Below are 55,732 nucleotides of genomic sequence, written 5' to 3'. Positions count from 1 at the left end.
TTACGCTTTTTGCCTTGGCTTCCAGGTAAAGCCTGAATGGGATTTCACCTGTCTGCCTAGGGAGAAGCTCTGTCTGAATGGTTGCCTTAGAGCCCAGCTCTTGTGCCAATGAATTCCAGCCCTGCCTCCTACTGTGTGTCACTGGGTGTGTTACCTAATCTCTCTAAGTCTGTTTCTTCACCTGCAAAATAAGTGTAATACCATTGCCTCAAAAGGCTGTTACCTATTTAGCAGGATGATGCCCGCTGTGCCTGAAATGGTGTTGCATGAGCAGAGGGTTGGGACTCTTCCCTTTCACTCCTTCATGGCCATCAGTGGTCTTCCTGAGCCTCAAGAGGGCAATGGCCTTATTTAGGTTGTAGTGTAGCTTGCATAGCTGATGGCCCCTTCCTCCAGGCTGGCAGGGGCCCCTAGTTCGTTCTGATTTCTACCTGTCTCCCACCTGGCTCAAAAATAAATCCCGACTGCTCAACACTAGTCATGGGGACCCATTCTCATTGCCAGGGATTGGCCTAAATTAAGTCAAGTAAGACACGAACTGAGGAAAAAAAAAAAAAAAGACATGAGCTAAGGTCAGCTGGAGGATGCAAGAGGATTTCTAGGAAGAGGTTTTTTTCAGTGTTCTTAAAAGAAGACACAGTTCCAGCTACATGGGAGGCTAAGGCAGGTGGATTGCAAGTTTCAGGCCAGCCTGGGCAACTTAGTAAGACCCTGTCTCAAAATTTAAAAATTTTAAAAAGAGCTGGCGGTGTAGCTCAATGGTAGAATACCGCTGAGTTCAGTCCCTAAGGACTAAACGGGGGGGGGGGGGGGGATACAGTAAGAGGTATCCCTTTCCCCTGCTTTTGGGCAGTGTTGTATCTAGGTGGGATGCCGGAGCTGCAGCAGCCATCTGCAACTATGAGGAAAGCATAACACATTTTCCTTATGTAGACCACTGGAGGCTGTTCCTTGCAGCCAAAGGCCTCCTAAATGGTATCTGTGTCTTCCTGGCCCATAGTCTCTGAGACAGGGTAGTTGGACCGAATATTGCTGATTGATTTATAAGCTGAATTGCTTTAGTTTAAGGGCCGATGAGGGCTGGGGCATCTTTTTCTTGATTTGGGGGCTTAGTCTGGATAGGGTGAGGTTGCAGTTGGATCCTGAAGCTAGAAGACTCACTGAGTTGTGGGAGGAAGGAAAGAGCAATAGGAGGGCTATAGGGTTGAGGTCAAGCTTACAGTGGATCCAGAACATAGTCTGCCTGGTGCTGCCTTTTCTTTTCCCCAAGAAGCTGCAGCTCTGCTGCTAAGGGGTACAGAGTATCTTTTGGTGTGAAGAAAATGTTTAGCAATTAGATGGTAATGGTTGCCCATCTTTTTAATATACTAGGCATCACTCAATTGTACACTTTAAAAGTGAAATTTGTGTGTCTGATTAATTTCACTTAATATTATGATCTCAAATTCATCTATTTACCTATGAATGCCTCAAGTTTATCCTTCTTTGTGGCACATGGCAGAGTAATACTCCATTGTGTATAAATACCACATTTTCTTTATCCGTTCATCTGTTGATGGACATACACACTGTTTTCAAGATCTATCTACTATAAATTGTGTTGCTATAAACATGATTATGCATTTACAAACATATAAGCTCAAATATCAGATAGTTTCTCTTATATGAGAAACACTATATATATATATATACACACATATATATGCAAATGAAGAGCAAAATAGAAGTGAGATAAATAGGAAGTAGGGAGAAGTTCATATATTTCCCCAAATTACATATTTCATTGTTGCAAAAATATTTTAATATATATGCTAGCTAATTCATTGCATTTATACTACTAGTTTATCCTAGATCACTGAAAAGAAAATTTTGTGTTATTATCTTTTTGTTTCTTTTGTAAGGCTCTTTTTATTTTATGTCCTGTACTCTGAGTAATTACATCGAAGATAATGAAACACAGTGTATTAACTACTGTTATTCTCTTCTTTTGTTATGAAATCTTGTTTTATTTTTTCATAAATGAAAAAATTAAAATAGTGAATTTCATGGTGTGTGAATTATGAAAAAGAAGAAAAGCCAGGGCTCAGCTGCCCACCTTCCACCCTCTCCTTCCCCTTTGATTGTAACCCTCCTTCACAGGGCCACTCAGTCTAGGAGCAGCCTCCGCAGGTGGCTGTGCCAGAGGCTGGTAAAAGGCTGGCCTTCCACTCACCTGCCATCAGACCCCTGCTTCTTCCCTCCCTGGCCTCCCCCTTCAACCCAAGACAGGGCAATATCTCCTAAGATCTAGTCCTCACTGGCCAAATAGCCTCAAGGTAGAGAGGAGTAGGGGATCAAAATGCTGCTGTGGAGTTGGGTGTAGGGGCACATACCTGTAGTCCTAGCAGCTGAGAGGCTGAGGCAGGATGATCTCAAGTTTTTTTGTTTTTTTGTTTTAGTACCAGGGATCAGACTTGGGGACCTTGCACTTTCAAGGCAGGTGCCAGAACCGCTGAGCTAAATCCCCAACCCTTTCAAGTTAGAGGCTAGTCTGGGCTACCTAGTGAGTTCAAGACCAGGTTGGATGACATAGTGAGACCTTATCTCAAAAAAAAAAAAAAAAAAAAAGAGGGGCCAGGGATTTAGCTCAGTGGTTCAGCTGCCTGCCTCACAAGTGCAAGCACAAGGTCCAAAGTTCGATCCCCAGTACCAAAAAAACAAACTGCTTTTGGGGGCTCTGGGTGTTGTGATCAGACAGAATCATTTCAAATCCTGATAGCTCCTCCACTGCCTACCCGTGCTTTGACATGTTATTTAGATCTCTTGGTGCTTATTTCATTATCTGGCAAATGGATATACTAATTCACAGCTCCCAGGGCTAAATAGCACGATTTGCCCAGGGAGTTCAGGGTATTAGTGTGTGACCCCCTAAAATGGTGAAATCCTGATCAGACTGTCTGAATGACAGAGGGTTGATGATGGTGACAGTGACAAGGAAATATTCCCAGCTCTCCAGCTTTACTTAGCTCAAGAGGCTTCCTTCTCCTCCACCTCACCACCTGCCTCTAGCTGACCTCTTTGTGTTTTGCCGTGTGTGTCAAGGGTTGTGGCTGGTGAGAAGAAAAATCATATTTTCTGAATCCCAAATCAGTGTGTATACAGCACAACAAAAATATTTTTCTTTTACTTTATTTTTTCTTTCAATTTCAGAAAGTCTGAAATATAGTTTTGCCAAATGATATAATTTAACGAACAATTCTCTGGCTAATGATGTTTTCCAGTAGCTGGAGAAGACCACGGGTGCCTCACAAGGCAAAGCACAGTGTTCGGTGACTGAATCCACACACACAGTGAGAAGGCTCATTATTCACATTCCCTATTCTTTTCCTCTTCTCTCTTTCTGAGTATTGTCAAGGAGAAAACCTGTTTGGACTTCAACGCCTCTCCAGCCCTTACTAAGATCCCTTCCTAGGGAAGAAAGTGAATATTCAGGGACATGGGGGCTATAGTCTCTGGTTAGTATGAAATCAAATGGGTGAAAATTACAGTGACCTGAAGTTTTCTTCTCAATTAAAGTTAATAAATACAGAGCAAATCAATTTAAATAAAAGTGTGAAAAAGTAGCAGTAAATAGTAGAACAGGTTGTGGGAGCTGGGGAGTGAAGGTAGCATGGAAGTACCTGGGATCTGAAGACCCTGGATGGTGGGACAACAGGGCTGAGTTTCCTACATGTGCCAGCCTGTGCCACCAGGGCATCTTCTTGGTTGGCCAGGGGCCCTGGAGCTGGCAGAAATGGGAGTTCCCAGGGTTGCATCTGGAATCACCCTGGTCATGAACTGAGATTCTCTGCCCCTACCATTCCTGTCCTGTATCTTGAAGTATCAGGTAGGCGATTTGGGAACACTCATTACAAGTGTGTTGGATGACAGCACCTCAGTTCCTGAGCCTCTGTGACCACGATGATGCTCATGGTAGGAAAGGAAGCTTAACTGTCTCCCAGTTGTCCAGAGAGGCTGAGCCAGTCTCTGGGTCACCCTTGTGCTCTAGGGCTGCCAGAGGCTTCCTAGAGGGGTAGGGTAGGGTGGGAGAGGTAAGAGAGAGGGTCTTAGAGAGGCTGGGTCAAGTTCAGACATGGCTCAGACATTGTTTTAGCAGTGGGAAGTTTGGGACCCACAAGGGGGTATTGGCCCTCACTTGTTTCCCTCCAGTGAAGGGTACAAACTCTGCCAAGTATGGTGGTGCATGCCTGTAATCCCAACATTTGGGAGGCTGAGGCAGGAAGATGGCAAGTTCAAAGGCCCTGTTTAAAAAAAAAAAAAAGTAAATACTGATGTCTCATCCTCCCCACACCAGGATTCCAGCCCCAGCTTTCCCCTGACTGGCTGTGTGGCTCTGGCCAAGGCACTTACCCTCTCTGGGTCTCAATGTTCCCCTAGATTAAATTGGCCAAATGAAGAGTCCTTCTGGTTCCCACACACAGCGATTGGATGTTCTGCCTCCCTGTGATCCCTGTGGCCCCACCCTTTGTGTCCCTGTCCCTTTTCAGAGCAGACCAAGACACAGCCAGAGCTGGCTGCAGGCCTCTGACTAGGGCTGCCCCAGTCTTCAGCTTGTCCTTCTAAGTGAGGGGTACTGGGTTGAGGCCCAGGAGGCACTGGTACAGCTGGGCAGTGCCCAGTGGCTCTCTTGGAAGGCTCTGGCACTCAGTGAGGCGACTGACGTCCTGGAAGGGAGGAGAAAGAGATGCGGGCAGGGCTCAAGGGGCTGCCCTCCTGAACATGCTGAAGGTTGCTAACTCGAGTTTAAGCCTTGGTTCCAGAGCACAAAGCCTCCTCTCTGGGGGCTTGACCCCGTGGCTCCCACACCCCTGGGGCCAGCTGAGCTGCCCTAAGGGAACTGGCCCCAGAAGGGCCTGGTTGTTGGCTGCAAAGTGGCTGGGAGGGAAGTTTTAATGATACACAACACTAGACACAGGGCAGAGAAGGGAAAAGGGGGGTGGTGGAGGAGCGAAGGGAGGCTGGGGGGAGAAAGAAAGACCTCCTGCCAGGCCTGTTGCCAGGAGACAGCCAGGCAGCCAGAATCAGCCCTGCTCTTTTCACAGTTGCCTTTAAGCAGCGAGAGAAAGCCCAGGCCATAAAGGGAGACATGTGTTGCTGGGTGTGTAAGGCTAGCCTCTGCAGTTAGGGGAGCCCCTGGCCCCCAGCCCTGCCCCCGCTCCTGGGGGTTATGGATGAATGTGGTTGGGCTGTAGAGCAACTGACAAGGACTCAGGAAGGCAAGGTGGTGGCCCTGGTCACTATGATGTCACAGCCACCTCTGGGGTGACACTCACTATGCAGGTGCCCCAGGAAGCTAGCAGAGAGGACAGGGGAATCCAACATGGCATATCCATCCCATGGAAAAGTATTTCTGTTGGTTTTGGCTGGGCCACTGGGGCCTGGGGCTGTCTAGGGTCCTAGGAATCATCAACAGGGCACTCAGAAGGTGTGGGATTGGGAGCAAAGTCTTCAAACTTGCACTCTGTCCACCCTGTCCTTGTCACAGACCCCCATGGAGGGAACAGGCTGCTCCTAGATGTGCTCTGACACTTGGAGACTGTTCTTGCAGCACAGGAAATGAGTGCATCTGTATCCCTGCAGAGTCTACATAGAGGCCAGGAGAGTAAATAGAGGATGAGGACTGTTAACAAAACCAGGTCTTAAGTGTTCCAGGCCCTGGCTGTCAACAGAGAGCCATGTAATCGAGTGAATGTGCCAGGTGCTCCAGCTGAAGCAGTGCACCAATGGAAGCTGCTGAGGGATGGGGGAGAGCGTCTGCCAGGGTTCCTTTGACTCAGATAGTGAGCTTCTTGGGATAAAGCCCATGCAAACATGTGTTCCTATGTCTCACTGAAAACAGGCTGCAATTTCTGCTACTTCTTGTCCCTGTCAAGTTAGATAAAGAGCTGTTTCTTTTGTTCTTCCAGTAAGCCACCAAAGCCCCGGCTCTAGTCCTGTGAACATTACCCCCTAGAATCAGGGTTCCTGATAGGAAGACACACACAGTAACCCACCTCAGCTCCCCTCCTACCTGGCTGAGCCTGACTTCTCTTTATCCCATCCGGGAACTGCTGAAGGCTGACCTGAGCTCGCACCTGGTGTTGTCCTCTGCTTGGTGCCCAGGACCACCTTGCTTCCCTGGCTGTCCTACCAGGCTGTCTGGGTGTGAATGGGCGTGTGTTTGTGTGTGAAAGAACATGGAGGAGAGCTAGTGCTGGATGAAATCAGACACCATGTATCTCACAGGAGATCCTACTCCACACATACATGTGTACTGCAACATTTCCCCTTCGTGGATATCCTGGAACCCAGGGCTCCCAAGGAGGGTGTAGGGTTGTACAAAGGGACTCCTGACAGGAAGACTTGCTTTCCCTCCAACTTCCTTTGCATCTTTTTTCCTGCTGAAGTATGTGGTTTTGCTAGTCCTGGAGTCTTTCCCTTCTCCATCCTGGGGCAGGCCCCACCCCAGGGATCAAGACTTGCTTCCAGAAGGCCCGAATCATCACAAATTATCACTAGGCAATAACCAAAAGACAGATTTGCAATTCTCAGGAGAAGGGTGCTGAGTGAGAGGAGAGGTTGGTGTCCTTGCAATGACTGGAGGGGTAGGTGGTGACTGGTTCCAATTGCAGAGGCCTGGGAGAGGGCAGGCTCTGGGGTAGGGGTGGGAGTTGCAGAGGGGTGGCCATCAGGGAGTGTCCTGGGAGTGACAGGCAAGTTCTGCTGGGCCTGCACACTGGCAAACTCTGTGCTTCTGCTATTTCTTCATAACTCAAACCAGCTTCTCACAGGGTCCCCAGCCCCCAGGTGCCACCTCCCCATGAATACCCCTTTTTGGCTTGTGTGGGGGTGGTTCCTGGGAGCCCACCTTGCCTCAGAAGTGTTCCCCAAATTGCCCATTGGTGAACTCCTGTGTCAACCTTCCTCCCTAGAAAGGATCAAGCCCCCTAGGTGGTCTCCCTTATTTTAAAAAATTTATTTCTTTGCTTATTTATTTTGCAGTATTGGAGATTGAACGCAGTACCTGTGCACTAAGCTACATCCCAAGTCCTTTTTTAAAATTTTGAGACATGGACTTGATAAGTTGTTAATTTGCCCAGGCCAGGCCTGAACCTACTTATCCTCTTGCTTCAGCCTCCCGGAGTGTTGGGACTACAGGCATGTGCCCATTTATTTATTCATCTTGCAGTGCTGGGGGTGGAACTCAGGACCTCACACATGCTAGGCAAGCCCTCTAACACTGAGCTACATCCCAGGCCTTTCCCTTGTTCTGAATGGGAGACCAACTGTTAATGTGATCTCTTGGGTCCTACTCTCTTCTATCTTTTGCCTTCTGAGTCCCATCAGTAGAGTAATACCTGTCCCAGAGCAGCTCTTGTCTTTCACTGAAATTTGTCCCCAAAGCTCAGGACAGGTGGTCAGTGTGTGTGTGTGTGTGTGTGTGTGTGTGTGTGTGTGTGTGTGTGTCTGTGTGTGTGTGTAGTGTCTCTCCTAATGGACCCTGGAGAGACCCAGCTAGGTTAGTGGGAAGTGAAGAGGCCTCAGCCCTGATGCCCCCTTCACTCCTACCCTTTCCACCCTTGCTCAGGGTCTTGACCATGAGGGTGATCTACCTTTGATAACCATAGACATTCCCCCAAAATGATCCCAGGAGAAAGTGGAGATAGAACTCTTCTCCTTGGGACAGGATCCTTCCCTTAGGGCCAGGTTCCGCCTCTGGGGCCCTGGAAGTCCCCTAGACCTCAAAGGTATTGTGCCCACAGATCTGGACAGCCTGGGAGGATGGTTGGGGTCACAGTGACACCTGCTGGAGATCCCAGGAAAGCAGCCTCTCTGCGCGCGCGCGCACGTGTGTGTGTGTGTGTGTGTGTGTGTGTGTGTGTGTGCTAATAATACCTCACCACAGATCTTGAAATTCACCTCAAATATTGAACTCCCATTCCCTTTCCAGGAGAGAAGCTCAAAAAAGTGCAGAGTGAATTGAGGACTTTGGAATTCCAATTGGAAGACCCAATGAAAATCAGGGTGGATATGAGAAGCAGTCCTTGGAATTAAAAAAAAATTCATTCATGAAATATGGTTTCTAGGGACGGTTTCTCTTTTTCATGTACCCACAAAAAAGTCTGAGATTTTCCTTTGGATTTCTATGTGAAATGGGGTTTCCAGGGCAAAGAACAAGTACACATGTTGCATATCTTTGTGTTTTATTGCACTGATAAGAGGAAGCAAAGTATAGTATGTTATACTGCAAATGTCAATGATTAAAAACAGGTTGAGGTGGTCATTGTAAATGTCAATTGCTGAGGAAATTGGGAGGAATAAATATGATAATGAAATGAATTAGCACAGTGCTAGACATTTGATAATACTCAATATGTTGGGGCAATTCATCCATAGAATTGAAAAATGCCCAATGGAGAGAGCAATTGGCCATGCTGGGGAGCCAGCTAGAGGTGAGCAGTTGCCCACCCTGGTTGGATGCCACCAGCTGACCTCTGTCCTTCTAACACAGAGACTGCTGCTCAGTAAGCCCTGGAAAAATTTAAAAGTCATATGTGTAAATGAAGAAATCCAGGGATCAGAATTATGGTGTGTAAAAGAACCCTTCACTTTAGGAAGATATAAGCATAGGACTCTTGCAAATATTTCACATAACATTTGTTTTACCCGTTTACTTGTGAATCAAACTCCACTGCAGCAATGGGGCTCGAGAGATAACCTGCTCAAGGAGCCTGGTGCTGATGCTCCTTATGCAGAGTTGGAGGATGAATGGGAAAATGTATTAGTCCACAGTCACCAGGCTCAGGTCTCGGTGTATTACATTTTTTTCCCTCGTAATCCTCACTGAAGCCCCGAAAGAGCTGGTGCCACCTGTGCCTCACCAGGAAGGGACTTGTGGCCCAGGGAGCCTGTGTGACCCAGTCAAGCTCACAGTCCTAGTAAGTGCTTAAAATAAGATTTGAACCCAGATCTTGGCTTTCATTTCAAAGCCAGGGCTCTGGGGTGACTTCAAAGGGCAGAGGCTGGGTTCGCAGGAGGGTGGTGACATCTCTGCTGGGAATGTGCATGGGGAAAGGTTTGTCCACCCAGACTCAGTCTTCCACTCACTTGCAGAGGATCCACCTGCTGATGCCTTTAGGGCAGACACACACAACTATACTGTGCACTGCAAAAAGGTCCTTAACTTAGGGACCATTCACATTACAGGAATATCTGCAGGGGCCATTTTCTAGCAGCTGGAAGCTCCGCCTAAGAGGAGGAAGCTGTTTCTAAATCTCCCAGGGGGGCTGTCAGCCTCATCCACATGCACATCTCCTGTTCTTCTAGGAGTAAGGGTGTGAGCAGGCATCAGGCAACTCCAGGCTGAGCCTCAACCGCCAGGATCCTTTCACATCTCGGTCCCCTTTCTGCTTCTACCTGGAATGATCAGAGGGAGAAAAGCCACACTGTGCCGCTGGTCTTGCAGCTTCCTGTCAGAGCTATCTGGCTGATGATTCAGGCTTTTGCTCTCTCTGCTGGAGCAGGACCTCATGACTAGTGTGCAGTCGGGAGGGAAAGGAGCGAGGTGAGTGGGTGGAAGGGAAGAGATGGAGCAGGGCTCCTTTTTAAATAAATTACAGAAAAAGTTTTTTCATAGGTCATTTGGGAAATGGAAAGGTGCTGATGCTCATGCCAATGAGTTGAGGTCTGCTGACAGCCTGTTTCCCGGAGCCATGTTGGCTGGAACGCACATGTGAGTATAGACAGCTCCAAGCAGATGCAGTCCATTCAAATCTGGGCTTAAAACACAGACACTTTGGAATAGAGGATTTTAAAAAATGTATTTGTTTTTGTTAGTACATGTTTATAGTACATAAAGATCGCACTCCTCATGGGGAGTTGGTACATGTACATAACACATCTTAATTCTTTTTTATTCCCTTCCTTTCCCCTCCCTCCACCTCTTGGTCTTCTTCCCATGTGCAAAAGATCCAACTTGCTATTTGCTATTATCTTTTATTTTGCTCTTTATTTATATTTTGGGTTTCTCATATAGGAGAAATCATGTAATCTTGTATATCTGACTTATTTCACTTAACACTGTGGTCTCACTGGGCGTGGTGGTGCATACCTGTAATGCCAGCACTCAGGAGGCTGAGTCCTCTCAGGAGGATTGCTGCCAGATGGGGACCAGTCTGGGGTACATAATGAGTTCAAGGCCACCCTAAACTACATATCGAGACCCTGTCTTAAACAAAATTCATTGTGGTATCAAAGTACATTCATTTTTTTACAAATGACTCAAGTTTACCCTTCTTTATGGCAGAGTAGTACTCGATTGTGTATAAATACTGCATTTTCTTTTCTTTTCTTTTTTTTTTTTTTTTTTTTGGTACTGGGGATCAAACTTGGGACCTTGCGCTTGTGAGGCAGGCACCGGAACCACTGAGCTAAATCCCCGGCCCTGCATTTAGGCTGCTTCCAAGATTTAGCTATTGTGAATTGTGCTACTATAAATATGGATGTGCATGTATCACTCTAATATGATATCTTTAACTCTTTCATGAAGATACCTACAAGGGAAATAGCTGGGTCAAATGGAATTTCTATTTTTAATTTTTTGAAGAATTTCCAGACTGACTTCCATTTGTACTAGTTTACATTCCCACCAACAATGTACAAGGTTTCCTTTTTTTTCTGCAGCCTCTCCAGCATTTGTTATTATCTAATTGCTTAATAACAGCCATTCTTTCTGGCTTAAGATGAAATCTTAGTGTTGTTTTATTTTGCATTTCTCTAATGCCCAGAGACATTGAACATTTTTTCATATATTTATTGGCTATTTGTATTTCTTCTGAGAAGTGTCTGTTCAGTTCAGTTGCCCATTTTTTGACTGGGTCTTTTGTTCTGGGAGGATCTAATTTGTTACAGTTCTTTTTTTTTTTGGTACCAGGGATCGAACTTGGGTCCTTGCACTTGTGCAGCAGGTGGTGAAACCACTGAGCTAAATCCTGGGCCTACAGTTCTTTATATATGCTAGATATTAGTCCTCGGCCCAAGGGATAGCTGGCAAAAAACATTAAACATTTCCCATTCTGTAGGTTGTCCCTTCACCCTGTTGGTTGTTTCCTTTGCTGTGCAGAAGCTTTTTAATTATATTTGATTCCATTTGTTGATTGTTGGTATTATTTCTTGTGCAGTTGGAATTCTGTTCAGAAAGTCTTTGGCTATGCCTATGTCTTTAAGAGTTTTACCTATTTTATCATACCACAGATTTAGTGTTTCTCTTTTGATAGATTTTTTTATTATTATTTTTTTTGGTACCGGGGATCGAACTTGGGACCTTTAGCTTGTGCGGCAGGCGATGGAACCACTGAGCTAAATCCCTGGCCCGATATTTAGATCTTTAATCCATTTTTATTTTAGTTTAGTACATGGTGAGAGGTGGAAAGCCAGTTTTCCCAGCACCCTTCATTAAAGAGGCTGTCTTTCCTCCAGTGTAAGTTTTTAGCTCCTTTGTCAAAGATCAAGTAGCTGAATGTTTCACTGATCCACATGTCTGTCTTTTCCCCCCAATACCATTATGTTTTTGTTACTAAGCTTTGCAGGATAACTTGAAGTCTGGGATTGTGATGCCTCCTGCTTTGCTCTTGTTGTCCAGTGTTGCTTTTTCTATTCTGGGTCTCTTCTGGCCCAATATGAATTTTCGGATTGTTTTTTCTAATTCTATGAGGAATGCTGATGGTATTTTGACTGCATTAAAGCAGTTTTGGAAGTATGGCCATTTTGACTGTACTGGTTCTGCTTATCCAGGAACAGGTGATATCTTTCCATTTGCCGATAGCTTCTTTGAACTCCTTTTACAGAGTACTGTAGTTTTTGTTGTAGAAGTCTTTCACTTCTTTGGTTAGGTTAATTTCTTTTCTTTTCTTTTTTTTTTTTTTTGGTACCAGGGATCGAACTCAGGTCCTTGGGCTTGCGCAGCAGGCGGTGAAACCACTTGAGCTAAATCCCTGGCCCTGTTAGGTTAATTTCTAAGTGTTTAATTTTTTTTGATGTCATTGTAAAAGGTATGGTTTCCTTAACTTCTTTCTCAGTGAGTTTATTATTGGTATACAGGAACACTATTGATTTTTGTGTGTTGACTTTGTATCCTGCTATATACAGATTTGGTTATTAGTTCTAGGTGTTTTGCGGGGAGGGTTTTTTGACCCTATGTAGGGTTTCACTATATAGTTCAGGCTGGCCTTGAACTCACAATGATCCTCCTGTCTCAGATTCCTGAGTGCTGGGATCACAACACCCAGCTTAATTCTAGAGTCTTTTGGTGGACTTCTCTGTAGAGGATCATGTCTTGAAGATAGTGATAATTTGACTTCTTCCTTTCCTATGCATATCCCTTTTATTTCTTTCTCTTGCCTGATTGCTCTATTTCAAGAACTACAGTATATTGAACAGCAGTGGTGATAGCAGACATCCTTGTCTTGTTCTTGATTTTAGAAGGAAAGATTTCAGCTTCTCTCCACTTAATATGATGTTGGCCATTAATTTGCCATAAATGGCTTTTATCAGATTGAGATAAGGCCCTTCTATATCTATTTTATTCAGGGTTTTTATTGTGAATGTTATGGATATTAGATTTTGTCAAAGAATTTTTCTGCATCAAGTGAGCTGATCATGTGATTTTTCTCCTTGCTTCTGTTTATGTAGTGTTTACATTTATTGATTTGCATATGTTAAAGCATCCTTGCATCCATGGGATGAATCTTACTAGGTCATGATGTATGATCTTTTTGATGTTTCATTGTGTTCTATTTGCCAGTATCTTATTGGGGATTTTTGCATCTATGTTCATTAAAGAGATTGGCCTGTAGTTCTTTTTTTGGCTGGGTCCTTTTCCGGTTTTGGAATCAGAGTAATGTTATCTTCCTAGCTTCCAGTAATGACTTTAGGAGTATTCCTTCCATTTCAATTTCATTAAAGAGTTTAAGGAGTGTTGGCATTAGATCTTTCCTAGAGTTCTTTAGAATTTGGCAGAATTTGGGACCTGGGCTCTACTTGGTAGGGTTTTTTTTTTTTAATTACTGCTTCAACTTCATTTCCTAATATTGGATTATTCAGGGTTTTTATATCTTCTTGGCTCAGCTTTGGTAGTTCATATGTATCTAAGAATCTATCCATTTCTTCTGAATTCTCCTTTTTTTTTTTTCTTGGTACCAGGGATCGATGAATTCTCCATTTTTTAAGTACAAGTTATGAGTCCATTACGATTTTGCTTTTTCATTTCTAATTCCATTAATTTGGATCTTTACTCTTTTTTGCTAAGATTGGCTAGGGATTTGTCTACTTTGTTTATTCTTTTAAAGAACCAGTTCTTTGACCCATTGATTGTTTGTGGGTGGGGTTTTTTGGTCTCAATTTCATTAATTTCTTCTCTGATCTTTTTGAGCTTTATAATTTCCTTCCTTGTACAAGCTTTGCATTTGAATTGTTCTTGTTTCTCTAGGACCTTGAGGTGCAACACTAGATTGTTTATTTGGATTTGCTCATTTTTCTGATGTAGGCATTCACAGATATAAATTTCCCCCTTAGATCTGCTTTCATTGTGTCCCATAGGTTCTGGTGTGTTGTACTGGCATTATTGTTTAATTCTAGGAACTGTCTAATTTCTTCTGTCACCCATTGATTATTCAAAAGGGTAGTTTAATTTCCATGTGTTGGATAATTTCTGTGATTTCTTTTGCCATTGACTTCTAGTTTTGTTTGCACTATGATCTACCTGATAATAATAATTTTGATTCTTTTGTATTTACTTATGCATGCTGTATGGACTAGTATGTGGTCTATTTTGGAGAATGTTCCATGTGCTGCTGAAAATTTTTGTAGTGCTGGTTTAGTGGCCATGAATTTCTTTTTTTTTTTAAGGTACCGGGGATCAAACTCGGGTCCCTGGGCTTGCGCAGCAGGCGGCAAAACCACTGAGCTAAATCCCCAGCCCCAAGCCATGAATTTCTTGAAGTGTCCTTGGTCATGGAAAGACCTTATTTCTCCATCAATTGTGAAAGACTGTTTTGCAGCATATATAAATCTTAGTTGGAAGTTAATTCTTTCCCTATATTTGGAAAGTTTTCTGTTATTATTTCTGTAAACGGTTCTTTTTTAAATCCCCTTTGCGGTGTCTTCTGATTTTTCACCTATTCCAATTAATCTTAGGTTAGTCTTTTTTGCTTCATCGAGCCACTGTTGGATCCATTTTTTATGTTCTCTTAACCTTCTTTTTTTTTTTGGTACCGGGGATTGAACTCGGGTCCTTGCGCTTGCGCAGCAGGCGGTGAAACCACTGAGCTAAATCCGCAGTCCTCTCTTAACGTTTTTAAGGAATCTCTGAGTAATTGGTCTTTGAAGGCACCTCCCCATCTTCTAATTTTAATATTCTGTCCTCACATTGGTTGCTTTTGCTATCCAGACTTTCAGTGTAATTTTTAACCTCTTGGATTTCTTTTTGGAACCCTATCACAGACTGTAATTCTTTGCTAAACTGGTCATTCATGTTTTATATCATTTTGTTTAACTCAGCTAGCTTTTTTTAGTGTTTTCTGTAAACTCTCTGATCGTTTTGCTTATTATATCCATTATCTGTTTATATAGTGGTGCCTTGGTTCATGAACTTAATTTGTTCTACAATTTTGGAAAAGATGGCCATGTTTATGTTTGTGTGGGAAAGATGGCCTTGGCCTGTTTGTCACCAGATGCAGAGTTTGCAAACAAAAGCACAACTTTGCCAAACACTTCTGTTTGCTGAACAAAATTATTTGCAAACAAAAGCATTTGTAAACCAAGATAATATTGTATCTTCTGTGATCCTGCCAAACACCTCATTGATCTGGTTTTTAATCTCTTCTGTTATCCTTTCAAATAATTTGGCTTTTATAGCTTTTGCTTTTCTCCTCCTATTTGCACCATGGATCAGCTCTGAGAGAGTTGGGAGTTTGGGGAGGCATTTTGTTGTCTTGTCATTTTGTTTTTGTTTGTTTGTTTTGTTTTGTGCTTAGGTTTATGATCAGTCACTTAGAGTGGAAAGACTTTGTTGCTAGTATGAGGAACGCTTTAGTTAGTCTGCTTTTCCATGATGAACTCAGGGCATGGCTAACTATAGTCCGTTACCTGTGTCCCAAGATCAGACAGATCTTGATTTGGGAGGGGAGGATGCAGTGTAATTGGCCCAGCACCTAGTTCTCCAGGAATGGACTTCAATTTTGTTAATGTCACAAAGCTAATCCAGGTATTGTCATACAAAGAAATCCTCTTAATAGCAACAATAATGCAAGCCTGGCAATATCAAGTAAATCAGCAACAGTAAGTAATACTGTCCAGGACAAACTGGATATTGACATACTATAAGAACCAATAATTAGCAGGGCATGGTAGTGCACACCTGTAGTAGCACTTGAGTGACTGAGGCAGGAGGATTGCCATGAGTTAAAGACCACCCTGGGGTACAAAGTGAGACCCTGTCTCAAAAAACCAAACAGGGCCGGGGATTTAACTCAGTGGCACTGTGCCTGCCTTGTAAGGTCCTGAGTTTGATCCCTGGTACCAAATATATATATGTATACATATATCTCCACCTTTAGCCTTAAAAAAGAAATCTATATAGTATAAACACTAAGACAAACCAAATACTGACATACAGCAAATCTACTGAATGTGACAACTATACCTTCACTAATGATAGAAAAGAATTCAACAGGAGTAACATAGGGTTAACTAACTATCCAATGATTAATAAAGCTTAATGGTTATACTATTAAAGATATAGGGTTGGGAATAGGAGAATGCAAGGAAAAAAATTTTTTAAATTGAACAATGCAAGATTAGGAGGAAAGAAAAATGAGACAAAGGATCCTATTAAGGAATAGAAGGATATTTACCGAATTAGGTAAGGTAATAGAAAAAAAAAACAAGTAAGAAATAGAAGATAAAAGAAAAATGAGAGAAAAAAGAAATTATGAAAAATAAAAAAATAGAAAAAAATTTAAAAGATGATTAAAAAGAAGAAAGAAAAAAGGAAAAATTCTCCAAATGCCAGTAAATGAGTGAAGAAGAAAAAGAAAAAAATAGGAAAAAAAGAAAATGAGTCCAAGAACACAAAAAAATTTTTGGACCGGGGATTTAGCTCAGTGGTTCTGCTGCCTGCCTCACAAGCGCAAGGTCCCAGAGTTTAATCCCCGGTACCGAAAAAAAAAAAAACAGTTTTTTTTTTCTATGTGTATTTAAATGAGTGGTTTCCTTCCAGGTTGGCAGTTTTGGAATCCAGCAAGTCACAATTTTCTCCCCTAGCATTGTGCCCTGTGGGTTTGTGAGGTGCCTCACCTACTTCAAAGGCCGCTCTGGTTAGCCCATGTGGTGGCAATGTCCACACTGAGACGTGTCCTTGCTCACACTGGTAGATAGGGAAGGCAATCAGACCTCAGATCTGTGCTTGCTTTTGCGGAGCCAGATTCCTCTCTCCTTGAGCTGCAAGCTGGGGACAGTGTTGAGATTGTTTTGTTCTTTTCTCTACGCTCACGACCTCTCTCCAACTTCTCTGCAGCTTCTAATTTTCCTGTCAGTCTTTCCTGATTCCTGGTGATCTACTTCTCTTTTTTTCTTCTTTTCCAAGTTGTTATTTCCCAGTGTCTGGGTTCTGGATCTCAGAGAGGCTGAATTTTGCCGCTGATCACCACCTCTGCCATTTCCTCCTCCCAGACAGAGTATATTATTTACTGTATAAAACAGTTCACTGGGGTAATTTCCATTTCTGAGGATTTCAAATGAATTTTTATGACTTTCAAATATCCCTTATAACAATGTCTATCAAATACTCATTCTATTAGGCACTCAAATATGTTCACAGCACACACCCCTGAAAACTGGACCAGCTGGGCCAACCAAATTGGTCTTTAGGCATCTAGTCTGTGGATTGCCAGTAGCCTCCACGTGTCCAGGCAGTAGCAGTGGGGGTGTCCTCTCTTCTCAGACATTAATGTTGAGATGCTATTGGGTCCCACACTGAATGGAGGTGGCATAGTTAGGGTGTCAGAGAACCATGAGAGGTCATAATACAGGCTATAAGTTCTAAGACGCAGGAGCTAGGAGTAATCAGCACTAAGAGGCAGAAAGCTGTGAAAGAACACGGGATGAAACAGGCATGGCGGTGCATGTCTATCATCCCAGCAACCCGGGAGGCTGAACAGGAGGATCATAAATAAGTTCAAGCCTGGGCAATTTAGTGAGACCCTTTCCCAAAATAAACTTTAAAAACTGTTGGGGAAGCTTGGCATGGTGGCACACACCTGTTATCCCAGCACTTGGGAGGCTGAGGCAGGAGGATTGTTGGGAGTTCAAGGCTAGCCTAGGCTACATAGTGCGTTCAAGGCCAGGAATAGTGAGACTCTGACTCAAAAAAAAAAAATGTGGTGGGGATGTAGCTCAGTGGTAGAGCATTTGCCTAGCATGCTTGAGGTCCTAGGTTCAATCCTTAGTACTGAGAAAGAAAGAAAGAAAGAAAAGAAAAGAAAAGAAAGAGAAAAGAGTTCCAGGCATGGTGGTATGTGTCTGTAATCCTAGCTACTTAGGGAGTTAAGGCAGGAGGGTTATGCGTTCAAGGCCATCCTAGACTACATAGTGATACTCTGTCTCTAAAAAGAAAAAGAAAGAAAAAGAGCAAGCACAGGGCAAGGAAGCCAACATAAACAAGAGATTGAGAGGAACAAGCCCAAGTACCCAGGGTTACTTTCATGGGAATATTACCTGACTGTGGCCCAGTCACTCCCATGTTTGGTCAACTTTCTGTATTCTAAAACACTCTCCTTTCCCTGTGACCCCATATAATTACCATGAGACCCCTTCCCAGATGCTGCCTTCAGTAGGATGCAGGAGACTGGGTAGATTCAGGTTGGAAGATTCACACCTAGGAAAGAAAGTCCCAAATACGAGAGGGATCAGACCAGAAGGACCACCCCAAGGCTGCTTGGTAGTCTAATTAAATCTTCCATCTATTGAGCACCACCTGTTATGTGCCAGGCACACTACATTCATGATCTCATTGAATCCTCACAATCAGCTCAAAAAGTAGCTTTGTCTCTATTTTAGTCAGGAAACAAAAACTATGAGAGACTAAGTTACTTGTGCAAGGTTACCCAGCTAAGAAGGAAGAGCTGAAGAGCCAACCCAGGTATCCAGGCTGTCCAGGGCCAGAGCTACCCTGCTGCACTGTTTTACAGTGGGAAGAAGAAAAAGTCATGCATCAATATTTATCATCAAATGAGAGTTCAGCCCTATAGCCCAGCACCTCTGGGTGGGGAGAGGCTAGAGAGTGGAGAATCTATAAAAGAACAGACCCCTGCCTGGCCTCAAGACAATGCAATCAGAAGACATAGCCACCGAGAGGTCTTTTAACTCAGGGCTGGAGAGGGGCGGCCGCCGTTAGCTGTAGTGCTTCCGACAAGGGAGCGCACTGCGGCTGCCGTGCTCCAGGGCTCCTCCAACAGGTGGAGCTAGAGGGGCGGGGAGGGGCTTGCAGGGTGCAAAGTGCAGAGTCAGGGACCCTCTGGGCCCTAGAGCGCGGGCTAGAACAGGGGAGATGGAGGGCCCTGTGCTGTGAGGCAGGCAACCTGGGAGATCCTCGACCCGCTGGCTCGCTGAGTGCCCTTGAGCAGGTCACTACCCCTACAACTTTGTGTGTGCTAGGTGCGCAGTGAAGGGGTTAGGACGACCCCTGGGGCCTTCCTGCTTTTTCTCTGAGCGTATTTCGCGGCCTTAGAGGGGCCCTTCGCTGAGGAACCGCCTCCGCCTGGATGCCCCAGACCTGAAACCAGCAGGGGGCGCTCGTGCAGAAGGCTGGCCGCCGCCCTTGGCTCCCGACGCCAGCCGGGGTGTCAGGGCAAGAAAGTCTCCGTTCTCTGTCCCTTCCAGACCGCTCTGGCCTCTTGTCTTCTCTCACTGTCCCTTCCCAGTCCACGTTCTGGAATTAGCTGTCTGGGAAGTTTCTGGAAGCTAGATCCTTGAGCAGGTCATTCGCTTCTGGGCGCTCAGTTTCCCCATGTGTAGGCTGGATCGTGTGAGGTGGAGATGAGTTATTGGGTGAGAGATTCTTCCAGTCACAGGAGGTAGATACACTTTCGCTTCATACTCCATTCACTATCTTCCCTAGGGCAGAGGCTGTTGTTTCTGGCGCCCAGCAGGGAGAGCCAGAGCCTCCTCCCATAGGCAGGATTATTCTGCTTTAAACCTTTATTCAAAGTCCTTTTGTGTCAGGTAGGAATAATTTCTGATCATACGTGGCACCTGGAGCGGTGAGTAATGTTCAAACGTAGTTGTGGAATGAAATCATCTGGACAGGAACTGGGAGAGAGTCAGTGTGCTGCTCCTGAATCCACTGAAAGGTGGCCAGGTCTTCCTCATATGCTCATCAATGTTTTGTAAATTGGCAGATAAGTATTATCCCTGTTTTATGGATAAGAAAATCCAAGTCACAGAGGAAGCCGGTGACAAGTTTAGGTGAGGACCCGGGATTCTCTCCACGCTACCATAGGTGTCCACCTTGTTGGGGTCGGTGACCCCTATTGGAGAGATGGGGCCATTACAGCCAGATCGTAGAAGCCCTCAAGAGGAGGAAGGTGTGAAGCTCTTTGCTAAGCCCAGAGGAGAAACTGGGGATGACTTTCGCACTGGGGGTGCGAGTGGGGACTGGCAGTGTGATTCCAGAGGCAGTAACACAGACTGGAAGGGTATGGCGGGTTTCAAAAGACACTTCCTATCCTAAATCCCCAACACCCTTTCAGCCTCCTTTTGCTCCCAAGTGGAACTCAGTACAACAAAGGCATGCTTTGCAGGGTCATCCCTTACAGTTATAACAACAACCGGTGGGAAAACATGGCTCCTTTTCAAACATTTATATAAAATAGGGTGAACTGTGCCATTTAGTAAAGGGGAAGGATTCAAAGGAAAAAAAATTCTGCAAGATCCAGCTCAAATATCACTGCCTTCAGTATTGTCCTAGCTACTTTCTCCCTGGGACAATGAGTTGATTCTCCTTTTACTTTCTTCTCTTTACTGCAGCACAGGGATTAAACACACAGCCTCTGACACCAACTCCCTGGGTTCTAATTGCACTTCCAAGTTTATGAGCTGGCCAGTTAGCTTCCCTGTGCCTCAGTTTCCTCAACTGTAAAATACTGTGAGTATTAAATGAGTTGATATTATGCCCGGCACATAATAAGTACTCAAAACTAGCTTACAGTTATATAGAAATGTCAAATGCTGTCAGCTGTGAATGTCCAACCTGTCAGCTTGCCTGGGCCACATTGAGTGAAAAGAAATTGTGTTGGGCTATATATAAAGTATATAATATTGTTAATGTATATAAGTAACAAAATTTCCATGCTAAGATACAAAAATTGATAAATAAGCCACTATTTTTCTAGTATTGTTTATATTGTATATGTAATTCTAACAATATCATGAACAAAAAACTATTTGATACATTTTTGTGGTTCCTGTCCCTCAGCTGCCAAAAAGAACTATTTCAACTTATTTTACAAAACAACACAACAAGCCCAAATGTAGGTAGGTTAAATACTAAGTAATTGCTGAGTTTTTCTTACTAAGTTGCACAAACACATGTAATATCTGATACACTTTGTTTTCCATTCAAATGTATGTGGCAAGTGCAGGAGTCTGAGTTAGCACTGTGTCCGCCTCTACTTGGTGCTCAAGCACCACACAGTCCAATCGTGAAAAATATTTCTAAAAATCACATAATAATGTTAAAATTTACAATCTGGTGGAGCCACATTACTAGCTGCACAGGATTGCAGGTTGGATACACCTGCTGTAGGGTTTTTTTTGTGGTTTTTTTTGGTACCAGGGATCGAACTCGGGTCCTTGAGCTTGCACAGCAGGTGGCAAAACCACTGAGCTAAATCCCCGGCCCCAGTATAACAATTATTTATATTGTATTAGGTGTTACAAGTGACCTACAGATGATTTAAAGTACACAGGAGGATTGTGCAGGTTATATACAAATGCTATGCCATTTTATTTATTAATTGTTTTGTGATTTTCAGGATCAAACTCATGACCTCATGCTAGACAAGTACTCAGGATGATCTACATCCCCAGCCCCAACTATGCTATTTTATAGAAGGGACTAGAACATCTTTCGATCTTGGTATCTGAGGAGGGTTATCCTGGACCCAATTCCCCAGGGTACTAGGGGATGACGGTATGTTCAATTGATATTATGTACTCATACTATATATGAAATGGAAAATTTTCAGGGAAATGAAGTAAGTCATGTTATTTTTTTTAAATAACTTAAAAAGAGACCAAGGTTAGAAGGGGAAGGGGAAGTAAAAAGAATTAAGAAGTGTTATGTACCTGTACCAACTCCCAACAATGAACGTAATCATTATATATCACAATCATGTACTATAAAAATTTTTTAAATTAATTACAAAAAAACACAAGTTAAGCCTGAGCTTACTGTTTCCCAGAAATAAACCCAGGTTTGAAACTCTCCCCGGTTTAAAGAAAGGGGTCTGGCTGTGCCCCAGAGTGCTGTACTGAGCTCAGGAAAACTTTCAGGGGTCCAACTGTCTGTGACAGGACTTGGTTAATGATTGTCTTCCGCAAACCTATTTATACCTGCAGTTATGAAAGTGCGGCCTGGAGGAAGTGGCTGTCTCCTAAAATGGCAAAAGACTGCATTCCTCTAGGGACCTTCTGATTTTCAAGACAGGATCCTCTTCTCTCACCCTTCCTTTGCAGAGAGCAAGAAGTGACTGCAATGAAAACAAAATAGAAGTTGTTGCAAAGGCTTCTGTGCCTAATATTCCCTAGAATATTATTTATAGTAAATTCTGGCATTATTCTTTATTTCTATTTTCTAAGAAAGTTGTTCTTGCCTTCCTCTTTCCTTCATTCCTTCTTTCCTTTTTCTTTCTTTCTTGTGACCACAAGCTGTGGCTGTGCGCTGTGTGGAGCACCTTTCTGCTGCAAAACACCTCCTGTAGAGTCTTTCCTTGGTGCTTGGCCCCTGGAAAGGCCTCTTGGAGGATTCTGAGGAGTCAAAGACCCACAGAGCTGTGCGTTTGCTGCGCTGTGGGGCCTACACAGTCATCTTGCTGTGCCCTAACAACTCTGGAAATGGTAACCAGAAATGGAGTAGAGGGATTATTCATGGTGAGTCCAGTGGCCAGGCAAAGCGAGACATATATGCCACCTGTCAACTTGTGAGAATGATAGAGCAGGCTTTTGAAGTTGGGATGTTCATTCCAGGTCACTACCGTCCCACTACCTACCTACCTACCTACCTACCTTCGTATCTGTGACAGAACTGGACTACTCAGAACACTCCTCCTAGTTCCAACTATGCTAGTACAGAGGGGAGGACACCTGGTCGCTCAGGAACATTATCAACTCAAGGGAGGATTTCTAGCCATCAGTAAGTTGCGTTTGGGCCCGGGATTTAGCTCAGTGGCACTGCACCTGCCTTGCAAGTGCAAGGTCCTGAGTTCGATCCCTAGTACCAAAAACAAAAACAAAATAATAATAAGTTGGATCTACTGTCCAGGGCCTAGTGTTATATATTCACTCATTAATTCAAATATTTAATGATCAACCTACTGTGGGCTAAGTTCAGTTTTTCTATGGGAGAAAGCAAGAGATATAAAAGAAATGGGGATAGGGGAGATCCAGGAGGCTGTAGCTCAGTGATAGAGCATTTGTCTAGTACATTCCAGGCTCTGGGTTCAATCCCTGGGGTGGGGCAGGGTGGGGAGGAAAATAGAAAAAAGGGAAAAGAAACAAGAGACAGGGTCTCAGTTTAGCAAGGATGCCTAACATCTCCTAAATTCAAGTATGTTGTGTGTTAATGTAGCCACTGGTACAAAATATAGTTGTGCCAGTGAAGCTTCTAACACCCAGGTGATGAGTAAGATGAGGCAGGAGTGCTCAGTCAAGGCAGGTTTCCAGGAGGAAACCAACTCTGCACTCAGCCTTCCTCAACTAGGCACCAAGGGTGCTGTGTCAAGGCCTGGAGAAGGGCATCGGGCAGGCAAGGGGCAAGAGAGGGTCAGGCATACAACGCTCCCAACACAGCTCAGGGTGTGGGTCTGCAGTGAGGAAGAAGAGCCAGGGAGGGAGGAAACAGAATTGCCCCAGGTAGGGATGAGCTCCCCAAGAGAAGATTGGGGCCCTTTCCACAGAAAGGCTGATGAACAAATACCATGGGGGGTGGGGGAGTATCGATCCAGGAATCCTTCCCTACCCCCTTCCCAAATATCCTTCTTGTCAATGCTTATAGTTCTGTTAGAAATTTATTCTTCTATATCTGTCTCCTCCCCTTTTCAAGTAATTTTTCTAGCATAAATATCAAACATGCTTGTAATAGAAAATTTGGAAAATAAAAGGGGGTAAAAATATTTTTTACATGCATCCCCAACCTCTAAGGCACCCACTGTTAATGTTTTGATGTCTTTCTCTGCCCCTTTCTCATCATTTTCAAGCTCAGTGTATCCTGAAGCCTATCCTGAGCCTATTTTAGCTTCACTTCTATTTCAGTCTGATGTGCCAGAAACATCAGGTTCCTTCCACCAAGTGCCAGCAAGTCCTGTGACCTCAAGGAAGTTATTCACCTTTCCAGACTTTAGTGTTTCATCTGTAGAGTGGGGACAACGATGAGCAGCATGCTACTTCACAGTACTCCAAGATCGGATAATGCAAGCCAAGTGTTGCAAGGCTATTGCTGATACAGTTCAAATGTATGGGGTTAGGACTGATGGGAGAGGTCAGAACAGAACTGGTTATAATGAGGCCATAGCAAAGAAGACAGGGCTACAGGGAGGATGGGAGAGGACAAGGAGAGGGAACGTGAGCAAACCCACACTGGTCCTCTTCACACTGGGTCTGCATGGTCTCTCATGCTTTCTCTCAGAACTGCTGGGGCATTGCCTGCCCCATTTCCTGTTGGGTCCAGAGTCCATTTCTAGTGCAGGCAGGAGGGATAATACCACCTGGAAGGCATTTCCACTCCCTTGGGGCCTGGTGGTAAGCAGAGGATTTTCTGAGTGCACTCTGGCTGGGGTTTGGAGGTGTGCAGGATCTGGGGACAGACCGAGATGGACAGTTTTGTTTTTTTTTAAGTTGCTTCGGGCAGGTGGCCTAGTGGAGTAGGAACAGGTGGTGAGCAGGTAGGAGAGGAAAGAGGCCTGGAGACATCTTGGAGCTGGTTTTGATGCAACCATTGCAAGGTTTTTGGCCCCATGCTTGTGACCTTCAAGGTGTATATGTGCAAGAGGAGAAAGCCCAGGCCCTGAGCCCTGGCTGCCTTTGGCTGGTTCATGGAGACAGGTAGCTGCATGTGGAAGTCTAAGAATGCTTCTTGCATACCTGAGTGAACATGTGGATCCGGAGAAGCTGTGGGTTCACCTAGGAATTTAGCCATCCATGGGGGAGATGTGGGGAAGTTTGCATGCCACTGAATGCCGGGACTTGTGCTGCTTTATGTGTGTCCATGTATGTGCCCAAGGGAGCTTGTATCAGCATAGGAGGGAGCACTTCTGTGAACATGTATCATGTTTATACGACACTCCCTATCTCTGCAGCCCCACGCAAAATCCATAGACCAAGGTAGAAGCTGGCAACAGCTCACATTTCCTAGGTACCTACTGTGCTGAGCCTGCACCAGACTCTGGAGACAAAGAGACAAGTAAAATTCAGGCTTGTCCCTGAGTTAGCAAGGCAGGGTGGGGAGAGCAACATGCTATTCGCACCCAGAGGTTGTAAATCTCAAGGGCCACTCTTCAAGTCCTTCTTCAGGGGGCACAATACGGCAACGTAGGATGATCTATTTCATTACCATCGCCCCCCGAGACTGTGGGCCCCTTGAGGATCAGCACTTAGGTCATACCTGATGTTCTGACAGAATGTCAAAGGCTGCTGTGTGTCAGACCTTGTCTCTGTACCGGAGCCCATCATGACTCACAGCCAGTGTAGGCAGTCTTCCTGGCCCTGGACTCAACTCCCACCTCCTCTACCAAAGCTATGTGCACCAGCTATTTCAGCTTTCCCAACCTGTTTTCTCATCTGGGCAATGGGGATAATGATCTGTCTCCTCCCCCTTTCAAATAATTTTTCCAGTATAAATATCAAACATGCTTGAGTGCCAGGCACTTGAGGTTTCAGTGAGAACATGGTGAGGGCCTGGTGGGTGCACACTTGGAGCTCATTCTGTGAAGCTCTGTAGCTAAGAAGGAGAAGCACAGCCCTGAAGCCTCTATGGGCAAGCTAGGGGGGTCACCTCAGCTGGCAGAGGAAGAAGGACCCCAAGGGCATGGTCCATGCCATTGGTTGGTAGGGGCTCAAGAGCATCCATCTGATCATTATCTATGTGTTTCTCATTATCCTCCCAATGGTATCTCTATTTGATTTTGGTGAGTCCTCCACCCTCTACAGCACAGTTTTCCATTAGACATAAATGTGTAACATTTATGAAACGTTCAAGATGTGTCAGTTGGGGAGAAATTGTCCCCTCCCCCATCTTGCACATTCTCAGTGCACATACGTGCTGGTGTGTATGAAAGTGATTTGTTTTTGTTTTTGGTACTGGGGATCGAACTCAGGTCCTTGCGCTTGCAGGGCAGGCGGTGGAACCACTGAGCTAAATCCCCAGCCCTTGCTGGTGTGTATGGTGTGTTTATGGGCTTGGGGACAGGAAAGGCAGCTGGGCCCCCAAGCTGGACCCACTTCCTCCTCACCTGCACACACTTGGATGTCCACTGGAATGGCTAGGGCTTGGTGGCATCTCTCCACCACTCCAGTCCACAGCTCTTCCTCCTCTCTGACTCACACTCCTTCTGAGGCCTCTCCTCTGAGCCTCCTCGATCCTGGTTCAAGGTCTTACCAGTCACATGCTTCAGTCAGGTCCAAACTGCCTGCAGAGCCAAATGCTGTTCTCTTCCTAACTCCAGTGATCAAGAACCCAGTTTACAGTTTGAAGCCAATCATGGTGGGGACATTTACATTTAAGGGTACTCAACACATGATACAAATCAAACACCCATCCCCAACCCCAAGGCAGTTGTAAACACCAGCATAACACTGCTTCTGCCTGCAGGCATAACAAGAACCGGCATAACAACTGATACTGGGTGCCAGGGCCTCCTAGGCATTTGACATATTTGCACAAAAATCCTGTAAGCTATTTGTCTTTATCCCTATTTCACATCTGGAGTTCATAATTTACAGTAGGACTCTAGCTCTCTGCATACAATGTGGCCTATAAGTAGACCCACAAGATTTGCTATGGCTATGTAGTCTTCTCATTTCACAGAGAAACAACTCAAAGAGGCTCACTGCGATAGGGGCTTCCCCTGTTAATGAAACACCTAACAATATAGCTACCAGTTTCTTAACACCTCTCCCAGCCCCCCATCATGCCAGTGTCCACCCCAAAACCAAGGTCACTGTCACCTGATGTTGATGCATGGTTGATTGGGGGGGGGCAACTACATGCAAAGTTATATTTTGTTTTGTTTGATTTGATCCAGTGTTCAAGACTCTCAAAAATGCTTTAAAACTTACTTGGATCATTGGTTGTATACTTGTCTCCTTCCTAGACTGGTGCCATCCCTGCTTTGTGACTGCACTTTCACTGCAGGAATTAGAGTTAAACTTTTAAAAGGAATAAGCAAGCCAGAGCTTTGGGGCCCAACACCTGAGGTTGCTGTTCTCTCTGATAGAGGTTCTGGCTCTCATATACCTTTAGGAAGCAGGTCCTTCCTCCCCCTGTGGCTCTCTGCCTGCTCCACTGCCCAGAGTCTGAATCCCTGTACTGGCACATATCACCAGCATTATGTTAAACACCTACTGGGGGCTGTGCTGTGTACTTCCTGGTGACAGCCAGCCTCCCGTTTAAAGATAGGATCCCTTATCCGTCCTTCTCTCTGACCAAGGGTCCCTCCAGGACTCCCTTTGTCCAGCAAAAGCTTTTTGCCCTAGTAATTGAATATGAATTTCTCCAGCACCCCAAGAGAGGTTCTGCATTAGGGCGCCCCAGCCCTCAGAGTCCCCGGGCCCCCTGGGCAAGGGGGCGGACAATGACGAGGGTTTTCCCGCAGACTCCAGGCGCAGCCCTCCTCCTGTCCCCCACCCTTCGGAGTAAGATTGCACGTTGCTCCACCCTGCAGAATCTCCTCAGCCTCAGCCTGGCACCCCCCTACCCCGCCTCTCGAGGCCTGCCCTGGGGGCTTCATGTTCCGCCGCCGCTTCCCGGGTGGGCAAGGCGCCAGGTGAGCGCTCACCTGGGGCTGGTGGGAGGGGGGCGTGGGGCGGGGCGGTGGATCTCCCCGAGGCGGGGCGGAGCGAGGAGGGCAGGGCCAATGGGGCGGGGGGCTCGCCACCCGGGAGCCCCGCCTTCTGTACTGCTCCCTCCCTCGCGGCTCCCGCTCCGCCCCACCCGAGTTTAAAGCCCCGCGGGCGGCTGGTGGCGGCGCTGCGAGCGCTGAGCGGCGGGAGGAGATGCTAGAGGGCGCCGCGCCGCCGGCACCATGCGCCCCGCGCCCGCGCTGGCCCTGGCCCTGGCCGCGCTCTGCCTGCTGGCGCTGCCCGCCGCCGCCGCCGCCGCCGCCGCCTACTTCGGGTCAGTCCCGCCGCGCCCGGCCCGCGCCCCAGCCCACTCCCTCCGCCCCAGTCGGCCACCGCAGGGCCAGCTCCCTGCACCTCACCCACTGTCCTGGACCCTCGCCCGGGGACCCAGCCCACCTGGCAGTGGGAGTCTGCACCTGGAGTTCGGTCTTTCTGGGCTCGGGCTCCGGGCGCCCCTTCTAGAATCCAAGTCTTTGGTCTCCTGCGCCCCCGCTCCCCTCACCCGCCGGGTGTCAGACTCCAGCCCAAGTTCCTGGCCCTCTCTGCTGCGAATGCCCTGTCCCTGCGGATCCCGCGCTCCGATGCCCGCTCGGGATCCTCACTCGGGTGCCTTGTCTGCCCCTATCCTGGGCTCGGTCCAGCCACGGTCCTAGCCTGGGACGCCGAGACCTGGAGGGCTGTTGGATGGAGGAGGTGGGTTGTTTCCGAGGCCCGGCAGAGGATCTCGCAGATCCAGGAGAATGGGAAACCCGAGGAAGGACGGAGGGGCGTGTCAGCCGCTGCCGGAGCCGGACCAGATCTCAGACCCGGCGTCAGGTGTAGACACTCTCAGAATGACGGAGGGAGGGAGAGGGGCCCATTTCAGGCAATGTACATGGTTGGAAAAGGGGTCTGACGGGTGGGATGGCACTTGAGGAGAGGCGGGGGCGATTGTTTCCAAGTCTCTTCTTCTCTGACCCTTTAATTGCAGAGACTTGGTGGGGTGCGAAGGGGCAGAGGGATCATGGATAAGAATGCACCTTCCCTGTCTCCACCCAGAGCTGACCCCAAATATGTATAGACTGTGAGTTTAAACCTTGCCCTTTTTGTGAGCTTCACCCCAGAGCAAGGCAAGGTTTGCAGTCTGACCACAGCAAAGGCAAGAAAAACCCAAGTGACCTGCCAGAGGCAGCTCCTATGAACCCACCTGGCCGGGGCCTGTACGGGTCTGAGGAGTCCCGCACAGGTTGAAATAAGGGCCACGGGCTAATTTCCAGGTCATAACCCCTGGTTAAAAGTGTCAGGGCTATAGGCAATGGCCTCCCCTGACATATACAGGGAGGGATTGTCAGCCCAGACCCTATGCTTGTCTATAGTCCTATAGTTTACTGATGACCTGGGAAGAGCAATCAGTCTTCTGGCCTCAGTTTCTCCATTTATGAAAAGAAGACCCAACCCAAGAGCAGTGCAATATGTGATGTTTGTTTCCCAAGGATTTCAGGCTTGAGGTGCTCTTGTGGTCTCTGTGGAAAGACATAATGGGTAGGGTACAAATGGTTTGATCCTGCCACTTGCTAGCTCTATGCTCTTGGCCAAGTTACTTAACTGTTCTGTCTCTCAGTTGGTGCCTATTTCATAAGAGGACTAAGTTAATATGTAAAGCACTTAGAACAATGTCTAGCACATAGTAAATGCTCAATTAGTGCCAGTAATTGTTGTTATTATTACTGTTATTTTTAAGGAAACCAGGTACAGTATCTCAGTGTCCCAGAAGACATCTGAGAGGTTTCTGAGCTGGAATGGAGAATCTTCTTGGACACTAGCTCATTTCCACAATTCTTTTGTTTGCTTGGGTTTTATGGTTGGAGATAGGAGCAAAGGTCAGATGGTGCAGGAGCAGAGGAGAGGGGTTCCAGGAGGTCTGGACCACCCTGCTGGTGTGTTGGAAAGGAAGGAAGTTCTTGGCAGTATACAGTGCTAGAATTGGGGGGGGGGGCCTCTGTGGCAAGGGGCAGTCTTAGAAATGAGAAGGAAAATGTGAGTTAGGCCTGGATTAGGGCCGAGAGGCCACCTCTTCCAGGTCAGGAGCCTAGCTGAGCAGATCTGGCAAAGGACAATGAAGCCACCACTACCTCGGTCTGGGGAATAGGACAAATGCTCAGAAAAAGCTAAGATTAAGGCCTCATGTTGTTCAGTGTTTGATCCCAGAAGATGGACAGGGTTCAATCAAAGGCTCTCACTGAGGAAACTTCCTTGTGACTCAGTCAGACCAGGATATCTTGTTTCCCATCAGAATTCCTTCTGTGGAAGGAATCTGCTATCAGTCATGCACACTTTAGTGGGAATGTGAGGCAATATGTTTTTCCCTTTGCCAGGTAATTTGCATTTGAAGTTTCATTTCTTATTATAACCCCCCTTTTTTTTCAGATGGGGCATCTCCACCCTAAAACTACAATGAACCAGCAGTGGCTTCTGCTTCTTTTGTAGGAGCCTAGAGCCTAATTCTCTTGATGATGATGGTAACTTAATACTGTACATAGTATAGAGGTTTACAAATCACTTTTCATGCAGTCCTCTCTCTGATTGGACCCTCAGAGCCATTTTGTGGTATGAAGGATGGGTGTGGATGGTTCCCAAAGAAAACTGAGGCTCATCAAAGTCCAGTGGGTGACTTAATGTCACACCTGAATTAATGGGGGGCAGGATAGAAACCAGGTTCTGCCTTAGGTCTATGTTCCATGCCCTGAAGGGAACAGAATCAAAGCAACCAGTGTGTGACACTGTCCCCAAAGGGGCAGTGGCTGCAGATGTGCTGCAAAGGGCCAGCCTCCCTCCCTCCCTCCCTCCCTGCTTGGTTAATACTTTCAGACCCTAGGCCTTAGTGGGAGAGGTCACTACATTCATCTCTGTCCTCAGACGTGAGACAGAATGTACTGAGCCCTGCTAGCCTGTTGGGTAGGCTCTCCTCCGGATGGCATGATGACATTGGGACAGGAAGTGGTTAGAACCCACCAGCCACCAACAGCAAGACAGCACTGAGTACTTAGTATGTACCAGTTACCCTATTGTGCTCTATCATTCATTGTCTCAATTAAGCCTTACACCTGTCTCTAAGATGGGTGTTAAAATGGCCCAAAGCTCAGCAAAGTTAAAACATCTGCCTAAAGTCACACAGCCAGCAAGGGGCAAAGGCAAGATTCAAAGCCAGTCCTCAAAGGCCTGTGCATTCATAAATTTCTCTGTACTGCCCCTAGACAAGAAAGAAACTCTGAGAGCCCACACAACGGCCTGGCAGTCTTCTTGCTCGGCTGTTGAGGTGCCATCAGTGTGGTTCCACTGAAGAAACAAATTTTAACCTTTATGTTTTCCAAAGTACTATTACATATAATGGGATGCATGCATTTTAAGCATACAGTTTGGGTGTAACAACTTTGTGGCAACCACAGGGATCCACCAGCCTAGCACTACCTGTGCTTCTTTGTGATCAACCCTTCCTCACCATCCCCCAGACTGCCTCACTTCTCTGTTAGTTTTGTCTGTTATAGAAGTTTGTGTAAATGCAGTCATATGGAATATAGATTTTCATGCCTGGATTCTTTTGCTCAACTTAACATTTTTTGAGATTCATCCATGGTGTTGCATATATCAATCCCTGTTTCTTCTTTATTCTTAAGTAGTATTCCATTATATGAATCTATCACAAATTATTCATTTCTCAGTTGATGGTCATTTGGCATACTTCTAGTTTTAGGCAATTCCCAATAAAGCTGGTGTAAACATCCATTTACATCTATTTTGTGGACATTTATTTCATTTTTTCTTGGATAACTGTCTGGGTGAATTGTTGGATCTTATGGTAGGTTCATGTTTAACATAAAAGAAATGGCTAGTTGCCCAAAGTGGTCATATCATTTTAATGTCTTTTGGGGGGGGTTACTGGGGATCAAACTTGGGTCCTTGCTCTTGCACAGCAGACGGCAAAACCACTGAGCTAAATCCCTGGCCCAAAGTAGTCGTATCATTTTACAAAGTAGTGTATGAAAGTTTCACTTGCTCCACATTCTTGTGAGATATCATCAGTGTTTTCATTTGTTTATTTTGTTTTTGTTTTGAAGGATGAGCCCCAAGGCTTATTGGGCTACATCCCAGACCCTGTCAGTTTTAATTGAAGCCACTTTAGTGGGTATGTATTGGTATCTTGTTGTGCTTTTAACTTGTATTGTCCTTCGATGAATAGTGTGTTGGACATTTTTTCATGTGCATTTTGGCCATTTGAATATTTTTTATTGGATTATTTGTCTTCTTATTAATAAATTATAAATATTCTTTGTATATTTTGGATACAAGTTTTTCTTTTGTCAGAAAGTATTGGCAATATTTTATCCCTGTCTGTGGCTTGCCTTTTCATTTTCTTCCTGGTGTCTTACAAAGAACAGAAGTTTTTAATTTTGATAAATTTCAATGTACCTATCAACTTTTTATTACATGGGTTGTACTTTTTTTTTTTTTTGGTGTCCTATCCGAGAGATCTGTGCGAAACCAAAAGTTGCAAAGATTTTGCCCTATGTTTACTTCTAGAAGCTTCATAATTTTGTTTTTGCACTTAGGTTTGTGATATACTTGAGTTAACTGTGTATGGTATGAGGTAAGGGTCAAGATGTATTGCTTTCCATATGGATATCTACTTGTTCTAGCACCATTTGTTGAAAAGGTGATCCTTTCTCTGTAGTCTTCTTTGTTGCAAATCAATCGATCCACTATGTAGGGTTTATTTCTGGACCCTCTTAATCTATATGCCTATCTTTGTGCCAGTACCACATGGTAATGATTACTATAGCTTTTTAGTAAGTCTAGAAACGAAGTATTATAAGTTCTTTGTCCTTCTTTTTCAAATTTATTTTGGGTGTTTAGGTCCTTTGTGTGTTTACATAAATTTTAGTATCATTTTGTCAATATCTACATGAAAGCCTGTTGGGTTTTGATTGAAATTGCATTGAATATATAAACCAACTTAGGGAAGATTAACATTTTAATAATATTGAGTATGCTGAGTCACAAACAGATCTCATCTATCTATTTGGGGCTTTAAAAATTTCCCTCAATAATGTTTTATAGTTTACAATGAACAGATCTTGGCAGTGCGTTTTAAAAATTATTTCTAAGTGCTTTACGTATTTGTATAAAATCACTTTTATAAATTTTTTCAAAAGAAATTGAACTGGGTCCTGAGTAAAACAAGCTAAGAAAAAAGAAAGGGTAAAAGAAATTTACAGCTTCGGAATGGTGGATGAAAAGCCAAAGCTCTCTGATAAGAATCATTGTGTTTTGGAAAGGAATTTAGTCCACTTGTCCCTGGCTGAGCTGTAACCCCTGAGGACTTGGGCTCCTGAGCTAGGCTCAGGGTAAGCCAGCCCCCTCAGTTGTTGGTGCTTGAATTTATGTGCCTGAGAAGGAGAGGGGAAGAAAGCAGGGCAGGCATGGAGTTGTCTGAAGAAGAGAAATCTCAGTGTCACTGGGGTTATGACTCAGGTAGAAGCTGGACTCTGGAGGAGGTAGGACAGGTTGTCTGTAAGGATGACCCTGCCCTGGTACCAGCCTGAGCCAATGCCCTGCTCTAGTAAGGAACACTGGGTTTGGAGCCATGCAAATTAAAGTGCAAGTCTTCAACATATTCATCAGTAAAATGGGCTAATCTTTATTTTGGGATGTTGTTATGAAGCCTAAATAAATATATAGAAAAGGCCTGGAAATATAGTTCAAAGTGCTAGAGCACTTTCCTAGCATGTGCAAGTCTTGTGTTCAATCCTCAGCCCTTAAGGTATATAAAAGTGCTGAATCTGGCCATGGTGGCACATGCCTATTAACCCAGGCAGGGTTAATCACAAGGAGGATCACAAGTTCAACCCCAGCTTGGGCAATTTATCAACTTAGCAAGACTTTGTCTCAAAAATAAAAATAAAAATGGGCTGGGGATGTAGCTCAGTGTGAAGGTCCTGTGTTCAATCCCCAGGATCTCCCCCATGTCCCCTCAAAAGTATGTGACAATATTGAAATGTTGTTGATACATAAAGGAGCCCAAAAAATCTAGTGGTCTGCCTTAAAGCATAACCAAGTTAAAAAGTTCCTGGTGACATTTTCTCCCTCCTCTCTACATCTTTATCCCAACTGTTATACCGTTGAAAAACAAATAGAATCTTTTCCTATGCTCAACCCTGTATATGGATCATCTCTTTTTATCATGGGTGACAATCCAGGTGTTGGCTTGACTCTCCTCACTTGTAGGTGAGTGGGAGAAAAGCTCAGAGAGGCCAAGTGCCTTGCCCAGAGTCACAGAGCTAGTGGTTAGCAGTGCCAGATTTGAAAGCTAGCTGGTCAGAATCCAGAGCTGACCTCTTTGTTCCTGCCTTATACTGCCTACCTCCCCCTGGCAGCTCTGACCCTCTGATCCCTCTACTCTGTCACCCTTGCCCTTCACTTGCACATGGAGGGGCACTCTTGCAACATGTGTCCTCAACTCTTGATTTGTTGCCTACTTTTTCCTGTGTTCCTGTCGTCTCCAGCTCACTTGTAGCTCTCTGTAGGCAAAAGTCTTGGGCCCTGTTGTCAGCTGATCTTCTAGGCCCTGGTTTTGCCCCCCTGGCCTGCTGGCCTTCTTTGCCCTGGCTGATCCTCTGTACCCATCACAGATGCTCTTTCCTCCTCTGCAGACACCTGGCCCTCTTGTGTACATACTTCACTGAGACCTAGGCCATACCCGGTCCTGTTAGATTTGGCCTGGAGTTAAAGTGGAAAGCAAACCTTGCCCCTCAGATTCCAGAGCTCAGCCACACTAGGCATTTTGTGGGTGCCCTTGTAGCAGGAGATAAGCTGGGATGGGGAGATAAGTGCTGCCTCAGGCCCAGACCCCTCATTGGAAAAAAGAAGACTGAAAGGGAGAATGGAGAGTCTCAGAGATTCTGATAAGAGCCTTCAACAAGCATATTCCAGTCCGTCCTAGAAACTCTAAACAGGCAGTATTAGGACAAGACAAGAGGCTCTGCTTTTCCTACATATCAATCCAGAGGCCACATGCATTTCAGAATCCAAAATTTCTCAGATTTTAGGAAGATAATATAATGCATATATCACGTGTAGGATCACACTCCTACTAATGTCTAGGGCAAGACCCTGGAGAATGGTACTTCATTATTTTTTGGGAGGTTGGGATAAATAAAGACCATAGTAATCGTTGGTCTAAATTTTAGGGTGATCAGGACTTGCTGCCATGCAGTGGTACCAAACAGTACAACAGTGGTACCAAAGCTCTGTAGTTTTTTACCTTTCTGGAGTTTGGAGTTACAGACACAAGCTTCTAACCCTGTGGTAATATTTCACCTGATGTTACCATGTGAGCTTCCACAAGCTGAATTTTATTTTATTTATTTTATTTTTTTGAGACAGGATCTCGTTATGTAGTCTGGCTGCCTTGAACTCACTATATATCCGAGGCTGACCTCAAACTCATAACAATCCTCAGCCTCCCAAGTGCTGGGATTACAGGGTATGCCACCACATCTGGCTGCAAGCTGAATTTTAAACAGACTTGGACAGGTTTCTTTGTGTGTCCTCACCAAATATCAAAAGGAACCTCTGGCTACCTGAGCACAGCTCATCTCTCAGAACTGAGGTCCTGAGGAAACTGGTCTGACTCTCTCAGACCCCAGAGGTGCACAGGAAGACTCGAGGGCTGAGAGTCTAGGGCCAGAGGTTCCCCAACCTGGTACTGGGGTGAGCACCTGCCAGGGATCACTGTCTGGGGGTGGAGAGGCAGGACTGCAGAGCCTTGCCCTTCCAAAGCCTGAACTCCGGAAGGTTTGTGGGAGGGTTGGGTGGGGCCCTCTTCTCACCACACCTTAGGTATTGGAGGGGTTTATGCAGCAGTCTGTCTGAGGGGAGGGGCTGGGCCAGGAAGAGTGACCTCAGGGGATGAGGGACCATGGCCTCTGCCAAGGAGCTGGCAGACTACTAGTAGAAATTATGTGCAGCCCCGACGAGGAAGAACAAAGTGCCAACCACATAGACCTGGTGGTACAGTATCTAGGCAAATAGGAAAAGACAAAGAGAGAGTGAGCTCGGGCTGCAACCAAGGAGGGCTTCCTGGATGAAGTAAATAAACATTACCACATGGAAGCTGCATGTAGCCTTAGGATCACCTTTCCCATTCCCTGCATTTGTGAGTCACATTACAAAGGAAGTGGCTGTAAAAGCTTCTAGGGGATTCATGAGGGGTTTTGGATCAGGACATGACATCTCAGGAAGGGTTTATGGCAAGGAGAGAGGCACAGAGATTGGGCTGAGTTAGATGTAGCAGAAGGACAAGCAGGGGCCCTCTGCTACAGCCCTAGCAGTAGTTCCAGGTCAGGGTGGTTCAAGGTAGGAAGTTGTTCTGGTCCTGCTTGAGAGGGCCCTGTTCTGTTCCCAAGGGAGGCTCTCCTGACTTCGTTCCCCATAGTGTCATTCTGGACCACCTCCAAAAATTTTCAGGGGCTGCTCCTTGATCAGGCCGGAAGGTTCCTGCCCTCCCTGGAGCTATGGAAAGAGTGTGGAGGGCTGTGGGCCATCCCTGGGACCTACAGGAAGATGAGTGGCATCTGCAGCATGAGATATCTCTGCCTAGAGCCCCTCCCACCAGGTGGAGTCCCCTCAGCCCCAGCAGCATACACAGGTATTCTCCACGGACCTGGCTCCTCTCACCCTGACCCCTTGTGTCCATGAGATGAGGGTAGCCAGAGCTCAGGGAGCATTAAAGAGTTAGTCTCATTAGTTGGTCAGCTTTCCATGGTTAAATAGCTTGGCTGAAGCCACCCCGCTCAGAGCCAGGATCCCATGGTTGGATGGAGCTGCGGGAAGGGGTAGTGTTACTCCCCACAGAAAGGGACAGTCTTGGTGACTGCTTCCTTTCCCGCAGTGCCCACTCTGTGCTGCTGAAACTCCTCCCCAGAGTTGGATTCTGTGCACCCAAAAAGCTGGGGAAGCTTATCTTCATCATTACCACACTGGGCGCTCGCTCCTTTTCTTTCTGTCTCTGTTTCTCTGTCTCTGTCTGTCTCTCTGTCTCTGTATCTCTCTCTCTGTCTGTCTCTCTGTCTCTGTCCCCCACCACCACCACCTTTCATGGTCCTTCCCTTTGATCTTCCCACTATCTGGCAAAGTAGTTCTCTTTATTGTCAATAGGCAGGCCGCTTTTGGAAGCCTTATTTCTGACTTTCAGCTTAAAAGAGACTGAGTTTCAGATCAGAGAAAAGTAGCCTTTTAAACTTCTCCCTTAAGGTTCCATTCTTGGGCTGCCCAGGGGACTCAGAGGAGTCCTAACCAGGCTTCTTTCCCTTGAAACCCACCTGCCCTGTGTTCCAATCAGCTTAGACATTTAGCATTGGCAATGGCTTATTTTGTTTCCCTGAAGTCTTTTGTTGAGACTGAAAGCAGAAACTGACTGAAAGCAATCAGGAAAACTGGGGCATGTCTCAGCCCTATCAATTAAGTCAATTTGGGCAATAAATCTTGCATAAACTTCCAGGGCACAAGATAAGTCAAAGAAGAGACCTGCCCACTTGGCAAGCTTCTTGTCCTTTTGCTCTAGCCCACCACCAGCGGTCTCTGAGATACCTCCCAGGAGCCACCAAGGTGAAGTGTCTGGACCAGGTGATCCTGATGGGTCTCTCCAGCTCTCAAATGTAATCCGTATTTGCACCTAGTCATTTAACTGGAGGAGAAGTTATATCCCAGTCTTATAAAGATGGGGGAATCCCTCTCTCCACAGGACTGACTTTCAGGGCCCCTCCATGGTCGCTGTGCCTGCCACCTGAGCTATGCATATGAGAGACAAAGACTTTCTCTCCTGGCTTCAGCCTGATCCTGAGCAGAGAGGGAGTGGGGAAAGAGGGAGGGAGGGAGGGGAAAGCATTTCCTCCACAGATGTTGAGCCAGTCCAGCTCTAAATCTGAACATTGTTGAGATGCAGAGTGTGCAGGCTGCTTGGCTGCCCGCTGCCCACTCAGCTTGGAGTGGCGTCTCCCCGATGCCATCCTCAGCGGGCAGCCTGGAGAAACAGGAAGTGGAGCTGTTCCCAGAGACAAAGCCCACATCTGGCCCAGATTCTTTTTTTCTCAGAGCGGGGACTGGGTGGGGGGTGATGCGGCTCTGGGGTAGGCTCAGTGGGGAGGTGGTCGTCAGATCTAGTCCTTAGGATGGGATCATGGGACCCTGAGGCTCAGCTGGACAAGGAAGAAAGGCCTGGTCTGGGAAGGGGGCAGTGAAGCCAGGTGGGGAAATAGTGAGTGGCCTTGTCTGTGGGTGGACCTGGCATGAAGCTGATGCTCAGGGAATACAAGCATAAATGAATGAGCAAGTGATGGAAGGAGGGGATGGAAGGAGTTGGAATACAAGTAGGAAACAATCATTGGCCATTTTGCCAGGGTGTAGAGTAAGGGCATCTTCATGAGGGAGGGGCATGGGACACCAAATCCTATAAAGAAGAAAGGGGTCCAAAGGCAGAGGGGAGAATGGGTAGCCCAGCAGCGTAAACCTGGGCTTTCCTCTGCCTGGGAAGGGGAGGGGAGGCAAGCTGAGGGCTCCCCTTTCTGAAGGACTGGCCAGTGTCATGGGGCCTTCCCTGGCTGGGTAGGAGCTGCCCTCACTGAACTGCCCCCTGCTGGGGAGGGGTCCAGTATGGAGAGCGTGGGAGGCTTGGTGATACGAGTGCGTAGGGGCTTAGTGAGAGCCAGAAGAGGTGGGCCCAGGGGCTGGGGATGAAAGCACAAAGGAAGCACTGACCATGGAAACAGCCCTGCAGCGGAAGCCTGTTATCAGGAGCATCTAACGAGGCTTTGCAGGGCTGAGGCCAAGGCCCCAGGCAGCACGAGGCTTTCCTGGTTCCCAGGCAGCTGCATTCAGTTGGCATGGGCCCTAGTGCGAGGCACAGCTCATGGTCCTGCCAGTCCACACTTGCTGGCATTACCTGGTACCCTGAGAACCATCTGCCTCATCCTGTACACCTACCTGCTCCATCCTGAGGCAGCCTCTCCTGGATCCATCTGACTCTCTGGAACAGAAAAAAAGGTGGGGAAGGTCTGGAAGAACAGCCTGGAGCATGACTGGTGCACCTGCCTGGCCTTCCCCAGTCAGCCTGGACTGTTCCCCAGGACTTCCTCCTGCCTCCACCCCACCCCAGGCCTCTTACTACAGGTGAGATGAGGCCAGCCAAGGTCAGGTAGTGCTGGGAGTTCAGTCTCTGGTCATTCCTCAGGGAGCCAAGCTGGTTCAAAATTTTCTTTTCTCCACTCTCCTTGGGGCCTGACTTCAACCATATTCCCTCCCTACCATGATCTGCCTCCTCCTCCTCCTCCTCTTCTTCTTCTCCCCCCCCCCCAAGGAAGACTTAAAACCAGCCTGGTTAGCCAGAACAGCCTTGAGGACATGAGGTCCTGGGGTCCCCACATCCAGCAGGTGATGCATGGTTGTTGAGGTGATACATGATTGTAAGAGTTGGGTGGCCCTCGGGTCCTGCTAACAGCAACAGAGCAGTCTCCTGAGAGGCTTTCCTCAGGGCCTGGGAGAACCTTCTACCTCTTCCAAGGCTGTCCTCACGAGGCAATTTTAGCCAAAACCGTGAGTGGGAAGAACGTGAAATGGGGAGGGGCAAGAAGGGCCAGAGTAGATAGAGATGTGAGGACAGTCTATTGCGTGAGAGTACCTTTGGCTTTTCTCATTTTAAGGGTAGAAGTGATTGGGGATGTCCTGAGGTCAAAACCAGAAGGTATCTCATGGAGGGGAGGGGTCTGTTTTATCCCCAACCCAACTCCAAGGGAAGATGGAGTGATGGTGCAGAGTAGAGGGGCACCGCTGGGGGGAAGGAAGGGAGAAGAAGGAAGCTGGTCATGTGGGGTCTCTGTGTTCTTAACAGGAAAACAGAGGTTGAGTGTCAGCCTGGAGGAACTTGAGGAGGGTAGGAACGGGGAAGGCCAGCTAGGCCACTGCAGGTGCAGCCTGATGGATGGAGTCCTAGGTGGTGCAGGAGCACTCGAGTCAGGCAGAAGCCCTAAGGTACTGCTGGCCCCTGCCCTAGGGCCAATTAACAAGCTCACAAATTGTGCACTCTCTGCTCTTTGGTTGAGAATGCAGACTACAGGGCAGTGTCTTCCTTAAAACGCCTGTTTTGCCTGATTCATGAGACTGATAAACTTGAACTTCATAATCAGGTGTTCATACCGCCATGGGGCTCAGCTAATAGATGGGTGATGGAAATTTTCCAGAGAGGCCTGGAGGGTGGGGTGCTTGGGTCTAGGCTGCCAGACAGAGACAGATGTCTTCCAGGGGAGGAAAATGGAATGGGCTGGAAACTGCAATGCCCAGAATTCTTCTGGGATCCAGGAAGAAACTTCCCTAGTGGATGCCATAGAATAGGCATGCATAGAATCCACTAGCATTGTTCAAGGAAATCAGTTGAGTCATTTTTCTAAACATGATGTCATAGTATTATTTCTTTAAAGAAGTATGATCCCGAACTGCAATATAGAAAACAAAAGGGAAACCAGGCCCTGGAAATTCCTGCAGGCTGTCTTCCGCCCTTTGGGGACTTATGAGACAGTGCCAGGGAATCTTCTTTGAGAAAAACCCTGGACAGACCAGGGCCTAGCATGGCTTGAGTACTCTGTATGGTTGGCTGCCTTTCCTGACCATTAATCACTACTAAGTGTCATTATTGCTAATAAAATTAACTGACTTTAGACTGAGCCATCAATCTCAAGTTCTGTTACATGAAATTTTAAATCAGGTGCCTGTCGATGAGGGGAAGGTTTTTTTACTGAGCCTGGCTTACAAGTGCAGCCTAGAGAACTGTGGTCTCTGTAGTCTGCAAAAGGTTATAATCAAGGACAATGACCTTAGTTCGACAAACCAACTCCCAGCCCTTGCTGTGCACTAGGCAATTGTCTCAGGCAAGAACACAGCTAGACCCCAGGAGAATTCTAGGACCAGTGCCCGGAATGTTTCCCAAATTCTCCCTCCCATTCTCACCTCTGCTTCTCTCAGTACATTTGGTTCAATCCTTTCCTCTCTCTTTGGATCAGCTTCCTCTGTTTATCTTCTGTGTTACAAGTCCAGTCACCCAAACTCAGAAAGGGAGAGAAAGCAAGTGGATGCTCTCTTAATTCAAATTCCAAATTTCCAGAGAAAAGATTGATCCAGGTTCAGGTCATGTGATCATTATGATCCAATCAATAGACTAGAACAGCAACTCATGTGAAGTAAAATGGCCCATAAAGACCACATGATAGTCACAAAGATAGAAGAAATGGGTAGGCAGCAATAGTAATTGAAAGAGCTCAGATACAGGCACTGAAAAAGTGGTAGGTATGCATATATATATATATATCATAACACATAAAATATATAATGTTATATAATATGACGTGAATATTTCTATATAGATAGATGAATTACAGTTATTATTCTTGATTTTGTGTGGAAACAGCCCAGAGAAGTCACCTGCTGGATTTTTTGTTTCTTTGTTTTTATTTTTGTTTTATTTATTTATTTATTTTTGGTACTGGGGATTAAACTCGGGACCTTGCGCCTACAAGGCAGGCGGCAGAACCACTGAGCTAAATCCCCTGCCCCCCCTTTTTTTTTTTTTTTGAGACAAGGTCTCACTGTGTAGTCCAGGATGGCCTTGAACTCGTGCCAATCCTCCTGCCTCAGCCTCCTGAGGGCTGGAGCTATTATTCTTGAAATGGCATTTGAGACAGACTTTGAAGCCTTGAAGGATGCTCAGTCCCATAGGCTAAATTTCCCATCACTCCCTGGTTGTTTCCTGTTTTGTCAGTCAGCTTTTATAACTAAGGCCTTGATTTATAAAACAGAAATTTGAGCAAAAGTTACCCCTCACACCAGCCCCTAGTGTGGGGAGGAGGACACTTGAGTGGGCCACATGGCTGCTGTCCTCTTTGCTTCTGCATCCCTGAGCTACCCTCCAGGCTGGACACCAGTTAAGGTGGGGCCTTCTCAGCGGGAGCTGACCTCAGGTTCTGCTCCAGACCCGCCAAGGGTCAAGCTCTGAGGGTTTCCTGCCAGGCTGCAGGGAGGGGTTTGGGTGTAGGCTTGGTGGACTGGAAATTTACCCATTTGCCCCCAGATTAATGATTAACAGGCCCCTGCCCTCACCCTGTCTAGGAGGGGAGCCCAGGGCCAGGCTGGGCCAGGAGGAGCCTGATAGCATCTGTCTCTGTTTGGAGGTTTTGGAGATACGCTCCACACTGGGTTGGCTGCACCTGATGGATTTGAAATCTACAGGGGCATCTGGGGCCCAGCCAGGACCCACACCCTCCACTGAGGCTTCTTACTCTGCCAGACAGAGAGGATGTGGCATCCAGCCAAATGTCTTGGCTAAGGCAGGTGACTCCAAACAGGAGAATAGTACACTTGGCTCAGTTGGAAAGCTCTCTGATAGCTCAGGGCTTACTTTGGCCAGTAGCATGTAAGCAGATGTGGCAGGTGCCACACCTAAGCAGGAGCTTTAGGAGCTGTTGTCTGGTTCCACCTTTGCCCTTTATCCTGCCTACGAGGCTGGCATATTGCAGAAAGGGATTGCTTCCTCCAGGCTGCGTTCTAGAATGGTATATATTGCATGCACACTGGGAGGCACCAGGGTAAGAGACAGCAAATGTCTTGAACTATGCTGAATGTCACAGAGAGCTTCTGGGAGGAGAGAAATTGCCCTGATTCAAAATCTCACCTTACTGCTTTTTGGTTGTACCCGAGTTAGTTGCTGCCTCCTCATAAAACTTCTGTGTTCTCATCTGGAAAAAGGGAGATTCAGGCTAATTAGAGAGTAAGGCATCTTGCAAGAGGAGAAAGGTTCAGGAAACTCCAGCTAGCAGGAAGCAAGCCAGCATGTCTTGGGTGCTGTGGTTTTTACCTTTCCTGTAATCTTCACAGCAACCCTGAGAGGTAGGGTGGGTAATTCTTTACACTTTGCAGAGGAGAAAACCAAGACTTCAAGGTTGCACAGATAGGAAGTGGTAGAGTCAGGCTTAGAATTTGCCAGTCTGACTCTGGAATCAATGGACTTTGGATATAGAACAAGAAATCTGGGATTCATCTTCAGCCAACTAAGTCAGCCTGAACTTCCTTCCTTTTTCCTCCTTCTTCCCTCCTACCTCTTTTCCTCCCACCCTCTTCCTTCCCTTCCTTTTTTCTTTCTTTCCATTCTTCAAGCATCTATTTGTTCCAGACACCAAATGGCCAGTTGGCTGGAGATCTATCTGGGATTCAGAAAACAAGCTCAGTTGGCATGGAGTTACTTGGGCAGGAATATAATGCAAGGGAGAGAAGACTATGGGAGCCCTTGTCTGGGTGTTTGCTCTGAGTCTACATCCCTTGTGCCTACCCTCTTTTAATAAGGTTGCTGTCACAGGAAACAACCAATACTCTGCCATGTTTCCTAAACTTCCTGAATTATAGCAGCTACCTAGAGAATGTGGCAAATATACAGATTCTCAGGCCCTTCTCAGACCGCTGGAATCAGAATTGCCAAGTGCGGATCCTGGGAATCTGTATTTTTATTAAGCAGCTGATGTTTTTTTAATTGGGCAAATTTGGGAAGAAGAGCAGAAACTAGAACCTGGGAATTTTGAATTTAAGGTTCTGCACAATCCTTACTAGAACCTTAATTTCCTACTCTGTAAGAACATTACCCACATGGGGCTGGCCTGCCACCCAAAAGGGCAATAAATGCAGATCTCAAGAATGTCCCTTCACCCCACCCCACGTTCTCATGGATTATCATCCTTTATCCTCCCCTGTCAGGACCCCCGAGGCTCATGTCTCCCTTTCTTCATCCTCTCCAGCTTGACGGGGCGGGAGATCCTAACGTCCTTCCCAGGGCTGGACACCGAGGCAGCCCCAACACAGGGCAGTGCCCACCTGAAGCAGTGTGACCTGCTGAAGCTGTCCCGCCGGCAGAAGCAGCTGTGCAGGCGGGAACCTGGCCTGGCTGAGACCCTGAGGGATGCAGCACACCTTGGCCTGCTCGAGTGCCAGTTCCAGTTCCAGCAGGAGCGCTGGAACTGCAGCCTGGAGGGAAGGACTGGCCTGCTCAAGAGAGGTGGGAAGAGTGTTGGGGAGCATGGGGAGGGAGGGAGGAAGGAGGAGACCACACTGCTCTTGCTCGCTGGGCCCAGCCCCGTGTGAGACGAGGCCTGGGGATTTGCAAAGGCTTCTTGAAGGCCACTCATGGCCCAGCCTAAGAGTTGGGGGAGCAGATGAACAGGAAGACACAGAAAGGAGAGGATATAAGCCCCTCTTCGAGGAGCCCACAGCTGAGGCCAAGGCCCCAGTAGCCTCCCTTATGCCTCCCATGCACACTGAAGACAATGTACAGGAACATGTAAGGATGGAGGCCACTAATAATCGGCCTAGATGCACAAGACCAGCTGATTTCTGTGTTCACTCCTCCTTTTGTCTCTCTGTTGCTTAAATTTGTTGTCATTCTCTCCTTCCCTTCCCTTCCCCCTGCCTTCCTCCCTTGTTTCTGTATCCCTTCAGGCCTCCATCCACTCACCCACTGACCATACACAGAGGCTCTCAGTGAGCCAGGCACTATGCCAAATGCTGGAGGTACAGTGCTGAACTTCACTATCTGTACTAGAAAGTACACTGTCCAGGAGGGGAGAAAGCAGGTCATTGTGTGGCCAGGTGGCCAGATGGAAAGGGCTTTAATGGGAGACTTTTACAAAAATGCAGTGATAGTGACAGGAGCAGCCAACTACCTTTTAGGCCAGCTGCTCTGCACAGCAGGAGAGGGTTTGGGCAGGACAAGTAGCCTGCCTCCCTTCTCTTGCAGTGTCACCAGCACCCAGATATGTTGGAGACCAGTGGGGAATCAGTGAGCCCATGAGCGGCCAGATTGGGTCACCACCCAGCAATGTGAGCATAGTGATGGTCCTAGAAGAGACTGGGATGCCCAGTCCAGGGCAGGTCAAGCAGGAGACTCAAGGCCACCCTGTCATTGGGCCAACTCCTCAGTGGGTGGCAGAGAATGATGTTTGAGAGGCACTGGAAACACAGTGTATTGCTTAAGGGATCAGAAACCTCAGACATGGGTTAATCCAACTTGTCACACATGTACTTGGAATCAAGGTGGCTCTTTGACCCCAGCTTGTCCCCTTCCCAGGTGCTCAAGCCCCTTCTCTTTGCATCTCAGTTCTTACCTGTTATTGGAATCAGTGACTGCTGTCCTGCCGCCCTCTGGGAATCTGGGCACTTACTCCTCAGTGAATGGAAGTTCCCTTGAGTTGGGACAGCAGGTGACAGGGAGGCTTACCCGGAGATGTGTACTTGGGCTGCAATGCCCTTGACTGGCTTACCATGGTGCCCCCCCACCCCTCCTGTCCTCAGAGGGAAGCAGACAGCCTCTGAACTGCCTCTTTCTCCCTACTGGCACCCTGATGCCTGGCACAGGTTTCAAGGAGACAGCCTTCCTGTATGCAGTGTCCGCGGCCGCCCTCACCCATGCACTGGCCCGGGCCTGCAGTGCTGGGCGAATGGAGCGCTGCACCTGCGATGACTCCCCAGGCCTGGAAAGCCGGCAAGCCTGGCAGTGGGGTGTGTGTGGTGACAACCTCAGGTACAGCACCAAGTTTCTGACCAACTTCCTGGGCCCCAAGAGAGGAAGCAAGGACCTGCGGGCTCGGGCTGATGCCCACAACACCTATGTGGGCATCAAGGTGAGTGTGTTCTCTGGATGCCCAAAACACTTCTCCTAGGCAAGGTGTAGAGATGGGCAGCAAGGTCTGTAGGAGGCCAGCACCCCATCTCAGCACACACAGCATCCCAGAATAAACTCCATTCCTTCAACTGACATCCTCTGGGCATCTACTCTGGACCATTACTGTGTATCATAAGTACAGAGAAAGTAGGGAAGGGTCACAGGCATCTCTGATGGCTGGGTAGCAGTGGAACCAGGCTTGGGACATGCTTTGGTAAAGCAGGATCATATTTGGAGGAAAGTGTCCATTCCGAGGATGAGGCCAACATTGTTCAACAACTTTGATCAGGGCAACCTCTGACCTGCCAGAATTTTTTGAGTGGGACGATAGAGGAGGCCCAGAAAGGACAGGGCCTTAGCTGAGATCACAAAGGTAGTGGGTAAACTGCCAGTGATAAGTATCTAGATCTATTGGAGTAAGAAAGCTGGAGAGACTGGTGCTCCTGGGGATCAAAACCAGGGGCTCTCTACCACTGAGCTGCATCCCCAGCCCTTTTATTTTTTGAGACAGAGTCTTGCTGAATTGTCCAGGTTGTCCTCACTCTTGTGACCCTCCTGCCTCAGGCTCCCTAGTAGCTGGGATTACAGGAATGTGCTACCCTACTGAAATTCTTTAGGAAATGGAATTCTGTGTTTTGTGTCCTCATCACTGAGTTGTGTAAATCAAGGCTGCTATATTCAGTTTTGCCAGCTAAATATTGCACAAGAACCCTGGACTAAGGGGAGGAGCTAGGGGTGAGATCTGACTCATATTGTCCTCACCACAGTGTGTACTGCTGAGAACAGGGGGAGCCTTTTACTGGTTTGCCTGACGATGCCTCATGGGCCAGTTCAGGTCCTATTTGTTTCCTTCATATGACCTTTCCTGTCTACTTCTCATCCTCCTGATGTTCCTCTGCCATGTTGGCACTCTGAGACAGACCTCTGACCAGGCCTTCATCTATATCTCTGCAGGCGGTGAAGAGTGGCCTCCGGACCACCTGCAAGTGCCACGGAGTGTCAGGATCCTGTGCTGTGCGCACCTGCTGGAAGCAGCTCTCCCCATTCCGTGAGACAGGCCAGGTGCTGAAGCTGCGCTATGACTCAGCTGTCAAGGTGTCTAGTGCCACCAACGAGGCTTTGGGCCACCTGGAGCTGTGGGCACCTGCCAAGCCAGGTGGCCCTGCCAAAGGCCTGGCACCCCGGCCGGTTGACCTGGTCTACATGGAGGACTCCCCCAGCTTCTGCCGGCCCAGCAAGTATTCTCCAGGCACAGCTGGCAGGGTGTGTTCCCGGGAGACCAGCTGCAGCAGCTTGTGCTGTGGGCGTGGCTATGACACCCAGAGCCGCCTGGTGGCCTTCTCCTGCCACTGCCAGGTTCAGTGGTGCTGCTATGTGGAATGCCAGCAGTGCATGCAGCAGGAGCTTGTGTACACCTGTAAGCGCTAGGCACTGCATGGTGAGCCAGCCCATGCTGCCAGGACCTTGGCCCTGTGGAACAGCTGTACACAATGTGTATGGACAATGATGGACATGCCTGTGCACATGTGTGCCACTCCTCACTTTTCTGTCCCCACTCCACCCTTGGCCAGCCTCTTGCCTCCCATAGTACTCAGCAAACTGAAGCAAAGTGTCCTCCCCTGAGTCCAAGGGTCTCCAACCTTGTTGAGGATTTGGAGCAGAAGAGCATAGTAGGAAGCAATATGGAGGGAAATAAAGGAGACCTAGAGGAGGGCAGGAGTGAGGTTGTGGAGAGAAGGAGGGGTATCCTGTCATCTCCCATTCCCAGGATGCGTGGCCCAGAGCCAGCAAGCCGCTGGGATTATGCAGGAGAAACAGTGCCAGCTGGAAGCCTAGGCAGGCGCCCAGCTGGGATGGGTAAGTTCAGTCCTCTGGCCCTGCTCGGATTGCAGTGTGAGGTCTGGGTGCCATACATCCACACTACTCTGGTGGTGGTGCTAGGAGCTGTTTGGAGCAAGGAAATCTTTCTGGGTTTAGTGGAATCAAGTTAGATCCATGCCCTTGAGCCTCATGTCCTTGATTTGATTTTTCAAACCTAGTTGCACTGAGACTTCATTCTTTTCTCCATAGCTGAATTTCTCACAGCTATCCAGCTCTGTTCAATGAGACTTCTAGGCAGATGAGAATGGTGGGAGAGCTAGCTGCCAGAGTGGGACTCAAACAGTGTACCTGCAGCTGGGGAAGAAGACAGTGAGCCCTTTCCGTTTTCCCTGGTAGTCAAAGCAAACTGATGGCAACCCAGAGGAGGGTAACGGTCACTTGGTGCCAGCAGGGATGCAGCAAGGTCAGTGTATCAGCTTGCCCTGGAGTGTATTCTGGCCGGCCCCTGTGGCTGTGGTCCACCTGGGCTGGGAGGCCCCACAGCTGCTGACATTCGTGTTGCTGAAGGACCTTAGACTCATGATCTGTGGTTCTGGTTACATGTCTGTTCTCATGGCTGCTTGTCTAATTCAGGCTTTTGTCCCGGCAGAGTCTGCTAGGCCTGCCTTCTTGGTGGCCCCTTCATTTAGTAATAGCCCCTTACTTGGGCCCCAACTTGAGGAATAGAAGTGACTTTGCTAACTAACTTCCTTGGACCTGTGGACATTTCCAGTACTACCTTCCAAGACCCTGAGTAGAAGGAGAAAAGAAACTGCATCCATTTGTAGGCACACACAGATGCCTGCACCACTGGGATCAGGTAGAGGGTTTCCAGGGAGCAGTGCACATCTCTGTCCCAGGACAAAGATCTTGCAGGGGTCAGTTTGCTGGAGGCTGTATGCTTCCCAAGAGCAGAGCCTGAGGCCAGCAGGGGGGACGTGACCTCCTTTGGGAAGTTTATAGCTGCTTGGCTGGCCTGCTGTGCCCTCTTGTACGCTTCCTTTCTCCCTGAACCCCGGGCTGCTGACCCTCTGCAGCAACAGGAAATCCAGAATCAGCCAAGTGCACAGAACCCTTAGCAATTCCAGCTCCAGGAAGCAGGCCAGTGGCTGGGCCCAACAGCCTCCCTGAGACCTTCACAGCCACAGGAGCCACCCTCTTTGGTGACTTAAGGCAGTCTGGGAATGCTGGAAGGATCTCTGATGGTAGAGCCAAACTGACTTGACACCCCTTGCGAGAATGACTTTGCTGACCCTGGCAGCTGGCCCACATCTTAGCCCAAGGAGAAAAAAGGGTTGCAGCCTGGTTTTCTAGTTTTGTTCCACTCTTCTCTGTGTGGAAACTTGTTCTTTGCCAGCCTGATCCATCTTGCTGCTCTGTGACTCCAACACTGCCTCTACCTTGGCTCAGCCCTGGGCTGCACTGGCAGAAAGGCACTTGGAAGCAATGTGAGGGCTAAGGCACCCTGATCCACTACCACTCCATCTGCATCCCAACTCTATGGCTGTTAGGGCTGGGGTTGCAGAAGGATAAAGGGTAGACTCAGATGACCTAGGTCATGGCTGGCCATTAACACTGACACCCATGTCACTGACCCCTCAGCTTGTGGGGATCCTCTTTGTCCAGCCCTCCCTCTCCCTTTCTCTTCATGCTTCCAACTCTTTCTCTCCCTGTTATCCCTAAAGAGCCATTTAGCTCTTCTGGGGCCCCTGGGGTCCAGAGTGACCAATAACCCCTCATTCTGTAGCTTTAAGGGAGATGCTTACAGGGTATTTTTGTCTACCTCACATATATAGTTTTTAGGGCAAAAGAGAATATTTATATAGCTAAGATATATGGGAAAGTATTTATGTTATTTATATAGTTTCTCTTTCACAGGCAGCACATGTGGAGTTTGTGTTTCCCCAGAAGCCCTCTGACCAGGGAAATACAGCTTGGCCTGACTGGGGCCCCCACTGAGCTAGATGCCCGATGACTGGGGAAGGTCGCAATAGCTCAGTGTCCCATGATCTGTCTTGGAACTGAGCATGCATCTCTTTTGTGATGTGCCCTCCTGGCTTGATCTGGATCCTCCTTGCAGAGTCTCTGCTCCTCTGGGTCCCAGGCCCCCTTCTTTAGCTCTGGCAAAATTATTTTGCTCATAATAATAATGACAACAAGAATGACCACACCTGGCATTTGTAAAGCACTTTCCCTTTTCAGAAACACTTTTAGCTCTTTAGTCACTTGATTTCTCCATTATCCTTGGGAGGTGGTTGGGGCTACATCACTGTGCCCGTTTTTGAGATGAGACCCAGAGATGGAGGTCTGTGCTCAAAGTCACACAGCAGGGAATTGTTCCATGAATATTCATGGAATGTCTACATGGACCTGGCCCTGGGGGAGCTGACTTACCCTGAGCCTGGGGGCCAACGCCTGAATACCAGCCTAAGCCCAGAAACGGGAAAATGGCTACTTTCCTCACTGTGTGACTCTGGCCTTTTGAATCTGGATAGCATGTCAGCATTTCCAAGTGGAGTCCCATGTTTCTGGAACTAGAACTGCCTGAGGGGCCTGGAGAGACCCTATGGAAGCCATTCCAGTGGGTTCTTCTGTCCATATTGCCCAAAAAGGCTGGGCTACATCACTGGGCCCCTCCAGCCCACAGATGAGTTTTATTTGCTCTTGTTTGAAATTTTCCTTTTTAAAATATATTGTTTCCTGCTGAATTTCTCTGTGTGTGTGTGTGTGTGTGTGTGTGTGTGTGTGTGTGTGTGTGTATTTCCTTGAAAATTCAGTCCCATTTGTAAACTGGGCCTTCATTCCCAACTGGCCACAGTAAGCCAGTGCAAGGGATAAGATGCATGGAGGCTCTCCAATTTGCTAAGTGCCCCCTGCCCCAGCCCTCCTCATTCATGAATGTTCTTGCCAGGCTGTCATGGGCACAGAAAGTCTGCCCCCTGCTCTAGTTAACCCCAGGTGCCCTGGAATCCTCTATTGCCTGGCAGACAGATGGACAGAGACCCATACTAAACCTGGAGTTTATTTCTTGTTTTCCAAAGTTTCCTTTCCCAAGAACCATGAACTTCCATTGCTTTTTGTCCCAGCACATTTTATGGTAGCTATCATTTGTTAAGTGCCCACTACATCCATCTGTGATTATGATGTTCCTATTGAATGCCAGGCACCCCCCTGGGTACTGAGGTACCATAGTATATAAGACCAAGTGGGGCTGATATCCTGGTGGTGGAAAGACAACCAATAAAAAACTTCATGCCAGTTATTTGTACCTATTTTGTGTTGATTTATTGCAATGACCCTGCACATTGGACACTGCCACCTAAAATGGCTAAGGAAAAAGAGGAAAGCTCCTAATTCCCACTAGCAAGCAGATATGCCAGGATTTGAACACAGATCTCCTGGATTCCAAAGTGTGATCTCCACATTGCTGTGTCTTCTTGGGTGCAGGTGAGGCAGGGAGAGGTTACTCCACTTTATAGATTCTGGGTAAATTGAAGCCTAGAGGAAGGTTGTAATCCTATCTCCGGTGACACATAAAAATAAGATTGGAACCGGGGTGTTCCCTGGACTTGACAAGTATTTCTAGAGCCCTCACTCACCCTGTGGCCAGTAATGTGGGATGGGTGGAGGTAGGATAAAGCAAAGCAGGGGTCTTCAGGGACTTGGGATCTGGCAGGAGAAACAAGATGCTGGCATGCAAGGGTCTAGGCCATTTACATGTCAACTCCCAAGTTCCCCCGTCACACTGCCTTCCCAACATGCTCTGGGAAGCCACAGCTTCTGAGAATATGGGGCAAGGGACCCTTTTCTGAAAAAGGATACCAGGCAGTGCTTATTTCCCAGCCCAGATTACCTTTCCTGGGGTCCTCAGGGAGGGAGGCAGTCCTGAGGGCATCTTCCTTCCTACCTTCATCCCAGTCCTAACATGTTTCTGGGACCCGGTGTCCCTGGGCCTGGTCTCCAGCTGGTTCTGAGCAATGACAGACAGCCGACTCCACAGGTGGCGGCAGCCTTCACCTTACCAAGGGGTTTCTCCCCTGCTTTCCCCCTTAAACCTCACACGTGGTCCACCCTCTTCCCTTTTCACAGACAGGAGGCTGTGGCATGGAGTGGTTAGGTAAGGCACCAAAGGCCACACTGCCAGCATGCAGACCCAGGGGTTTTGCCTCCCTTGCTCTTTCTAACCTGCACCGCCTTCAGGCCCCCCACCCCCCTTTGAGCTTTCCTGCTCCTGCCCAGAAACCGGTTCACAAAACTCCTGCCCAGAAACCGGTTCACAAAAAGGCCCTCAGGCCTCTCCACCTTCAGCTGCTCGAGCTGCCACTCTTCCTAAGGGATCAGGGCTTGTTGAGACAATCACTAGTAGGTTTCTACCCATGGCATCCCCCTTTAAAAAGCATTGAGCCATGTTTGTGCACACAGTATCTCTACATATATTCATTTTGTTGAACCACTTTGAGAACTTTGCAGACATTGGCAATCTAGTACTTTATCACAGATCTCCTAAAAACAAGAACATCTTGGAGTTTTAACATTCACCCAGTGTTATCTGCAATACCATCCATTTTCAGATTTCCCCAATTCACCTCAAAGTGTTCTTTATGACCCAGGTGTGGTGGTGCACACCCGTAATCCCAGCACTCAAGAGGCTGAGGTAGGAGACTGGTATGAGTTCAAGGCCAGCCTGGACTACATAGTGAGTTCAAGGCCATGGCCTGAACTACATAATACAACCCTATCTCCAAAAAAATGTTTTTTAACTCTTTTATGATGCTCCTCCCCCAACCCCAGTCCAGGATCCACCCAAGAAGCAGCCCTTGCATTCAGCTGTCATATCTTTGCTGTAGTCCAGAGTAGACCTCCTGCTCTTTTTATGATACTGGTAGTTGGAAGAGTTCAAGCTAGATGTCTTGTAGAACATCTCTCAACTGAGATTGGTCTGATTGTTTCCTAAAATTTCAAGAAGATGCCTGAGTGTCCTTATCCATACATTTGGTCAGGAGCCACAGGATGTCATTTGGTGATGTTGGATTTCATTGCTTGGTTAAGGTGGTTTCTGCCAGCTGTCCCAATGGAAAGTCACCCTTTTCCCTTTGGGACTCATGAATCAACCCCTGGGTGGTGCTTTGAGACTATAGGAGTATCATATTGCCCAACAACATTTTACCCAGTAGTGGCAGCATCCACAGCTGACCCTTGCCCAAATCCATCCAAAGTACTGATTCTCTAAATCCATCATCTCTTCTCTTTATTAGTTGGCAATCTTCTATGGAGATGAGCTTTCCTTTCTTCCCCACCCCTGGGGAATTCCTGTTTATCTTCACAAATGCTCTGCGGAGTAAGAATTATAACTCCCATTTTGCAGACAAAGAAACTGAGGTTCAGGGAGCTTAAAACATTTGCTCCCAGCCACAGAGCTGGGGAGTACTAGGGGATACCTGCTTTTGTGTTTGCTTCATATCTGGCTTAAATATCTCCAGTGAAATTGACTGACTCCTACAATATCCATACTTCAACCTGTCAAATAGGTTTTTGGACCCTCTTTCAATATTGATATCCATTGTTTTATGGGATGAATGAATGGAAAGACAAATGCATAAATCAATTTGGTAGAGCCAGGATTCAAACTTAGGCCTCTCTCATGCCTGAGCTCTTGACCATTGCCCTCTGGAATCTTCTCCAATTGCTAAGTTGCTTCTGTGATTATTTTTCTCTGAGCAGGGGTTGAGGAGACTGTCCTCTCCCAATGGGATTTCTGAAGCAGGTGGAGAAAACATTGGAGGTGGGAGATTTCCTGTCTTAAAAATCATGAGTCAGACTTGTCTCTACAGTCTTGAGCCGACCTACCTCCTCACCAACCAGAAGCCCTCATCCCCATTGGTCCTGTTCTGGCTCTTGCCATGTTCTGGGCTCTGTGGAGTGTGACTATGGTGACCCCAAGTCCTGGAGCTACTGAGATGGCCCTAAGGTCAATTCTTCTGCTTCCCAGACACCTGAAGAAATATACAATAATCTCTCCATGTGCCCAATTTCCAGGTGGGTGAATATGGCTGCCAGCTCACCCCAAGCACCGTCTGCCAGGCCTAGTTCTAGAGAAGGACTGTAAAAGGCTAGACCAAGGATCTGAGACAGGGTGGGGAACATTCGGGAAGGGGAAGGCAGGTAGGATCCTTCCCCTTAACTCCCCATCCTTAGTTCATAGCCACTCTCACTTGGGGTCCCTTCATGTAACTACTCATGTAGCCACGTGATGGGTCACATAAGGTGCACTAGATATGTGACAGAGTGCTGGGGTGGCATGGCTATGAGACCTAGGCTGGCCTTCAGAGAGTCACACACAAGGAGAGAGGTCACTAGAATGCAGGATCTCAGCACTCAGAGATGTGACCGTGTGAGTCAAATTGCCTAGGGAACTCCTAGGTCAGGCCATATCCTTGTTAGTCGCAGTGGCAGCCCCATGGGTACATATAGCCATGATCTCCATTTCCTGAAACTGAACTAGAGTGGTACCCTGCCATATCCAGGGCCGCAGGAAAGAGCTAGGCTGCAGATCCAACAGCCTTCTCCTGCCACTTCCCTAGGAGTAAAGGACAGGGCCTCCAAGGCCTGGGGACTCAAACAGGGGGGTCAGGGAGGAGCCAGAATTTAGCATGGCTGGTGGGCTCCTTCCTCCTCCTGGAGTTCTCCTTCCTCCTTCTTTCACCTCCCGCCCTCTCCTTTTCTCTCCTTCCTGCATACCTGCAGAGTAGAGGCTGGCTGTGTCTTGGGTGTCTAATCACCCCTTTCCCATCCCCAGTTCCCAGGGGCTATGGGGCCCACATTCCTCCCTGGCTCTCTCAGGTCCATTAGTGTGTTTATGCTAGAGCCATTCAGGGGAGCCATGCTGGACCCCCCCACCAGCCCCACTATGGAGAGTGGCCAGTTGAGCGATGGAGGCCACTCAGAGCCATGGCAGACCTGACCCCTTGTCTGAATTCCTGCCCCCCTGCCTGAACAAGTCCAGGGTGGCCAAAGGCCTAGGGAGCAATGGTAGCCCCAGTCCACCACCCCTTCCTGCACAGCCCCTCCTGCAGCTGACAGCCTCTAATCTCAGCTGTCTTCATGCAGCCAACCCCCAAGCCTGGGGTCACCTGACGCAGACACATTTTAATTCACAAGCTGATTTCTGCTTGTTGGCAACATGTCATTTCTGAAATTGCTTTCTCTGCCCAGAGGCAGGAGATGTCAGAGCGTGCAGGTGTGGCAGTGGTGCCGCCCCCATCCTACCCCCCACCTCCAAGTTCAGGAAGGATTAAGGGGTGTGGGGGGCACACATGAGTTCCTGAAGCTCTGCTTCTCATGTTTCCGTAAAGGCTGGAGGCTAAGGATGGGGGATGCTGGGAATGGCCTCTGTTCTCCTCTCTAGCCTGAAGACAGAGCCCTGAGGTTTGGTAAATGAACTTGCTACTGCTGCTATTGACAATAGCAACAGAAGCCACTCTGAGCACATTCAACACAGGTGCCAGGCACTTGGCAAAGTACCCCTCTCATGCACTGTTATGTTTGAATGTCATGACAACTCTCCAAGTTGGTACCATTTCTACTTTCCTGCTGAGAAAACTGGGGATCAGAGAGGTTAGATCACTTACCTGAGGTCACACAGCAAGTATAGGACAGGGCTAGGACTCAACACAGTGATGGCAATAAATGGACTGGAACGTGGAGGTTTGGGAAGAGATGAGCCACAGAGCTGGGGAGTACTAGGGGATGCCTGCTTCTGTATTTGCTTCATAACTGGCTTAAATAGCTCCACTGAAGTTGGCTGACTCCCACAGTATCCATACTTCAACCTGTCAAATAGGTTTTTGGTCCCTCTTTTGTATTTCCTTAGCCTTCCACCTGTACTTCAGTTAGCAATTATCTCTCAATATTGACATCCATGGTCTTTTGGGATGAATGAATGGAAAGACAAATGCATGAATCGACTTGTGACTCTTGTTCTCCATATTCCCGCCCCATCCCCATTTCCCTCCCCAGCAGTGACCAGCTATAGCAGGCTTCCTGTAGCAGCTGACACCTTGTCCCTCTCTGACATGCTGGCTCTTCACTTCCCAGGCGCCTTCTCTTTTTTCTCCTCCCTTTCCTTCCCTTCACTCTCTATCACCTCCCTTTTATGGCTCCCAGAACCTCTGGCTGGCTCTACCACCAGGAATAAAGCTGTGTGGAAGCCTGAACCTGAAGTTCCCACAAGAGGGATGACCTGACCCTCTAGAAAATAGGCTGCTGGGCCTGACACAGAAGGGCCTTCCCACCTCTCAGCTCCAGCTGTTCCTCCAGGGATGAGCTGCCCCTTCCTGTCTCTCCTTCCAGCTCTTCTGAGGACCCACAGCTCTGTCCCTTGGCCTGGGCCAGAACCAGGGACATCGGCAGGTTGGCTGTCTTCCCCTGCATTGGTTATATTGGCATCAAGCATTAGCTTTAATCCAAAGCCTTCTGTAGCTGTCACCTAATTTTACTGCTAGCAGAGAGCAGCACCAGTGGGAGAGAGGGTTAAGCTAGAGAAGACATCGAAGATCCATAGCAGAAGAGGCCCTTTCCCATCTTCCAGAGGAGTAAAGAGAGCCCTGTGGTGAGTGGGGGCACAGATCAGTAGGAAGATCCTCAGCACAGCATCACTGGGGCAGTGTTGAAATGGGCTGAGGA

General features: G+C 47.4%; 1 protein-coding gene and 2 long non-coding RNA genes across 4 annotated transcripts; 2 read left to right on the top strand and 1 right to left on the bottom strand.

The window, feature by feature from the left end:
- Positions 1–3,152: 3,152 nt before the first annotated feature.
- LOC110346464 (uncharacterized) lies at positions 3,153–5,212 on the bottom strand. Of its 2 annotated transcripts, XR_002390542.2 has the most exons (5): positions 5,018–5,212; positions 4,390–4,703; positions 4,175–4,280; positions 3,660–4,043; positions 3,153–3,447 (listed from the first exon to the last, which is right to left on the bottom strand). It is a non-coding gene; the product is annotated as an uncharacterized LOC110346464 (long non-coding RNA). The 2 variants fall into 2 exon arrangements; XR_015448346.1 differs by having other exon boundaries at positions 4,390–5,212.
- A 12,944-nt stretch (positions 5,213–18,156) lies between these two features.
- On the top strand, positions 18,157–22,763 carry LOC110346468 (uncharacterized). Its single transcript, XR_002390548.2, has 4 exons — positions 18,157–18,214; positions 20,101–20,218; positions 21,108–21,265; positions 21,694–22,763. It is a non-coding gene; the product is annotated as an uncharacterized LOC110346468 (long non-coding RNA).
- Positions 22,764–27,562: 4,799 nt separating this feature from the next.
- On the top strand, positions 27,563–50,777 carry Wnt9b (Wnt family member 9B). Its single transcript, XM_087203848.1, has 4 exons — positions 27,563–27,682; positions 43,272–43,528; positions 44,884–45,149; positions 46,145–50,777. Exons 1-4 carry the CDS (start codon positions 27,591–27,593, stop codon positions 46,616–46,618), a joined length of 1,089 nt encoding a protein of 362 aa, XP_087059974.1. The 5' UTR covers positions 27,563–27,590; the 3' UTR covers positions 46,619–50,777.
- Positions 50,778–55,732: the final 4,955 nt, after the last annotated feature.

This window comes from Heterocephalus glaber, unplaced genomic scaffold, assembly GCF_053883595.1.
Source record: "Heterocephalus glaber isolate CG9 unplaced genomic scaffold, H.glaber_assembly_v1.0 deba00001813, whole genome shotgun sequence".
Lineage (NCBI taxonomy): Eukaryota > Metazoa > Chordata > Mammalia > Rodentia > Bathyergidae > Heterocephalus > Heterocephalus glaber.
Note: the sequence above shows the minus strand (reverse complement) of the source record. Positions and strands in the feature narration are given on the sequence as shown.

Excerpts from the sequence above, each read along its gene's own strand:
- Wnt9b (XM_087203848.1), top strand. The coding sequence starts at position 27,591 with ATGCGCCCCGCGCCCGCGCTGGCCCTGGCCCTGGCCGCGCTCTGCCTG. Across the intron at positions 27,683-43,271 it reads GCCGCCGCCGCCTACTTCGG|CTTGACGGGGCGGGAGATCC; the intron begins GTCAGTCCCGCC and ends CATCCTCTCCAG. Across the intron at positions 43,529-44,883 it reads GACTGGCCTGCTCAAGAGAG|GTTTCAAGGAGACAGCCTTC; the intron begins GTGGGAAGAGTG and ends TGCCTGGCACAG.